General features: G+C 34.6%; 1 protein-coding gene across 2 annotated transcripts; it reads right to left on the bottom strand.

Moving 5' to 3' along the window:
- Positions 1-20,908: 20,908 nt before the first annotated feature.
- On the bottom strand, positions 20,909-59,175 carry LOC149550680 (GPI-anchored adhesin-like protein, putative (DUF936)). Of its 2 annotated transcripts, XM_089786242.1 has the most exons (5): positions 58,727-59,175; positions 57,571-58,575; positions 52,814-53,074; positions 52,607-52,698; positions 20,909-22,553 (listed from the first exon to the last, which is right to left on the bottom strand). In XM_089786242.1, the coding sequence occupies exons 2-5, from the start codon at positions 58,561-58,563 to the stop codon at positions 21,461-21,463; spliced, it is 2,439 nt and encodes an 812-aa protein (XP_089642368.1). In that variant the 5' UTR covers positions 58,564-58,575; positions 58,727-59,175; the 3' UTR covers positions 20,909-21,460. The 2 variants fall into 2 exon arrangements, with proteins under 2 accessions (XP_089642368.1, XP_089642367.1); XM_089786241.1 differs by having other exon boundaries at positions 57,571-59,175.
- Positions 59,176-72,089: the final 12,914 nt, after the last annotated feature.

The following is a 72,089-nucleotide window of genomic DNA, read 5'->3' as shown; positions in this document are numbered from 1 at the left end:
TTGATACTTAGTTATTTCATGTGTTCATGATTATTTTTTCGATGATGATACATGTATGTTCATATAGTGATTTCAATTATTTCATCATGATAGTTAGATGGATGATTTATATGCAGTTTCTATGGATACTTACCCCATACTTGCATGTGTATGGTGTACATATATGTTTTACTTTATGTTTGACATTTCTGATGTGGTTGAGGGAGTGGTAGTCACCTACTATTCGGGATCTACATGATGCACCACTCCCCACCATTGCCTGATTAGTTTAGATTAATGTGTGTGTGTGTACATGCTCGAATTTTATGCAGATTGTTGTTATCAGACATTGACTTCCCTGAATTGCCAAGATGAGTGTGCCCTATCGCAGTATCTCTATGGTAAAGAGGGGAGATAGTTCTTGATTCCAAATCCTAACCCTAAGTCAATTGTCCTAGAAAGTAGGACAAGTATCTGAGTTATTTACCCTTATGAATTCGTCAAGTGACATGAATTTGAGATTTTGACCCTTGAAACTTGATTTAGTATTGTCTTGAAAATGAGATTTATTTTTAGTTTTGTGAGTCTATTGTGATTTTCAATTATAATTAAATCAAATTATTTAATTTAACAAAATAAAAATCAAATTTTAATTATATTTAATTAATTGAGAAATTAATTAAAAAGAAGAATTAAATTTAAAAGATTTAATTAAAATTCCAAATTTGGTGTAATTATATTTATTTAACTTAATAATAATTTATTTAAGAGTTTCATTTTAATAATAAACTCTAAATATTATTATTAGTAAAATTAATAAATATACTATTAAATACGTATTGTGATTTAATAAAAGAGAGAAAATAAATTTAATAGAATTTATTTTAATTAAAATGAAAAAATTTTGCACATGAAATTAAAATAAATTGAAGTAATAAAGAAAATGGTTTGCGTGATTGTAAAACTGAAACCCTAAAGGGAGAAAAATCTTTATTAAGAAATTAGAGCTCATTTCTCCACACACAGGTTTGGAGGAGCAAATTTCAGGAAAGAGGGTTTTCGAGAAGACAAGAATTCTTGCAAGCTCTAAGCATTCGCGTGCTTAACATCAGATCGAGGTAGGATCTTGTTGAGATTTGCAACAATAATCCTTTGAAATTTCTCTACCTTCTTTGTGTTTGTTATGGATATGTTTTTAGAAATAGTTCTAGTTGAAACCCTTGTTAAAATTTACTGTTCCTCGTTATTGAAAACGTCTATGAATGAAATCAAATTGGAAACCCCTGTTTGAGAAATCTTGTTATTCGTAATTAGATTATTTTAGAAAAATTATGAATTTGGAATGGGGTTTAGAAAAGATTACCATAAATTAAATTAACAATTGTTTTCCCTATTAGATTGATATTGGGTTTTGCTTTATATATATATATATATATATATATAAAATTTAAAATTACAAATAGTAAATAAATTATTGTGGTAATTTTATATTAAATTGGCAATTTGTTTTCACCCAAAAAAAGGGATTTTTGCATGTGTTGGGGGGAGGCATTTATTTTAACTGTTTTATTAAAAATAAAAAATAAAAAAGGGCGATCGGGGTCATCACCTCCCCGTCCCTAAGCTGCTTCATAGCCTTGGCTACAACTTGGCTACAAAGGTAGCTAAGGCTGCTTATCATATCGGCCTACGGGCCTTATGATAATATGCAATCATTTTTTTTACTAATATTTTTTATTAAATAAAATTTTAATATAGTTTTTAATACATATAATAATTAATATTAATAAATTGATTATTATATTATTTAATTTATTTTTTATTACTATTAATAATTTAATATATATAAATATTATTTAATTAATAACTTAATCAATATTATAATTATTAATTATTAAATTATGATAATAATATTTAATTACAAGAATTTTTTTAATAATAATAATATATTATTATGTAAATAATTATATATTAAAATAAATCAATAGATGAATTTCAATCATAACTAAGAATAATTTGTTTAGGTAGAGTGTTGTTCTAGAAATGGTTCAATTTTTATGAAATATTTGTATACGAAGGATTTTTCGTTATACTTGTGAACTCAAGAAAACTTTGTCAGATATGACACGTGAAGAATGGAAACTTGACCCCTTTTGTAATTGAAATCTTATGTTTTCAAAACCAAACAAATTATGAAACTACACTTGTTGTGATGTATGCTTTACTTTGTCTTGGGATTAGGGTTGACTTATACATTGACCAGTTAGGATGTTTACCATAGGCTTGGGAGATTTTGTTCTATGATGATGTTATGTATAACATTTTGGTCACAATCTTTTATTTCCAATTAGTGTAATGCATCCACACAATTCTATGATGAGTTTTGACTAGTTATTTGCTAGTGCTTTCTAACTGCTTGTATATGATTGAGGTGAATATTGTATTTTTCTTGGTATAACCTTTGAGTTTCGATCAGTTATCTTTTGGTGCTTTCTAGTTGCTTGTAGAGAACTGAGGTGATTATTGTGATTTTTCTTGTTGTAACCTTTAAGTTTCGATTGGTTATCTTTTGGTGATTTCTAGTTGCTTGTATAGGACTAAGGTGAATATTATGATTTATGAGCTGTACTTTTTATGAGCTTTGGGTAGGTTATCTATGTGTATGTTGGGAAGTGGCTTGCAATGGAGGCTAGAGCCCTAAAGAGGTTGTTTGGTTAACCCATTGTAAGTGGTATTAATAAGTGATCATATTTCATTAGATGGGTTTAAAATGATTTAGCAAGGGTCAGTGTTTTACCTCCCCCATGCCTCGAGTGCTAGTACATGCTAGGATGAGAGTAGAGAGGATGCTTTCTTGTGACCTTGCCTCATTAGTATGTCTTGTTTGTACGAAAGGATATTGATGCCACATAGAGTCACTAGGGGTCCGAAGTCCAGAGAGGCTGCCAAGGTAACCTTAGAGTTGGCTTATGTGATGACACTTTCCCACTTACATAGTATATTTCCTACGTGTCTTTGTTGCCTCTGGGATTAGATGTTACTTGTGCCTTAGTACCCTTTGAAATAGATTGCTATTAGGATTTCCTTGACCTAAGTGATGGTTATGATTGGCAGATTTTTTATTCGTTCAGGACTTGAGATTATCTCCTCAACATAGTGGGAGTGGGCTATTTAGGTTTCACGAGGTTAGGTGGTGGTATTTCTTAGACCATTGAGATCCAATAGCTGGATGTCATTGTTAGATGTACTTGTGTAATTGTTCCTTTTATTTTGATCTTGTGTTTAAGTTGGATGGTTATATTCTGTTGTATTTAACTTGATTATTAGAGATCTTATGAGATGTTGTTTTTATTCATTATGTATATTCTTTGAGCTTTTCATACCCTATGACTTTCACAACGGATGATTATGCATTCTAGTTATGCCATGTGACATCTTATGTAATTGTATATTATTTCATTGTATTCGTGCTTATGGTTATTCTATGATGTGGATTTTGTTATTTATAATTTTAATATTAATAAAACTTATGCATGTAATTCAACATCATGGAACCCTTCAGAGATGTAATCTATTTATGATTTGGTTGTATTTATGTGGGTTATTGCTTCCACTATGTTATCTCTTGTTGTTATAATCTTTCAAAAAAATGTTTGGTAAACTTAGTGACACTTTGGGTTAATTTCTTTTTGGTTCCTTGGCAAGGCGTTGCAATACTCATTTGGTTATCCAAACAACCTACCCAACCTTTCTTGAATCCTTGACTGATTAGATATTTATCTAATTTTCTATAAAAGACTTCGGGTGAATGATTTTATCCATATTGTGGATTCTTTAATCTGCATGCTATATCAAGGTTCCTTTTAATTGGAATCCTCCTGGTTTCTTAATGTACACTTCTTCCTTTAGTTCTCCATTTAGGAATATAGACTTGACATCAGTTTGGTAAATTTAAAACATTTTGAATGCTTCAAATTCCAAGAACATCCTAATAGCATCCATCCAAGCAAAAGGAGTGTAGATTTCATCAAAGTCAATTCCTTCAATCTAAGAATAACCCTTGGATACTAGTCTCTACTCTTTCCTTATTTATCACTAACTTTCCATTTTCATGTAGCGTGTTCAAGTACAACCAATTTGCACCTATCAATTTTTTTTTTGTTGGTTTGGGCACCAGTTCCCAAGTCTAATTATTTTAAAATAAACCTTGTCCTTGGGTTTCTTTTATGGTAGTGACAACTCCTCTATTCTTATCACCAATAATCTAATTTTCAAAATGATATTTCTAAACATAGCTTAGTGTCTAGTTTGTAGAAACAAGTGTCTTCTTTGTTTCTTCTTTTTTCTTTTCCTCCTTGTCCTCTATATTAGATTCATTTTCAAAATGATTTTCAGATGTCTTTTGAAAATACTCATCTACTCGCACATTTTCACTTTCTACCATCTTAATCAATCTCCTGTTGTAGAACCAATCCACATTTCTTTTGGTAGAGTTGCCTAGCAATATCCCTTCATCAATTCTGTTATCAAAAGTGCCCAAATTATCTTTATCTCTTTGAATGTACCATCTACTTCCAAAAAATAAATGAAGTATTTCCTAGTAGGTTCTCTTCCATGTCATAGTTCATATGAAGTCTTTGCATATTAATTCTAGTATAGAACATTGTTTAGAGTGTGCACAGTCGTGTGTATAAATTCTCTCCACTATGCTTCTAGTAGAGTTGGTTCCTTGATCATTGTCCTTGCTGTCTCCTATATTATTCAAATCATTCTTTCCACAAAACCATTTATTTGTGGTGTTTAGCTGCTAATAATTATCTTTTGATTTCATGTTTCTCACAATATATTTCAAATTCATCAAAAGTTAACTCTTCTCTTCTATCAAATCTTAAGAATTTAATCTTCTTACCACATTCATTTCCAACTATGTCCTTAAATGTCTTGAACTTATCAAATGCTTTTGATTTCTCTCTTAGAAATGCAACCCATGTATATCTTGAATAATCATCAATCAAAAGTATAGAATATCTCTCACCTAAAAAAACTTTATTCTGGTAAGACCACAGATGTCACTGTGCATGTCATATCCCCATTTTAAGATAAATTTTTAATAATAATTAGATAATACAAAGTTATTAAAAGAATAATGATAATAAAGTTATATTAAAACTAATACTAAAATATAAAAATAGGAAATAATAATTATTTAATCTATATTATCAAAGAAATAATATTTAGTATGATATTTTAAATAATTAAGTAAATATTACAATGAATCAATAAATAAATAAAATTAAATACAAGAGACAAAATTGTAGAAAGTATGTTAACTTTCTAAATAGAATTTAATAATAAATAATAATAAACACAATAAGTAAATAAATAATATAATATAGACTAATATAAATTAACTAAATCTAATGAAAAGTCAAGAGATACTTAACAAATAAAAATGATTCCTTAAAATTAAGATATAAAAGGGACAATAGTTTAATTTAGAGAGGGAAAAAGAAGAGGGAAAGATAGGAGTTCAAAAAGGACAAATGGAAGAGGAAAGTAATCTGAAGAAAATAAGGATGTGACTTTTTGAAAAGGTATCAATAATATTGCAAGGATGTGAACCTTTGAAAGGATCATAATTATGAATATTTGTGACTCTTCAAAATTGTTGTAATTATAAAGTATTGAGACTTTTCCAAAGGATTTTAGTTATGAAGTGTTGTGACATTTCGAATGGATTATAATTATGAAGTATTGCGACTTTTCAAAGGATTTGTATTATGAAAGGTTGTAACTCTTGGAAAAGAAGAAAAAAAAAGCATATTTTATCCTTTCCTTATAATTAGAAAAGGAAGAATTTAAGAAAGTAAATATAGAGTTGAGATAATCTAGAAGGAATAGTTCATTGAAGGCCAGACTAATGATAGAGCCACATGGACCAAGAAAAGAGGAAGGTTAGAAATGTATGTTTATGGATTAAGATAAAGAAGTAACCAGGTATCTAAGGATCCTCAAGAGGGTTGTTGATCCCGATCTGGAGACGTCTTTAAGATTGGGTTAGGATAGAGGATTGAATAGTGAAATATGTTTTATTATTGTATAAATTCTAATATTGGTTTTGCAGGTATTATTGTCCTCACTAATGGGGACATTACGATGCACAAGTTCTAATGAGTTGGTAGATAAATGATCTTTTGCTTTGAAATATTTTCTCCACTATTTTTCTTCTTGACATCCTTTGCATATAATGTTAGTTGGTTTGTTCGACCTTGGTAAATATCTAACACCATCATATGATCTTATTCTTACCAAGCTATCAAAGTTGATGGAGCACACCCTTTAGTGCCATAGCCAACTATCATCAACCCGACAATTCGAGATATCAAACACTCTTTTGTAGCTCCTTTAAGTTGGTACATGTTTCTATCAGTCCTTTTGCCTACTATAATGATTTCTCCAGTTCTTTTTTTGATCTTACATCTTTCATTCTTGAATATGACAACATAACCATTCTCACACAATTGTCGAACATTCAAAAGTTTATGGAACAAGCCTTTCAAAATGTAAACATTATGAGTGTTATTATTTCCATAAAAAAATATCGATCCTTTACTAACAATACATGTTTCCTTATCATCACCAAATCTAACAATACTACTATCATATTTTTCAAGTGATAAAATCTTACTTTTGCTACTATCAATCAACTATTCATTCTTATTTTTTCTAACATATTGTAAGGAAACTTGCAAATAAAATTATTCTTGTTTCCACTTAACCCATAATAGATCTAGAAACAAATAAGCATTCAAATTCACATGCAAGAGAATAAACAACATACCCAAAAAATGTGGCACAAGATATACCCTAGGAAACCCCCATAGAGGGAAACATCCAGCCTCCAAAAGCATCCATCACCATGTATTATTCAACAAATACACCATTGCAATACAACCATGAAAGCTTTCAAAGCCATAGTCACAACTAAGAAATCCATGTGAACAAGCATGGATCCTCACATCCCATACCATGCTTCTAATCTTCACAAATGCTCATTTGGCTAGCTTGTCAATCCTTGTCTTGCTTGACTTTTTTTTTGTCCTTTTCCCTTTTTGTTTCTCACATCAACAACTAACCTTATGGTTTCTTATATAGTACCAAGCTCCCACAAAACCACCAAGTGGTATTACATAATCCATGTGCTACCTAACCCACTATTTACCTACATTGAGTATTGGACATCACCCTAAAAAATATCGATCCTTTACCGACAATATATAGTCATTAATTGACCAACAAGAAGAAGATATAATAATTGCTATATCACAAAAAAAGAAATAACCAAAGTGCAACATATATGTTAATAATGCAATGAATAATAAACAACATAGAGTAAGTGGAAGAGTAGAACTGATATAAGGAAGGAAAGAGAAATAAGTATTCAAGAGAATAAAATATAAGTATGAGAGTATTTAAACAATATGAGATCAGAGAGAAACATAGGTATGTTTCTATATCAAAGAGGGATTCACAGTTAGAATTACACTAAAAGCTTCATAGTCCTCATAGAGATGATGACGATTTTTATAGAGGACATTCATATGAGTGTTGAGTTTCTCTTAGGAGAACTTAGAGGTTAGAGGGCATCCTATATGAATGTAGAGATTCCAACTGGAATCCAAGGAGAGATTCATTTGAATCTGTACAGACTATATATATATATATATATATATATATATATATATATATATATATATATATATATATATATATATATATATATATATATATATATATATATATATATATATGGATTTATGTACACACACACACACACACACCCATATATATACCAAGTAGTTTTGTAATGAGCATAATCATTACCAAAGATCCCAGAGGGCTTAGAGAGACACTCTTGATATGATAATCATCTAATTGAAAATTAAATTCTCATTAAAGGATTAGGTAATTTGAGAAGAGTTTCTGCGAAGAATTATGAAGGATTAGTAAGGGGTAGTATTTAAATTGATTCATTTATCATTCCTCACATATATAGTTTCTATTGTGTACAAACAACCTATTGCAGGCTCCAACATTTATTCCTTGAGCTAGAAGTGGGGACATTACATTCTTTAACTCATCCAAGTTTTGGCTATTTCCTCAAGTAGAAAATCAATGCAATAAACAATACAAAGGCTTAAAACATTATAAAGTGCCCATCTTGAAGCAACCTCTTACTTTCATATGATTATTTTGCTCTTTTGCAACCAATTCTTTTTTCAAGATATTTTAACAAATTCTCCAATAAGTTTCCATTTCAATCATGTGGAGACTAGGTGGCTTGTAACTCTTTTTCTAGAAACTCTAAATGTTTTGAATAACATTTCAAAATATCCTCCTTGCAACATCAAATTGTATGCAATTACAATTCTAACAAAATCCTCTTTCAAGTATCCATTCCAATCATGTGGAGTAGGTGGCTTAGAACCATTTTTCTAGAAATGCTAGATGTTTTGACTAAAAATATCCAAAATATTCTCTTTGCAACATAAATCACTATGCTACTAGAATTGCAAAATGTAAAGGTCATTCTCACCTTAGGATCTTGCTCGTAGTTCTATGCAATACCTTCAACTAAATGTTGCACCTAAGATATTACAAGGAACAGGGAATCCCTATGATTGTAGCTAACTAAAACTATCTCCAATGAATCAACTCTAAACACATGGTACAAGAAAAGAACAAACTATGTTTGTCTTTGATTTAGGAGAAGAATTCATAATAGGTGCAATTACATCAATCATCCTCTACTTTTGTAAGCCATCCTCATGTAAAGCAAGTATAGTTTCATCTCTTGTACAAGTTTTGGTTGCCTTCAATTATCACAGATATAGACGTTGATCAAGAATTTGTGCATACTTAACAATTAAAGAAAATGATGTGTCCTATCTTGAAGCCACAATAATTGAATATTAACTCCCACGCCTCTCAAGGTTCACTCTTGCTATGCTTCCTATCATTATGGTTACTTATGGATGCTATCTCCATTATAAAGTTGGAAGTGCCAGCAACAAGAAAAATTAAAGTTACAAAGTTACAAACCTTTGCTTTGAAAGAGAACTCAAAATAATGAAAGAACGAAAGTGTGGAAGTGTTAGAACCCAACAAAAATGAACTAAATTTTAGCAAATAACTAAATAAAAAAACAATCAAAATGAGTTGCATACCTAATGATGGATTAGGCAGTGTGAGTCAAAACGTTGATCATTCTTGTACTTTCTTGTATCATTATGATGGATCACAAAGTGTGATCTGAAACCTTGATAATAAAAAAGGTTGCTATACAATCTAATCCACAAATTGTACTCATAATAATTATGGATTGTGAAATCTGATTACATTAAGTTCCATACCTTTCAAATCTAGTAAATAGATACACCAAATCAAAGATCCCAAAAATCTTGATCAATTAAAAATTGATGCCATAAGAGTGCTAAGAGATCATGGCACAACAAATTTCTAACCAATCAAGATGGAGAGATTTGGGACTATCTTCATTTGTGGATTATCATGTCACATAATGAGCATACTTTATAATTGGATAGTGAGTTACCTAATTAACACCTTAGAACTCATTGTCAAGTTTATGGGTTAGGGGGTCGAAAATAGCAAGTAAATCCAAAGATTTCCATTATATTACATTTTCACTTGGTGAAAAAATAAATTCTTATATCCTACAATGTATGTCACATTTTCTCCCCATAAAAAGTTAGAGACCATACTCCATGATCCGTTTTAGGATAGGAATTAAAGAATGCAAAATACTTGAACACAACTAAGAATCTATAAAAAAAGAAGAGGTGATGAGGAAAAAGACATGGAAGCCAAGAGAGAGCATGAAAAGTAAAGGGAAAAACAACTATATAAAATAGCCAAAAGGCCAACAACAAAAGAATAAGCAAAGCCCTCTCACAAAATTAAAACAAAGGTAGAGACTATAAGAACAAGACAATAACAGAAGAAAGCTATGTGTGCGTGTGCGTGTGTGTGTGCGCGCGCGCGCAAAGGCTTTCACATCATAAAGAATGAGACATACCCAAGACAAATTTTAGCCAAGTGGATACCCCTTAGTCTGAAGAAGTTCTTGAACCTCCAACAAAAATAAAATAAATAATTAAAACAAATATATAAATATAGATACGAGGATGAAATATCAATAAATCAATCGATATATAAATATGTAAGCAAAAATGAAAGAAAAATAAAAATAAAATGAATAAAAAATACGAAAGAAGAAATGTAAAAATAAATACAATAAATAAATAAATAAAGCTCTAAATGAAGTATAGATAGGTTAAAATAAATATATAAAAATATAATATGTATAATAAGGAATTTCACTTGTTCGTCTTAAATACAAAAATAAAGCCAGTTGAAGAAGGAAAGAGTAATTTTTGGCTTCAAATTTAAGAATAAAAAATACATCTTATTATCCAAAAATATTGAGATGTACTTTCTAGTTTCACAAAAAATGATTTAAAGAGTGGTATACCTATTATGGACAGAATTAAATTCTTGATCTTCTCTTGACTTTAATACAGTAGTATCTGTCAAATATGTTGAGATGTGGTGAAGTCCAATGGTCACATTGTTGTATAATGACTGTATAGTCTACGAAATTGGATATTTGAATAATAGATTGATTGCCTGCTTGAAAGTGGATGTAGGGCAACTGTCAAACCACTATAAAATTGTGTTCTTTGTTTTGATCTTTTATTTTATGTTTTATTTCCATTTATTTGCCCATCTTTTAAATTTTTAGTTGGTATCAAAACCGAGGTAAGTATGAGCAGAGATGGAAGAAGATGAAATTGATTCTATTGATCAAGAATTTATTAGAAATTTATGCTCAGTAGACAGTGATGATGTGGCTGTAAAAGCTAAAAGAATTTTCCATGTGCATTAGTGGGATGGTTGGGGAAAAAAACCTTCGTCTAGACCATAAGATGATTTAGAAGATGCCAAATTTCAACTTAGTGAAATTCTTGAATGCACGGGTGACGTGCGACATAGGAAAACCATCATGGAAGAGTTGTGGAAGAGGGCAAAGGATAAAGACTGACTAGTCTGTAAAGGACCTGATCTTGGTCATTTATATAATGGCTTCTCTTACTTCTGGCTTTAGCCTCGATGAACCAAATACTTTTGTTTCAAATGTTCATAGGATGTTACAGTTGGGTTACTATGCAGAGTTCAATCCTAAGAAAGAAACACCTTCCCCTAGAGAACAAAAGTCAATGAAAAAGAATGTTTTCTGTGGAAGAAGTTGAAGAGGGAGAAAAAGGGCAAGCAAATTATTGACAAAACCTATGAAAAAGACCACATAAGAATAGGTGGTTCAGCCTAATTTTCCTTGCAATAGTGATATAAGTTTTCACTGGAAGAACAAACACAATATATTCATGGTGGACAACTCCCTACCACATTGTCATGACAAGCAACTACTAATTTTGCCCGCAAGTTCCCCATTCCCTACCATGGTTGCTTCTTAACAATCTCCACTTGCATATCACCATAGCAACTATACTACTCAAGAATAAGGCAACATTGGTCAAGACACTATTTGCATACGACACGTCTACGTGGTCTACAAGGATCAATTCACAGAGGGCACACATGATTTCTTTACAATATGAAGAAAGTGTTGCTTTCATAGAACAAAGACGGTTGTTCATGATTGTCCCTTTTTGCATGGGGATAAGAAACAACATGCCACGAATCATTGCAATCTTCTAGATAAAATACTGTCTCCAACTATTGGTGATGACATGGACATAAATACGTAGGATAGGTTTGAAAGGCAGGCACACACTTTACCACAACTCGTCTATATTGCGTAGGGCACTACTCTCCTATCACAACCATTGCATACTATTATTTCAGCAAATAACGGTGGACAATATCCACAATGCCCTATATGATTCATGGTCTTTACACACTATGACATGCAGAGATAGTACAAGTCTTGGATGCTATGCGGGCACACTTAGGCAAAACTTTTCATAGACAAGGTTGTTTGAAAACAAAAAACAAGGTGATAGTGCGTGAGACTTCCCCAACTAATTTGGTGGTAGTTTTGATTCCACAGCCCGTGGCATATAAATATAGGACAAAAATGCCAGGTAAATATATGCAACCTAAGATGTAAATTACCTTTGCGTCCCCAATTGAGAAAGCAGAGGAATTTGGACAAGATGTAATTGGTGAGAGGTTTTGTTTCCAGGAAGGGAGGTCTGAAACCAGTGAGAGAGATACTTGTAGAGAATTAATCATTTCTACAAAGAAAGAAGACAAATGGTCATGATGTTCTGTTCATGATGGATGTCATCCATGAGTATGAGATAGGACAACTAAAGTGATATGAATGAATGAAATTGGTCTTTGTAATATCCCTTGCCCAAACTGACTGATTTTAGCTCAAGGAGTATTGTCAAAAAATTGTATGTTTCCTTTCAATGCTAAGAAATTTAGAATGTTCTCAAATGATATTACAATGCCTCTTACAATGAACTAATATGCAAGTGCAATTCTTTTGGTACTTTCAATGCATCTACATGGAAACTAGATATGGAATGCATACCTACAGCCAACTAACATTTTGACAAACAATTAACATACAATTATTATGTTGATCATATATGCTATTAGATGGACATTTTGTCAAACAAATGGTTTGCAACATTTATCTCCTTTATTGAATTCATTCTCATGTACAATGTTGCTATTAGTTTTCCAAGACAAATGTCTTACAATAATGACTATAGTAATGCTAAAATCTAATTCTTAATTATCACAGCAAAATCACATGCCCTAAAAAATTACAATGTTAACTACTAATAGCTGCAAGAGAAACCTGATTATAGTGATGCCCAAGGATGGAGATGAATCAAGCATAAGTACTATAGCGCAACATCGTTCTTGTGTACTGTAGCAGCCAACAATAAATGTATGTTTCAATTTAAGCACAAATAGAACTCTTGAATTGAAGCTCTCCTGAATACCAAATTCAGTGGATATTTCACTACCTCAAATCGTTGCAACACTGAAGAGTTGACATTCTCCAATGGCTGACTAAAATTGAAAACTTTAGTTTCTTCTCCCAATTTTATATCAAATGCAATTCACAATAATCGGATGATTAATAATAAAACTTTCCCCTCTATTTATTCTTTTCCTTCACCCCTTTAGAAGGAAATAAAATATTATTTAATTGCATTATCTAGAAGCTTCCCCCTTTCAAATACAATAATTAATTGTATTTGTAAAAAATGCACTCTCTAGAAGCTTCTCCCTTGTAATACAATAATTAATTGTGCTTGTAAAAAAAAAAATTTAATTAAATATAAAGTCACCTTTAAATTTTAATTTTTTCAATGACTATAAGAAATTAATTTAATCAATTTCTCCTTATTTCTTCACTTAGCCTTCAGAGAATGTAAAGGCTAAGAACTCCACTGAGATGCTAAAAAGATGGGGACATTACATTCTCTACCACCAAGGAATGACTGACTCTGCCACCAAGGAAGGGTTGTGTAAATATTCTGTAAATTCTTTGAATCAGACTTCTATTTCCTTCCTTGATTTGTTGAAAATGGTCTTCTAAGTTCTGAATATTGATGAAGTTTACACTTATAATTTTGATCAGAGAATTATATTCTTTTGCAATAGATCAACATGTTATTTGCTTGAGGAAATAGCCTTAAATGTGAAATGTTTGAAGAACACAGAATTTCTTTGATGCCAATACAAGAAGGTATAGTTGACTTTGATCTTATATTAAAAGAGAATATCTCTACACTATTAATTGTTGGATAATGATGCTTGGAGGAGCAAACTAAATTATGTTTGTGTGTCCTTCAAAATTGCATCAATAACCTCCTTAAATATTGATTCTAAACGATATGTCCTTCAAAAGGACATGTCCCTTACAAGTTAACAGTTATAACCCTATCTAAAATCAGCGATTAGGAGGAGACTCATAAATTTTGCTAACACACACAATGTGTTAGATTAGTTAATAATTACCAAACAATTCCTACAAATTGTCGGCTCTCTAGAAGAGTATATAACACTTGATATATATATATATATATATATATATATATATATATATATATATCACAACATGATCCTAAGTTTAAGATCTACCAAAATATAGGATAAACTTGGAGAATGCTAAATTACTTCCTTTATCCAAATTGTGACTCACAGACATAATTTTGTCTATATCACAATACAATCTTAAACTCATCTAAATCTAATAGTAGAACTCTATTGTATAGTACATTATCTAAGAGATCGTCACTTCTTACAATGTCATTTATACAAGTGTTCATTATCTCAAAGATCATCACATCTTAAATAATGAATACAAATGGTAGAGCCCATATCAATCAATAGCCTGATAAAATAAGATCATTTTATTAAAATTAAAAGATTACAAATGGATTACAATTCAACTATAACAAGTCTCCTCCTGAAGTGTTCTGTCTTCACTCTAGATAGAGGTTTGGTATGTTTGTTGTCTGATCTGTAGTGCAAATGTATTCCAATTTTACAGAATTCCTATCTACCTCTCTTACATAATGGTAAGGAATTCCAATATGCTTGGATCTGTCATGAAAAATTGAATTCACTGAAAGCTTGATGGAACTCTGATTATCACAATGAATAATCATAAGATTCATGGCTTGCCCAAATAATCCCACAAGTAACTTTCTTAGCCAAACTACTTCTCAAGAGGCCATTATTGCTGCAATGTATTTGGCTTCTATGGAGCTCTAAGCTACTAAAGACTGCTTTCTACATATCCAAGATATCATGATCCTAAAATGAAACAACATCCTGAAGTACTTTTTCTGTCTTTAACACTTCTACCCCAATCTAAATCAGTGAATCCATGTAAGTCTAAAGAAACTTTCTCGTATTTGAGTCCAAAATTAAGAGTGTCTTGTAAGTATCTCATAATGTGTTTAACCGCAACAAAGTGAATCTCCTTTGGTTCACACATAAGATGACTTAAGGCATTAACTGCATAGCAAATATCCAATTTTGTATTTACTTTGTACATAAGGGACCCAATCATCTGTCTGTAGAGAGTAGAATCTATGGAAGGTGATTCAGTTGTTGCTTCCTTAAGTTTATGTAGATTAGGCTTCATTGGAGAAGACATAGGTTTGTAATTCCACATTCCAAATCTCTTTAAAATGTTTTATGTATACTTCCCTTGATTAAGTATGATACTGTCAGAATTATGTCGTACTTCTAGTCCTAGGAAGTAATGAATGAGTTCCAAATCTTTTATCTCGAATTCTCTTGTTAGATCTTTCTTCACCGATTTATGAGACGATCATCACCTATTATTAGTAAATCATCAACATACAATATCAGAATTACCATATCATTTTTATCTCTTTTATAATATAAATTGGGATCGGCTTCATTTTTGGAGAATCCTAAGTTGGTGAGATACTTATCAATTCTTTCATACGAGGCCCTAGGAGCTTGTTTAAGCCCATAGAGAGCTTTCTTGAGCCTGCAAACAAAAGCATTAGGATCATGAGTTTCTAATCCTTCAGCTTGCTCTAGATATACTTTTTCTAAAATCTTTCCATTTATGAATGTTTTTTTTTTTTTGACATCCATTTGATGTAACTTCCATCCCTTTGATGCACAATTGCTAAGATTGCTCTTATGGAGGTATATTTGGCAATAGGAGCAAAGGTTTCTTCATAATCAATCCCTTCTTTTTGAGAAAATCTTTTGGCTACAAATCTGGCTTTATACTTCTCAATACTACCATCAACAGCATGCTTTATTTTAAATATCCACTTAGAAGAAACAACATATTATCCTTTAGGTCTTGGAACAATTTCCCAAACATCATTTTTCATAATAGATTTGTATTCTTCTGTCGTAGCTTCTTTCCAAGCTGTATGTTTAATAGCATTAGAAGGATTGGTTGGTTTTATTTTGGATAAATCACTCATGTTTGTTGTATAACTAGAGAATCTTTTAGGTATTTTGCTTTTTCTGACTGTTCCGGAAGGTGCAACAAAGTCTTGAGCTACTTCAACTGTTTTGATGGCCCAAAATGGTCTTCTCTTTGAATTTTCTTCAAGTTTTATAATTTGAATTTCATCTTCGATTTCTTCTAAGTTCTCCCTCTGAGACCCAAATTCATTATTTCTTTCAAAACTAGATAAATGAGAAGGTTCATTAGAACTTCTGACTCTTTTGAATACAATATCTTCTTCAAAAATTACATCCCAACTAAGTTCAATACTTTTCTGTCCAGGTATGAAAATCCTATATGCCTTAGATGTTTCACTATACCCTACAAAAATACCTTTCCTCCCAGAGGGTTCTAACTTTGGTTCTCTTTTCTTTTGGAACATGGATATATATAAGACACCTAGAAATTCTAAGATGACTTATATTGGGTTTCACTTTAATAAATACTTTTTCAAGAGTTTTATCTTTAAGATAGGAGTGAGGGCTTTTGTTTTGAATATATACAGCAGTACAAGAGGCTTCTGCACAAAGATAATATTCTAGATTTTGATAAAAAATCATAGCTCTAGCAGCTTCTACAATTGTCCTATTATTTCTTTCTTCTATCTCTTTTTGTTCTGGATTATAAGGAACAGTGTACTCCCTCTTAATCCCTGATTCTTTACAAAACCTTTTAAACAAGTCAGAGGTATATTCTCCTCCGTTATCAGTTCTAAGGGTTTTAATTTTATGTCCTGAAAAGTTTTCAGTTAATGTTTTAAATTTCTTAAATCTTTGTAGAATTTCTTCTGATTCTTTGCATTTAAAAAAATAAATCGATGTTTTCCTAGAGAAGTCATTTATGAACAAGATGTAATATCAGAATCCTCTAAGAGAAAGAACATACATAGGTCCACATAAATCTGAATAAATTGATTATAGTACATTATTTGTTTTTCTAGTACTATCATGAAAAGGACTTTTGGTGTTCTTACTCAGAGCACACTCTTTGCAAATACTTGAGTGGTCTTTATTTAGTTTAGGTAATCTAGTAACCATCTTCTCAATAGTTGATAAAGTTTTGAAATTTAGATGCCCTAATCTTTTGTGCCATATTTCATTTATATTCGCAGCTTCATGAACTAAGGCTTGAATAGATCGACTAGATTCTGTATTCAATTCATATAAATATTCTTTTCTTTGACCAATTAACTTCGCTTTCTTGATGGAGGAGTTATTTTCCCAAGTTAATACTTTGTCATCCAAATGCAACATTATGTCCATCATCTTCAAGTGATGTAATTGAGATTAGGTTTTTTTTAATTCCTAGTACATAGAGTACACCTTTAAGAGGAAGAGTATTTCTTGATTTTAGTTTCAAAGTACAATTTCCAATTCCTTCAACGAAGTGTGCTGAATTATCACCAATGGTAACTTCATCGTTAACCTTCTCTGATAAAGGGTCTAGTGTTTCTTTGTATCCCGTTATATGTCTAGAAGACCCACTATCAATTGCCCATGCTTTATTTGAGATTTCATTTGATAGTGAGGAATACAAAACACAGTTCTCAAGATCATAAGTATCTTCTTCCCTAATAACATTTGTACAGTTTGCTTGTTGTTTGGAATTTTCAGGCCAATTAGATCTGTAGTGTCCAAAATTTTCACATTTGAAACACTTTATTTTAGATAGATCTTTCTTGGGTTTTCCCTTCTTTTGATTTCCCTTTTTCTTCTTGAAATGCCCCTTCTTGCCCTTATAGGAGTTTGTATTAAGAACATGAAGCTCATCATCTGTTGTTTTCAGTTTCTCTCCTTTTTATAGTTTTCTGGATTCCTCTTGAAGACAATCATTCTGGAGTCTGTTAAAGTCCGAAAGATTATCTCTAGCACTTATTCCTTGTGCAAATGTCTCCCATGAATCCGACAATCCATTTATAGCCATAAGTGTTAATTTTGTGTCACTAATAGTGGTTCCTGTACTTGATAGTTCATCTCTAATGCCAACAACTCTTAGGAAGCAAGAATTTATTGATTCTCCTTTCTTTATTTGAATGTGATTTAGTTGCCTTTTAGTGCGAGAACCCTAGTTGCATTGTTTACTTCATATGCATTTTGTAATGCATTCATCATATCAAAAGCAGTTCGATGTTTTGTAAGCATAGGTACGATATCATTTTTTACTCCATCTAAAATGATTTGAATAGTTTTTCTATTTCCTCTGCTCCAAATAGATTTGTGAGGTTCAACTGGAAGTTGTTTGGATGCTCCATCAACAAATTTTGTTACATCATTCTCTTCAAGAATCATCATGATTTTGAACTTCCAAGCTTCAAAGTGTTCTTTCCCATCAAACTTGTCCTCGGGTTTGATTGTGTATGCCATTGAAAATAGAAGATAGTTTGCTAGATATATATGGAGTCTAATAATTGAATTTTGCAGAGCTTAGGTTCGACTACTAGAGCTCTAATGCCATGTAAATATTCTGCAAATTCTTAGAATCGGACTTCTATTTCCTTCCTTGATTTGTTGACAATGGTCTTCTAAGTTTTGAATATTGATGAAGTTTACACTTATAGTTCTGATTAGAGAATTATATTCTTCTACAATAGATCAGTATGTTATTTGCTTGAGGAAATAGCCTTAAATTTGAAATGTTTGAAGAACACTGAATTTCTTTGATGCCGATACAAGAAGGTATAGTCGACTTTGATCTGATATTAAAAGAGAATATCTTTGCACTATCAATTGCTGGATAATGATGCTTGGAGAAGTGGACTGAATTATGCTTGTGTGTCCTTCAAAACTATGTCAATAACCTCCTTAAATATCGATTCTAAAGGGTATGTCCCTCAAAGGGACATGTCCCTTCCAAGTTAACAATTATAACCCTATCTAAATTCAGCAATTAGGAGGAGACTCGTAACTTTTGCTAACACACACAATGTGTTAGATTAGTTGATAATTACCAAACAATTCCTAGAAATCGCCAGCTCTCTAGAAGAGTATATAACACTTGTGATATATATATTTCTAAAGGGTATGTCCCTCAAAGGGACATGTCCCTTCCAAGTTAAGGATTATAACCCTATCTAAATTCGGAAATTAGGAGGAGACTCATAACTTTTGCTAACACACACAATGTGTTAGATTAGTTGATAATTACCAAACAATTCCTCGAAATCGCCGGCTCTCTAGAAGAGTATATAACACTTGTGATATATATATATATATATATAAGGTAGAAGGGTCTAGTGCCGTCTGCACTTTCAGACCTGTATATTATCAGGTTGAATACTTAACAGGTTGAAGTTAGAGGACATTATGGTGACCAAAATCACCATTACCAACGTCGAACAAGGTGTGGAAAGTTTTGTAGGGCCCCTTCTGCGCAGAGTACATGGTTGTAATGACCACTACCGAGCACTGCCTAGTGCAGAGATATGTAAAAGATAGTGTGGCATGTGAAATTGGGACCAAAATCAATGCCTTTGGATCTGATACTAGTTCCAATGGTCAAACTGGTCCAAGCCTTCCTGCTAAAGGGATGCAAAATGGTAGAATACAGATGGTTGTAGTTGTCGATGACATCAGATTAAATTCTATTGTAGGCGCATGTCACAATTTTGAGACTGTTCATGTTGAGTTGGTTGATGACGATTTCCAACAAATGGCTCGACAGAACTCGCTTTATACTTTGATGCTGGAGGAACTCTATACTTTGATGCTAGAGGAACTCTAGGATAAGGAAGCCACACAACAGTATGAGCAGCAATAAGGATACTGTGAGCAATGGGTTGCAATACTGAGGAAAAGATATTTTTTTACTCCAATTTGATTTGTAGAAGACTCATTAGGAGTGTGTTGGAACGGAGTCTAACAAAGTTGAAATCTTCTCAAGCCTTAGTTGTCTGAGATTCAAAATAGGAAGCAGGGAATGCCACACTACATGGTCGCGCCAGTTAGACTTCATGAGGGAGATTGGTCACATGACTGTTTGTTTTCCCTCCTCTCTTTGTACTTGCAGAGCGAGTTGTATAAATGCCTCTGTGCAGTCTATTTATTGGGTAATTGGATAATTGAATAATAGATTGATTCGCTGCTTGAAAGTGGACATAGGCCATGGCCGAACCAATACAAAATTGTGTTCTTTTAATTTTGTGTTTCTGTTTCATTTCCGTCTCTTTGCTGGTCTTTTAAAGTTACAGAATATACATATTGTTGAAAAGTTAACAAATTAGCAGAGTTTTTAATGGCTAAAATCAGAGAAGGGTACTTATAAAAGCCTATTTGTATGCATTTCAGATGCACCCATGAGACCAAGCCCCATTGTCAAACAGTCAGTTCCAATGAGAGATTAACACTATATAATTCATTTATTACAAAAGCGCATACTTAATATACCCAAATATGCACCTAGCGGTTGACGTCAAAGTACTGTTGTAAAATCATTGTTAAAAAAAACATACAAAGTTTGTGGTACTCTTCCTAAAGAAAATTATTAAAATACTTGCTAGGATTTAATTACATTTTTCCGTATGCTCTAGATGTCCATCCAGAACACTCTTAATTTTTTTCTGCTTCTATAGAGCAAAGCAGATTGGCAGCTATGTGCCATAAAATGTTATTATGGATGTTATTCTCATATGAATCCCTCACTGGAAACGATAATGATCTTTTCTGTCTAGCAAGAAAGTATACCCCAGAAAGCAAACACTCCTGTTTCAGTTTTAATAAAAGTGTGATAGAACTAGCATTCATGAGCCCACTATCAAATGAAACAGAACCAGATGATTAATACAAGCTACATTTTGCAAAAAAAAATTGGATATAAACCTTGCCTATGCAAAGACTTAAACAGAGGAATACAATGGAAGGTGTTAACAAGTGGATTTACATAGATTTAATGGTTTATCTGCTGGAGTACATACAGAATCTCAGACATTAAATCCCTGTTGAGAATCATTAAAATAAAGAGAAAAAGCAATCAAATAAGCTCATTTACAGAGCGAGGCGCTGCTTTCTAATCATTCAAATAAATGAATGTCATTGGTAGTTATTTCTTTTTGCACCTACCATGTGATGTGTGCTCACATAACCATGAGCTTTCTTAGTTGGAAAAATGATGCAGCCTCAGTATCAAGGAATGCCTCAGCATTTTTACCTCTGATTTCTTAAGGCTTAAATCTCCAGACTCTATCATACAATGCTCCATAACACAAATAATGTCCACAGAATACAGTCATGATGGCTTGACAATATGTTCTAACAATTTGCTTATTGGTCACAGTAAAATTTGTGACACTGGGTTAGTTCACCAGATACTAATCCAATGAAATGCATGAATTCTCACTCCATGTTTATATAATGTACACAATTACTTGGGAAGTTATATCTCACAAAACTTTAATATTTCCCATGAGGCCTACTAGCTCTTACTGCTCACCTTTGATTCTGTACTTTGAACAGTGACAAACTGGTTACCAAGTGCCATTGCAGCAGATTCTACATGCTGAAGGAGGAACTCATATATTTTCCTTCTCAGCCTCACCAAGGTATCAGCTAGTTCAGTGTCTGCAGTTACTTCACCATCATCGGAATTGAGAACCTTTTCAGGATTGATTTCATCCAACCAATCGTTGACTCTCTTTATCTGAGACAGCATGGCTGCAATTTGGTTATTATCTGTTTGTGCACCTATTCTTGCTCCAGCACTGTCATTTCCATTTTCGGTACTACGAGTGAATTGAGAACCATCATCTAAGTACCCTTCCATGAATCTCAAGAACCAGGTCTGTGATTCACTCTGTAGATGTCTTGCTAGATCTGCAGCTTCATCTAGACCATTTCCTTTCACCCATTCAATAACAGGTGGTTCTCTTGGAGATTCTGAAACATTTTTCAACATACTTCTTGCGGAAGTAGCCTGAGCAACAACTCCATTTGAGATCCTCCGCGATGCAATGCCTGATGACTTTGAAGGAAGCTTAGTCTCCCCATTTTCAATGTAGCGTCTTTTTTCGCTTGAATTTTGAGATACATTGCCCATTCCTTTGCTAGGAAGAGACTGTGGAGATGGGTTTGTCATCTTTTTTGAGGGTGGGTACTGCAATAATAAATTCTGGCTTTTTTGTGTTGAGGGTAGTGAAGGAGTTTCAAGCAGAACTAATGGTTTGTTGTTGAGAGCTGTTTCTTCACTAAATTGCTTTCCTTGTGTCATTCTTGGTGTTAGGCTTGATGTCTGCTTATTAAGAAGAGTAAATGATGATAAATCTGTGGCTAAAGCTGCTTGAACCCATGATGTTGCTCTAATCCTTTTTTCTGACGAAATATTCAAAGCTTCGTTCAATAAATTTCTATCGATCGCTTCATCTTCTGAACATCGCTCAAAACTCCTAGTTTTAGCCAAGGAATCTACAACAAAACAAGCTTGTCGCAACTCTGCATGAAGATTTAAGAATGTCTCCACAATAGATTGAGGATTCTCTGACTTTGCTGATGCACACAGCTCTGCAAATATACTGACAAAAAAAAAAAGTGAGTGGAAACTATTCCATATTAAACAAGACACAGTCTACATGAAAAGTTCCAACTGCATGTACAACTGTGTGATTCAAATCACACCAATTTAATCTAATGTTATAGAACCATGTAAAAACAACAGACATCTCCAGAAACTCTAAAATGTCTTGGTCCTTGCAAATCCATTTGTCATCAACGATCATTGTAACTTCAAACAGAAATCATTCCAAGTAAGCCATCTTTCGAGAAATAGACTCAACTAATATAATTTACATGAACAAATCTAGCATAACTAATGTGTGCATTAAAATATTTAATGAGATACAAGCAATGTTCCACATAATTTCCGCACAGGGACACAAAAACAGGTTTGAGGATGGCAAATTATGAGCTAGAAGATTTCCACAATCCATGAGATCAATTGCATTTACTGATTCTGAATTATGATGGCAAATTATTCTGAAATTTTGGAGACAGCAAGTAAATAGCAATAAATTCAAATTCATAATTATTAAATAATATATTTTATACAAATATAAATTAATGATTACCCAATCAGCACACAACAAGCAGGAATTGGTTCCCCGGTTCATTCCCCAGCAACAGTGCCGAATGTTTACCGTACAGAGTAAACGGATGTTTATCACATTAAGATATTAGAATGTAACACAGAACGAAGACTTAATTCACATAAGCAATATGCAATTCCAATTACAACGAATACAATGATGATCCAATAGTCCATTCGGATGATGTACATATACTTTCCCGAAGGGGTGACTCAACCATCACGTGCCCTTTCGGATACAACTCTACCCGTCAGCTACAATATGGATTTTACTGACAACTTTTGATTCTTGAATCCAGTTGAAATTCAAGATTCAATTTTTTTTTAAAAAAAACATATAACAACCGAATTAAAACTGAATGATGAGTATAGAGTAAAAAATATAGGAGTAGGTGCATAATAGGCATCAGGGGCCTGACAGTGGACACTGTGCAGTAATGTCACTCTTATTTATTAAATCATCTTCTTCTATGTTTTTGTTTTGGCTGTTTTACACAAAATAGTAATGAGGATCTAGAAATTTGCAAACATTTATAAAAAGATAATTTACAGAACTTAAATGGGATTGTGCAGCATCCCCTGCTCAGATGAAACTCCCCAGGGAAATCCCCTGCATTATAGGACCATCCCAGAGATGGCCATGTCATGCCCCTCATATATAGGCTCAGATTGAAGCCTTAAAATCATCTCAGCAAAGAATATGCCAAAGAGAAGCAGCAGATTATGGACAACAATTCTCCAAGGGATGCATGTCTTAACGAATCAGAGTTTAAGCAGGCATCAGTTGATTAAAAGAAGTGATTAGCATCAAGACCAAAAACTCCAATCGGACCACTTAAAGAACACAATGAATAAATGTATATCTGATGCTACATAGGGTCAGCATAGATTGGGATAATGTTAATTAAAGGTAGCGAACTAAATCAGGGCAGTGATTCTATTTGGAAGGATATATCACTCCAATAGTCCTCGAGATTGAAAGTTGATTCAGCGCCATCAAACTCTGCTCACACTGTCTTGATGTTATGACTTTTTCTCAGACCTCTCTGTATTCACGCATTGGCTGCCGTGCACTGGGCATGCCCATCTGGCCTGGTGGTTGGACCTAGCCTTGTAAAGGATAAAGGGATGCAAATCTTGTGTGTATCCTAGAACCCATCTCCAGTCTCTCACTATAGTACAGAAACCTCTCTCTGGCTTTTCTATTTGTAAAAAGTTCTCTAGTCCTCCCTCTACTCAGCTTTGATACACCTCGTTACCACTCGGCACACCACTGACTTTGGACTAAACTCCAGCCCCCAAGCACATCAGAGTGATGAGATGTCTGTGTTGGTTCTCAATCTATAATCCACTAGCAGAAAATCATAGCCCAACAGCCCCTGCACCATGACAAGGAATCATGAGTCATCCATTGTGAAAATATGTTGGTCATTCTGTAAACCTCTTTCAGAATAACATTTGTTTCTTGGGTGATCACAGACTAACATTGGCTTCCATGATTTCAGACCACCCTTGGCCTTCTTCTATGTTCCAACTAAATGCAGTGGGAAATGAAGCCATCCACATGCCATTTGTACACAAAAAATTCTTCCTCGGGCAGGCAACCAATTCACTCCCCATAATTCACATGTGTGGTGACATGTCTCAATGTCCCTCAGTATTTACTCCAGCATTTACTACTTGTCTTGTCATGTGCTTTGTCATCTTTACTGTTTGTCATCAATGGTTTTATCCCTATCATCTATTTACTGGTGTACAGACACTCGTCAAATGTGCCCATCGCCAAGGATCCACCAAGTTTGTTCCTCTTTGGGTGCATCTTCCCCAAAGGTTACCTTTGTTGTTTGCCTTTGGATCTTTTATCCTCCCTTTTCTTCTCCTTGCCTTCCTATAAAGTTACAAATAGTGGAGCTCCCCATGCCCTGTTTCCCTAATCTTATTTTCATGTTTCTCGCCAATATATTTCCTATCCTTCACATGTGTGATGTGTTGTCGCTCCGTCCTACCACCTTTGCTCCTTGTCATATCATATGCATTGTCATCCTTGGTGTATGTCACTAGGTAATGACGATGTCTACCTTGGTTCCCCAACATTACTATCCTTGACATCCACCTCCAGGTGTATTACCCCGCTTTACTTCCTCTCAAACTGCCTTTTCTTTGGGGTTTATAGTTCTTTATGGTAATTGTATCCGGGGGTTGGATCCACCATGTCTACCTTCCCTTGCTATTACTTTCTCAGGGCTTGATCACTATTGTTGTCCACATACGAGATTTATATCCACCATGTCATCTCTGAGGGTTAGACCTCCTTTGGTATTCTCCTCCGAAGATGTTACTGCCATCCACCCCAGGCTGCCACTTTTCTTGGGGTTTATCCTCTATGGTGTTCGTCTCCAAGAGTTTTACCCACTGCATCGCCCCTTGACTGATTTGCTTTGTCCACTACCAACTTCGAAATGGAATCTTCCACTGCAATTGTCCTTTCGATATGGGATACATTAAAGTTCTGAAAGGCTTTTAGTTTTTTTCCGAATGATTTTATTATCTTACCAATTTTCCATAAACGTGACTTCCCGTCCCCAACGGCATTAACTATGACTTGTGAGTCTCCCTCCAAATGCAAATGCTCTATCTTCAATCTTCCCACCATTTCTACTGCTGCTAAGGCCAGCTTGACTTTTACCTCATTATTTGTCCCATCCTCCAATTTCTATGCCTCTATGGCTATAATGTTACCCTTTAGATCCCTCGCTACACACCCAACACCTGATGGCCCTTGATTGCCTTTCAAGGCCCCATCATAAATGACCTTTATCCATTTGTCCTCCGGTGCTTCAAAAAATATTCTGCTCCTAGTAGCTTTGCATGAATCAACTTGTGGAAGCCTGTTAACAGGAAAATGGATATGCCTATTGATGTGTAAGTTGAACATCTAATTGCTGAACCTTTTTCGTAATTTGGTAGGATTGTAAATGTGTATGTGCTTGTTTGTGGGGATGATGTGATTGATCTCTTTGACACATCTATAATTATTTTTCATAATTTGATTGCTATATTAAGATATTATCTCCTTAGTTAAATACTTTTTATAATGGTCAACTACTTGTTTGTAGTCTGTCTTTCAATCTAGATAGGAATGTTTCCTATCCTGTCTCTTTTGCCTTCAGTCTAGATAGGAATGTTTCCTATCCTGTCTTCAGTTTTGTTTTTAATTTCGTCTTCAGTCTACATTATTTCCTTTAGAAACAACGTCCTTGTAATTCTTTATAAGAAACACATTTGTTCCTCTGTTAATCAATCAGTCATTCGGAAATCCATTAATCTGCCAATTCTTGAATCTTGTAACATGGTATCAAAGCCAATACTCCAAATTTTTTTGAAAAATCTATATTTTCATTCGAAATTATTTGCTCGAATTTTTCAAAATTATTTCTGAGCTTTTCTCTATAACTCGTCTAGGGTTCCCGTTTTTGTGAGACATTCATAGCTAATCACACTGCAAATCGTTTTTCTCTATAACTATTCTAGGGTTTTTCGATGAGAATGTCTGCACTGCAAATCGCAACTTCTAAAATCACACCAATGATTGCTCGTGTATTATGCTGGTATGGGGGCTCGATTTAAGCTACACATTACGAGTCTTTGGTGATAACAACTCCTCTATTCATGACCAGACATCAACAAAAATTGCGAGTTTGTTTTAGTGACGTTTTTTGCTGAATTGAGCATCGTATTTTGCAGACATTTTTCTCCCAACGCATGCCTATTACACCATTCTTTGGTATCAGTTCTGCCCTCTTCAACAACGTCCATCCATGTATATCCATTCCTGAAGAAAGCTTGATATTTCTTTACCAGCAAATGACTTTTTTCCCTACAACTTTGACCTCCATGGCCACTAACTATATTTTCTACTCGAGACTCTAATTTTTGGGGTCGGGAAATTTTTTTATTGCAAATTCTTGGTGGGTTTTTCGAGAGCTCAATTGGGTTGTTCGTTTTTTCTAGGTGCCTCATTTTTCATGCCTCAATTTTCAAGCCAGCAGATCCAAAAACTGACAATAGATTCCCTCTGGGTTTTTCGAGCTCTCTTCTGGGTCACTGTTTGATTGTTCTGGGTCTTCTGGAATTTGCTTTGAAATCTGTGCCTATTGAATTTCAGTCTTGAAGTTTGTACCTAAATTCTTTGAAATGGCATCTTTGACTAATCTGATGTTGGAGGGCAGTCTACGATTCAATGGCCACAATTATAACCACTAGAAGCAGCGCATGTTAACCATCTTCGAGTATCGTCATTTGGATGAGCTTGTTCTAGGCACAAAGACTTGTCCGACCTCTAACCAAGCAGAACAGGACAAGTTTGATGATCGCAATCAAGAGGCTGTTATGCTTCTTAAGCTCTCTGTTATCAATGATTAGCTACCGCAGATTCCTTCTGGCAAGTCAACTGCAGAAATTTGGAAATATCTAAAGGAGTTGCATGAAACATCTGACAAGAGTTGGGCATTCTTTCTAAAGAATCAACTGTTCTCCATTATGATGGATGAACATATGTTCTTGCAAGAGCATCTGACAAAGATTAAGGACATCCACGATCAGCTCGAAGCTATTGGTCAAAAAATGGAGGAAGAGGATATGGTAGTCATCACTCTAAAAAGTCTACGATTGTCCTATGAGCACTTCATAGAAACACTCAACATTATGTCAACTAATGTTAATCTGAAGTTTCTAGAATTATGCACCAAACTTCTGTAGCAGGATTGTTGGGAACAACAATTTGGCAACAGTGTTTCTACAGCCTCCTCAGAGCAGGCATTTGCTGCAAAATCCTTTCAACAGAATGTCGGCAACCATTAGTCTTCTCAGCCTTTCTAGCATCAACCTTCTGCTCAATCCCTGGATGGCTCTACGAAGCAAAATGTATAGTGTAATTACTGTCACAAGTTTGGCCATATGAAGTTCGAGTGACAAAAATGTTTGGCTGCCCAAGCAAGGCAAAATGCTTCCCAACCAACAGGGCAAGTTGTCGAGCTTCCTGATCAGGGAAAAGCTGCATTTTTTGCCTTCTGAATTTGTTTTTGTTTTTTTGGGTTTGTTGATTTTCTCCTTAAAAATCATTTCAAGTTGTCTGTAATACGCAAGGTTGCGTGAGATTTCGGGTTTTACCTTTTTTCCTCAAAAAAGAAGTTTTGTAATTGCAATTTGTTTCAAGTCATAGCACTCTTTTGGCAAAGCTTCTTGATTTCAGCATTCTGTAGATCCAGGGAGGGTCTCAGTTATCTCAGAATGTTTCGACATCCGTTCGTTGACCATTAAGAGAGGGTATTAAGATATTATCTCCTTAGTTAAATACTTTCTATAATGGTCAACTACTTGTCTGTAGTCCATCTTTCAGTCTAGATAGGAATGTTTCCTATCCTGTCTCTTTTGTCTTCAGTCCAAATAGGAATGTTTCCTATCCTGTCTTCAGTTTTGTTTATAATTTCATCTTTAGTCTACATTGTTTCTAAAAGAAACAATGTCCTTGTAATTCTTTATAAGGAACACATTTGTTCCTCTGTTAATCAATCAATCATTCGGAAATCCGTTAATCTGCCAATTCTTGAATCTTGTAACATGCTGAACCTTTTTTGTAATTTTTTTGTGTATTTCCATCAATCTAGGAAATCTAGGAGCTACAATTTGGAAGCTTCGAGTAAACATGGAAAATAATTATAATTTTTAATTTTTAAAAAATGACTCATTTAAAATTTGTTAAAATAATTAGAAGTGTCTAGATTAAATTTTAATAGAGTTGGGTGATTTCACAAGTCATTTTACAATGGCTAATATTTCTCAACAGTTAGCCTCCTTACACGGGTTTTAGTCTCTTCAAAGGAGGCTAGCTGTCGAGAAACAAAGGCACCCTAAATTACTCATTTTGATCTTGGTGGTGAATAACATTGGCTGATTCTAAATACCAATTCATGAAACAACCTACATTGCTCCATACATTTCATCAATCAACTCCCAAGCCCTACGAATAAGATATTAGCACTTTAGTGTACTTTTAGGCACGATAATTAATGCAAATGTAAAAAGAAACATCCTTCCAAAACAATAACATTGGTACAACAAGCCAATGTGTCCCATGTCATGTAATTCATGTGCTACCCTTTCAATCTCAACACAACAAATGTGGTCATCAATAAGGAACAATAATTGGATTTTGTGTCATTTTCATCAAGATGTTAAAGAGAAAAGACAACACCAAGTTTGGGAAAGCGATAAGCCCATTCCCAGACTTGAGATCTTATCAATCTAAAATATCAAGATAAAAGGAGCATTATGTTTTGCATAGGCAACGATTAACACACACATGGAGCATGCGAAATGAGAAGGGTATGGCTTGTAGGACTACTAAGATCTGTGGGAAATTACTAAGAGCCATAAAACACAAGACAAGACCTCTAGGGCTTGTAAGAATCCTAAAACCTTACTAGGAATTATTTATAGAAGGTTTAAAAAACACATAAAATATGAGGTGCGTTTGTACCAACCACAATCTACATCACGAGGAATGATTTTGGTAAAACAAATTGAGAAGCTTTTGGCCAATGGATGATAAGGGATTCTAAATACAATACATAGTCACTACCTCAACCCATAGGTCACCTGCAAAACAAATAAAGGAGAGGAGAGCAAAGAGGTTGAGTTTCAACTGTGATGAAAAATACAACCAAGGCCATGAATACAGTGAAATTAAATTATTCTATATGGAAGGTCCGAGTGAAGAAGAAAAGGGGGTACAATGACAAGGAATCAGATAAGGAATCACATGGTTTGCAACCCATCATTTTTTGTCATGCACTATCAAGGTAGCAGGTTTCTTGAAGAAGCAACGAGTAACAATGTTTATTGACTTAGGTAGTAATCATAATTTCATCAATAAATAGTTGGCTTCTCATGTAAACTGTTTATATACCCAGCTATAGAGTTTCAAGACTTGATTGTAGATGGGCATGTTGTTAGTTGTTCTAGAAAATGCCCCGGCCTTAAATTTCCATGATAGAGCACCATTTGGATTGGCCAATGTAAGTTCTCCATCGGCGTGTAATGTTCCCTTTTTGAGATGATATGGTTTAAGATTGGATTAGCCTCTTATTGGCCCTAGTAGGCTAGGACTAATGGTTAGACGGTTCTAACTTTTAATGCAGTAGGCTTAATCCCATCACGGAGGTCAAAAGTGTTCAGGATTGCTCTTCATTGGTTTGGTTTGGCACACTTACTATTTATAGTGACTTTTTCAAGAAACTTGAGATTTCTAATTATAGCAAGGCACTTGAACAAGCTATTTTTGCAAAGTCAATCCCTGACACAATTGGGTTTATCAGATATTCAACGACTAACAATTTATAGTAAGGCAATGGTTGATAGAGAGGAACCCTTTCTATTTTTAGTAAGGCAGTTGGGTGCACAGTGAACACAATGGCCGACTTAGAAAAAATTGAGAAATAATAATTATTTATGTATTTATCTTATTTTAATTAATGATAAAGTGATAATTAATAATTATTTATTAAGTTAAATCACTTTATATTCAATGAACCATGACCATTCATTTAAGTGATCTTTAAAGTGCATTAATTAGTTATTACCTGGAGGCTAAATATTAAAATATGTTAATAAAGTCATGTGCCCACATTTGGTATTATCTTAAATGATATTAAATGATTAAAAAGTCTTTAGAAGGGATTGACCAACTTTGAGAAGTTTATAAAGGGTTCACAAAGCAAATCAAACTTATTATTGATGATCATTTGTCTTTGCAAATTTGGTGTCTTTTAAGTTTGTGTGATTGAAAAAAGGGTTTCAGCTGTACAAAGGCATTGGAGATTGTTCAATCTTCATTGTTTTTTGCAGTTTTGATATTACGAGTGATCAACTGAATTGTTGCTTTAGAGGACTTCATACAAGAGTTCTGTTTATGCTTCAGTTGGAGAAATACATCTAGGTTTTGAAGGTTTCCAAAGGTGCATTAATTGCAGACCAAAATATTCATCATTGGATGCCATTTATACCAGATTACAAGCATTAAATTGCAGCAACAGTCCAGTGAAGGGCTTTCTTTGCTAGGCGGCTACATATAGGAGCTCATTTGGCATTTAATATTACTCTGAATTTAATCCAGCAGTACCACATGTTCTCCCAGTAGTCTAGCCAGTGGAATTTGTTGGATCACTTGTTGTCTTAAGATTCCTGAGTGCTGATTATCATTTCCAGATTTTGCCAAAGTCCTCTATATTACTTCCGGGTATGAACATTGATATTGGAAAGCATATTAGATCATGTCTTGAACATTTAGTAATACTGAAGCCATTGTTTTGCCAATCATTGTATTTAAATTGCAACTTCTATATATTATTCTTGCTTAACAACTTCATCTTAATTATTAAAATTGCAAAACATCAAAAAACCAAGAAAAAACACAAACATTTGCAAGTTGTGGAATTGGAGAATTGGAGGGGTTATAACAAGGTACAGCAAACATTGTTTTTGGAGTACAATGGCTCACTACATTGGGAATGATTGAGATGAACTTCCAAGAACTATTAATGAGATTTTAATCATACGGGAGGACGGTGGATCTGAGAGGGTTACGTGCAAAATCCGCACAGATAATAAGCTCTAATCAAATGAAAATGTTAAGAGAGGAGCTCAGAAATTTGTGGCCCAACTATTTTCTGTGGAAGCTTAGCAATTAAATGTTCCTATCCATCCAGATTTACAAGCAATTATTTGATCATCACTCAATGGTTTTTGTGCAGATGCCTAAAGAGACTTCCTCCTAAGAGGGATCATGATCGTGCCCTGCAACTAGGGTCAATAAGTATTTCCACCCAACATCAAACCACACAAATACCCCTATACACAAAAAATTTAGATTAAAAAATTTGTTCAAGAGATGCTAAAAGCAGAAATTATTAGGCATAGCCAGAGTGCTTACTTTTCATCAATGGAAATGGTGCGTAAGAATAGTGAAACACGGCATGTATGCACAAAATATAGAGTGCTCGATATGTACAATATCAAAGATATGTTTCCTAGTCTAGTCATTAGAAATTTATTCAATGAATTGAATGGAGCTTTGTTTTTTACAAAATTTGATCTTAGATCAGGTTATCACCAAATTCAAATTAAAGAAGATATTTCCACTACACAATTTAGGACCCCTGAGGGTTATTATGAGTTTTTGGTCTCAAATGCACCATCTACATTTCAATGTTTGATGAGTTCCATCTTTAAAAAAAATTGAGGAATATTAGTGTTCTTTGATGACATATTGATTTCTAGCAAGAATAAACGTTTACATCATGTTGATATAATATTACAAGTTCTACAAGAGCGCCAGCTCTATGCTAAGCCTTCCAAGTGTGCTTTTGGTCTCAAAGAGGCGGTGTACTTATGACACAGTTTCACATGGACGACTAAAGGAGGATCTTGTAAAAATCAGGGCTAAAGTGGAATGGCTCGTTCGAAACCATTAAGAAATTGAGGGGTCCCTTGGGGTTGACTAGATACTATAGAATACTAGTGGAAAACTATGGTCATCTGGCAGCACCACTCACAACTCTATTAAAGAAGGATCCTTTTCAATGGAACAAGTTAGCTGATGCAGCATTTGAGAAATTGAAAGAGGCTATGTGCAGTACTTAAGCTCTTGCTACTCCAAAGTTCAAAACTTTATCAAGGATTTCATTGTGGTATGCGATGCTTCAGATAATGGTATTGGAGTCAAACTCATGCAAGAGGGTTGGCACATTGCTTTTGAGAGTCTTCAATTAAAGGGTAAGAATCAACTCAAACCTATTTGTGAAAAGGAAATGCTAGCTATTCTCCATGCAGTAAAACAATAAAGGTCGTATCTCGTGGGAAAACAAAGTTAAGACAGATCATGGTAGCCTATAATTTAATTTGGAACAAAGATTATTTGGGATGGGTGACCTCCCGGGAAGTCTCAGTGCTTCACCTCTGTGAGCATCACCTAGATCCAATGAGTGCTAAGTGTTCCATTTATTCTCATGAGAGATGGATTCATGTTGAATCACTACTCATGAAGCATGGGTCAATGATTTTGACTCAAAATCACACAGTTAAATCTTGATAGCAGTATCACCATTTGACTTGCTGTGGAAATTATCTCCTACTTAACAATGACTATCTTTGGAAGTAAACATAAATGGGTCATGAAGATGTTCAAGTATGACTTTGAAATTGCATACAAAGAAGGCAAGGAAGAAAAAAGGTAAGGAAAACATTATGGCAGATGCATTATCTAGGAAGGATGGCAATAATGAAGCTTTTGTCATGTGCCATTTCACTATTTCAAGCAAATAGGGTAGTAGAAGCTGAAGTGGAGTGGAGAAATGATTTTGCTACAACTAATCTCAATCTACAATTACAAAGTGATCTAAGTAGTTCTGATAAGTTTTCTTGAAATGATATGATATGATATGATAGATTTTAATGACGTCCACGAGACTAAAGTAGTCTATGGGACCCATGCAGTCACCCTCCCGAGTCAGGAGTGGAACTAGTCAGTTGCAAAGTTTTGGTTAACTTGTCTCTCCTTCCTTGCAGTTTGATAATCAAATTCAGTGTTCTCTTCACTTGATCTTCCTCGAATAAATAGTTGAAGTCCTTGTTCTGCAGTATTTTTGTATAACCAGACCTGATGTCATTGTAAGCTAGGCACTCCTTGACAAAGTGCTGCTTTGTCTCAACTGTTCCCATATTACAAAATAAACATGTTTTGTCTGCCCACTGTTCCTTTGGAACTTGCCATCTACCAGTTTCACATCGCAACTAATGTGAACTAGTTCTAAGTTGTGCCATCAACATTTTTGCTTTCCAGTTAATAGGTGCTCTTATATAGGCCTTTTCATCATGACTAGAAGTGGGATTAAATTCTTTAATGTAATAAGATTTTTTCCACCCTATGTGTCTTGTCCGCAGAATATTGCGAAATTTTTCATTGACAAACTTCTTTATTTCTTTAATGTTATCCGGGCAAGTTTGGATGTTGATATCCCATTTTCGCATCCATTTGTCATTTTGCTTCATCCATGTGCTTTTCTGCCTCACAAGTTTTTCCTCTATGACCAACTTGGGCCAACGATGTGTTTCCAGACCTTGGGTTTTCTTTAAATAGCTTAGCATCCGGACCAATGCGACGGCTTCTAATGGAAAGGAACCTACCTCCACCAAAAGGATCTCATACGAAACTGTGGTCTTGACTTTAAAATTACATGTGATGAAGTGTTTTTGAATTCTTTCTACTTGCCGCCATTTCTGTTCGGACATACTACCTCCCCACACTTCACATCCGTACAGAATAACCGGAGTGGCCAGCAAACCAAAAAGAGTTTTCATGATCGTCCAATCCCATAATTCTATGTTCCTGCACTTGTTTTGTAAAGAGTATAACGCCTTCTAGCCCCCTTGAATCCTTTTCGATCTGCAATTATCCCAATTGAGTTTGTTATGAAAATCGATGCCCAAGTATTTGTACTCTTCCACAATCTCAAGGGAGCTATTTTCAAACAGAAACTCCTCTTGTATGCCCCTATTCTTTTTCAGTGAGAAGATCATAATTTTGGTTTTGCTAGTGTTAACTTGCATTCCTACTTCATGACAAAAAAATTCTAGTGCTTTCAAGTGCTCTTTCAAACCTTTAGCTGTTCTAGCAAGAATTATGAGATCATCTGCATATAAGAGCAATCTTATCACAAAGTGGGCCAGCTACACCCCCTCACCATTGGTCTTGTTTATCCACTCTTATAACTTGTCAATATAGAGCCCGAATAATGTTGGAGATAGCGGACACCCTTGCTTAACCCTGATGTTGCTGTCAAAATCTTCTGATAGCCCTTTTGTCGTTCTAATTTTAGCTTTGACCTGCTCATATAATCTGTAAACCGCTGACCTATTCTTTAGGAACTTCCAACTCTTCCATTCTATCCCATAATTTATTACGTGGCACTGTGTCGAATGCTTTTTTAAAGTCCACGAAACAACAAAAAGCCTCGTTCCCCGGAGTGTCCCAAACTTTCTCTATCAAGTGTCTGAGAGTGATGCCGTGATCTATAGTAGAGTGTTTCGGTCTAAAGCTTGCTTGCCCTTTTGCACGTTTGCCTTTTGTTTCAGCCCAGTTGCTGATTTTTTGTTCTACCAAGCTGCCAAATAACTTGCCAAATAGTGGATTGATTATGATGGTTCGGTAATTAGAAGGATTGTTTATATCTCCACTTTTGTGGAGTGGGATCACCAGACTTGTTGTTCATTTTACAGGGAAACCTTCTCTATTGACACTGTTGAAAATCTTAGTGATGTGTGGTGTGAGGGTTTCAGCACCCCATTTTAAGTATTCAGCTTGTAGACCATCTATATCTTGCACTTTACCAATAGCTAACCTCCTTATGCCTTGAATAATATCCTTTTCGCTGAATAACTCCCCTGTAGTCTCTGTTTCCATGGTTCTACGTTCTCCTAGATCACACTCGTAGAGAGTCTTGGCATATTCCAGCCATTTGGTTCCTGTTATGTTGTTCTCTATCTAAGTTTTTCTTTGCTGAAGCTCTTTCCAAAACTTTCTGGGGCTGTTTTTACCAAGATTAATCAACTTGATTCTTCTCTTGTTCACATACTCTTCTTTCTTCTTTTTAATCAACTGATCATACTCCTTTCTACTTTCTCTGTTCATGTTCTTTTTCCAATTCCTTTTTGTCATTTTGCACTCCTCATCAAACCACGGATTGGCCGGAAAAGTGTTCTTGGCTTCTCTTGTGGCCCTAGATATTTTACACTCCTCCAGTGCTTTAATGATAGTAAGAATAAGATTATCCTTGTCCATGAAATGTTGTTTATTAGACTTGGGATGGTTTCCCGAAACCCTAGATAGCTGCAAAAGAGAATCTTGGAAAGTATCATGGTTTTCTTGTGTCATTAAAACTTTGCCGATCGGAATCATCTTCCTCTTCTGGAAAGGTTTTGGGACAATATGGTGATCTTTAAAATGAGTGACCACCCTTATCAAGATGGGGTTATGATCAAATTTTAGCTCCATGGGGCAATCCTCTATCTCAAAGTTAATTATCTTTGCGACATAGTCTTGTGAGCATATTACATAATCAAAAACACTTTGTCCATTGTATCTTTTGCATGTGATTCCACCTGATTTAGGCCACTTTTCCATACCATTGCATATGACCATGTTATATAGGCAACATAAGCTTGATAATTCAGCACCAAAATGATTAATCTTTCCCATGCTATCTTGTGAAGATCTTTCCCATTTTTGTGTCCCTTCTTCTTCCAACCAAACTGGGTCTCTGCTTTCATTGTAACTCTCCTTAAGATTGAGAGTTTGGCTATTTGCTGTTCTAGCATTGAAATCCCCTATTATCATTATTTCCCCTAAAGAGCTAAAGGCTGCTATGTCTTTTTTGAGTGCAGCGAACGGGTCTTCTTGATCCAATCTATGTTTTTTATACATTTTTGAGCCTTTTGGGGCGAAGTAACAAACAGCCACCCTTGTAGAAATCCGATTCTCTGTTATTTTTTATCCAAATATACTGCTTGTTTACATCTTCTTTCTCTAAGTTTACAAATCTGCTCCAAGTTTCTTTTATTAGAACGGCGATGCCTCCATGCCCCTTACCATTATCTATCTTCTCATTCCACAGTGATACCTTCTTATACCCTTCAAAATCTGGAACCCTACATCCATCATGTTCACGAGTCTCAATAAGCATAATAATGTCATTATCTTTAGCTATCGGCCCTAACCCAGGTCCTCTTCTCCAAGGATAACCTCTACAGTTCCAGCTAACTATAGTTAAATGTTCCTGGGTGGGCCCGAGTTCCTATTTATTACGTGTGATTTTGTCGCTGATTTGGGCTTTTCCATTTTGTAGCCACGCCCACTTGCCGTTTTCTATTGTTGTCTTCACTTTTTCCCATTCCTTCCTCCTTTCTTCTTGCTGAATTATGGTGAGGTCATCATCAAGATATATGTGTGTGCCTCTAAGAAACTTCCTCTTGCTGAAAATGTTGTTTTTATCCCCTATATTCCTTGTTGTCACTCTAACATGTCTGTCTTTGCCTCCTCTAATCCATTTTCCGATTCTTTGTGCTTGTATGGTTGTTCCATGCTAGTCTAATTGGTCTTTAAAGAAGTCTTTAACTAAATCCGTTGTTTTCTCCTGTTCTCCATAGTCTTGTAGCCCTATGATGATGATATTTGCTGCTTTCTCATTTCTTTCTTTTTCCTCTCTAATCTGTCTCCGAACTTGTTTTTCTATGTTGTCAATAGGAGTGTTTGTTGGCCCCTTTACTATGTTAGCCCATGATCTAACTTCTTCGATTTGTTCTCTAGTCTCTTTTATTTCCATATTGGCCATGGCATCTTGTATATTTTTCATTTGCGGGTTTTTGTCTCTTTCCGTAGCTTCTCCTTCTCTCGTAGTACTTGTTGCTGTCCTCTTTTCTCCTACTTCTTTCTTTAACAATATTAATTCATACTCTCCTTTTTCCATATTAAATTGCAATTTTTGAATTTGTTCTCTAAGTGACTTGACCTCCGCTGCCAGCTTCCAATTATCCTCAGTAACTCTTTTCATTGTGATACTTTCTATTTGGCTCCTCTCTTCAAGTGCCCACACCCTTTCCTTCATAGCTACCAAATCATTCACAAAGATGTCTGGATACCACGTCATAGGTGTCCTTGTGGGGCTGTAATTATTTGGCAGCTCATCCTCCATTGTGTCTATCACCTGAGAATTATTTGTCTTCCCTTTACTATTAATATCTCTAATATTATCAAACCGCTTAATTGTTTCAAAGATTTCAGTCGGCCTCAGACTTTGTTCTCCCTCCCTTGCATTGTCTGGGGTTTGTGGAATCGGTTTCGAAAGTAAAGCTGCTAACTTCCCTCTTTTTGCATTTTTAAACTTTCGTATCTTTCTCCGCCTAATTATTCTTTTATATTGTTTGGCATTCACATAGATGTAGTTTCCTCCTGTGGGTGGTCCACTGGCTTGTGAGAAGCTTAGAGTGTTTGTGGGTAAATTACCATTTGTCCCTCCAAGATTGAATGAACTCGTGTGTCCGGCTGAGGGTCCTGGAAGAATGAGGAAGCTCCCTTGATTCCACTTGATGATGTTGCTGTGCATTAAACGATCCCCGTATGTCAAGACCAAACCACTGTTACCAGAGATGTCATTGTGTTTCATAGCTTCTCCCAGACTTGTTTGTTGTTCTGCTGTTACGGGTGCCCTGACTATCTGATTCTTTGCCACCCTGTTACTGTCAGATCCTATGTTTTGCAAGGTGGACCCATCTAGTTCTAACTGTGCCTCTCTTATCTTTGGTTGATCAATCAATGATACTTGTACAAGTATCTTCTCTGCAGATGTTTCTGTGATTTCCCTGTTTGTTCCTTCCATGAGGACCGTATTGTTCTCGCTGGTGCCTTGTTATAGATTCTTTATGGTGTTTTACCGTTGTAAATTTACCAATGCTAGGAGAAGTAACAAAGGAAGCCTGAACAGGTACAGAATCAGATGTAAGAAAAAGGGAAAAGGTGTACCTGGGATCTGCCTGTCTGCCTATTGGAGGCATATAATGTTGTCTTCAAATGGAACCGAAGTGGAGCCCACTGAAAGAGAGGAACACCATAGCAGACAAATCATCATCTGGAAGCCCGCAAATATGGACCCACTAGTAATAGCAAAGCCTTTAGCACTGGATGATTGGTCCCACCGGTTGCCAAGACTGCCGACCAAACCCCTAAATCTGCCCCTACACTGATCAGCTGATAGAGACCACGTCCTTATTTCCTTTTCTCCCTCCTTATTTCTTGTCCTAATCCTGTGCCTTGTGGACCCCGTGCCTTGTAGGTGTCTTCTGATTGCAGATCAAAACTCTCCTTGGTAGGCGCTAAGGCCCTCGGATTGTACTCGGATTCCTCTACGCCCTCTCCCTCTGCGCAAACCTTTTCTAAGAAGCAATTATACCTATGCAAGAATTTGACTCTCAAACAAAACATTCTCTATAGACTTCACGAGTCTTCAATAGGTAGTCATTTAGGATTTTTGAAGACATCATTAAATCAAGCAAGATTTCTTATGGGAAAAAGAAAAAGGGGGTATTTAAAAATTTGTGGCTGAATATTTGGTTTGTCAAAGAAATAAAAGGGACAATTCAAACACTGTTTCTCTTACATCCCTTAGGGTCCGTTTGGTTTGTGGAATTTAAAAAACCCAGTTTCTACAAACCTTGGTTTAGCCAAATCAAGGTTTTGTATATCTTCATTCCGATTTTTGGGATTTTACTGAAACTGTTTATTTCACTCGGAAGATGCATGTGAAGACCCAATTTTTTATGTGTAAGCTTGGAGTTGAAGGCAAATTTCAAAAATTAGTCCAATCTATTGTTTCTACACTCCTTAAAAAACAAAACCAGGTTTTGATTTTCAATTCCTACTTTTTTTAGGAAGTTGGAAAACCTGGTTTTGAGGCAAAATTGGAAGTCTTGTATGCTAATTCCATTTTGCAAATTTTGAAACAAACGCACAAATTTTCAAATCCGAGTTTTGAAAAAGCCAATTCCTGTCATCTTCCAGGAACCAAACGGACCCTTAGTTATACCTAGCCAATGCTAGGATGAGGTCAATGTGAATTTCATCATAGGTCTTCCAAGATCTAAAGGTAAGAATGTTATCGTGGAAGTGGCAAATTGCCTCTCAAATATGCCCATTTCATTGCATTATCACATCCCTTTACAACAAGTACAACAGCAAAAGAATCTTCGGAGCATATACAAAAGCTACATGGTATGCCTAAGATTATTGTTAGTGATCATAATCCTAACTTTACTAGTAAATTTTGGATAGGTTTATTCCCATGTTTGGGAACTCAATTGGCTCATAGTTCTTTATTCCATTCTCAATTTGATGGGCAAACTGAGGTTGTGAAGTGTTTGGAAGGGTATATGCATTGTTTCACATTAGAGAAGCGGTCCTAATATTGGGTAGATTGGTAACCACTAGCAGAATCGTGGTATAACACATCCATGGATTGAAAAAAAAAAACTCCTTTGATGACACTATATGGAATCTGGATAGCATTCTCCTTCCATCAGATCATCATTGTTGCTGTCACCAGGAGTTCAAATTGTGTGGGACAACAAACTTCATCAACAACAAGTACTTTCAAGACTCTACAAGAATTTGGCGATGACAAAAAAAATTGAATAAAGCATCAAGCAGACCAACATTGTAGTAACTCAATTTTTGCAATTGGGTCTGGATTGCAACCTTATAGGGATATATCATTGGAGAAAAAGACAAAATAATTGTTGCTAATATATTACGGCTCATACCAAATCATGCAAAAGATAGGAAGTTTCCAACAAGCTTGTGTTGCTACCAACAACCAAGATACATCGAGTTCTTCATGTTTCTTGTTTGAAGAAAGTAATCAGGCATAACATCCCTACACAAACAATATTACTAGAGCTCGATGAAGAAGAAAGAATCATATTGAAACCAAAGTTAGTTCTCCAAACACACACAAAAAAGTTGAGGACTAGAACACTCAAAGAATATCCAATTTAGTGGAAGACTCTACCAGTTGAAAACAAATGGAAAGATGAACAGTTCATTTGGAAGAATCTATACTGGTTAGCATTAAAAACAATGCTTCTTTGAGGAATGAGAGCATGCTACACCCTTAATCATTGGGCATACATAGGTTTAAGAGTAGTCAGCTTGTGAGTAGTCAGCTTGTGGTTACCTTAACTTCTAATTAATTCATACCATCATTATTGTATTTCTATTTAGTTATTTAGGTTGTCTTAAGGCCTACATAGTCATATCTAAGTCTGCTAGGGTGATATCCTACGCATAAGTAGGGTATATATAAGAGATAGTGAGTCTAATTTTATGATCAAATTGTGAATTGTGTTCTTATTAGAGATTTATGGAGTTTTGCTCCCCTCAAAGTGGCTTATAATTCTCATTAGCTATAAAGTATTTTAAGCATATTTCATAATATATTACCTTCCTCTTTTGTGCAATTTATTTGATAACAAATACTTATTAATTTTTTAATAGTCTATAGTTCTACAAACTTCCAATGAATTATGATATTTATGAGGCTACAAGGTATCTTTGGTCTTTTGTATCCCTCAATGGGCCCAACCATTTCACTTTAGAATTAGGTTATTAAACAAATCAAATTGCAGGCATGCAAAAATACTTGCCAACTTATTACAATATTTCTAGTTCCAGATAGAACTTCAACCTGATTCAATAAAAAATAATACAAAACTAACCCATCCCTCTTCCTGGTAGATGCACAATCCAATTTTTTTTTAACTGTCCATGGAGAGCAATCAGACAACATTAGTCACTATTAGCCAGAGATAAGTAAATGTCCAAAAGTGAATGAAAGTAGCTCGATGGGATTTTAGAATATATCAGAATACAATAGAAAGATCTAGGAAGAAGGCATCCATGAGTTATGAGCTACAAGGTGTCTTTGGTCTTCTGTATCCCCCAATGGGCCCAACCATTTCACTTTGGTATCAGGTTATTAAACAAACCAAATGCGGACATGCAAACATACTTGCCATCTCATTGTAATATTTATAGTTACAGATATAACCTCAACCTGATCCAATACAAATTAATACATCCTCTCCCCAGTAGATGCACATTCCAATTTTTTTAACTGTCTATTGTGGAGAACAGTCAGACAACACAAGTATAGTGACTATTAGCCAGAGATAAGTATGAGATTTCAGAACATATCAGTATACAATAGACAGATCTAGGAAGAAGGCATCCTAAGAAAGAAAACAAAAGAAAAAAGACTAAAAACAAAATCAAGAAATGCAAAACCAACACAAGTGGTTAAGAAACCAATACATATAGCCATGTGGTGGGGGACAAAATTCACAGAGTGAGGGCTGATAAAGACCAGAAGGTACAATACAAATTTCATCAAATATCTTTGTTAGGGCCTAGAAAGAAGAAATCATGAACGCCATTGTTGGTCACTATGAAAGAAATGATACACGATCTAGTATTGCTCATCAAGAAACACCAAAGGCGAAGGGCCAAGCATTGTGGTGCAAGAAGGAAGAAACGCTCTTCCTCTAGAATCTCTCCTGAGTCCTAACATCCAAGGCCAGTTTAACTCTTTTAATGAAGAAACTAATAATGTGCATGTCATTGTGGCTTAGAGAGCAGTTAGGAAGGAGTAGTTACATGTTATTGAGGAGAAAGGTCACAAAATCATGAAAGAGCAGAGCCACATTGTTGAGGAAGATAATGCAAGGGCATCTAAGTAGCATTGCTATGCTAGGAGAAATATCCTCTCACAAATCTATCCACCTCCATTTGCAAAGTAGTGGTATCCAAAGTGCATTTAGTACCACCAATCTCCTGCATGGACTACAAGAATGAGGCAATCAGAATGGGGAGTCTAGGGCCTATAGGAAATCCCTACAAGGATTTGTGCCGAGGTGACAGCCTCTCAAAGATAAAGTGAGAGTAGACATTATCAACAGGTTAAAAGTGCTAGAAGTAGATTGGGGAGAAGCAGTAAGGTTCTTTGGCCATCTTATTCTCAGTTTTTCCTTGGCATTCTTGGGGGTCAAAATATTTGCAACCAAAAATATATCAACCTTATAGGGGCTCTGCTATGATTTTTGTTATGCTCCATAGCAAAGACCCCGCCACGCCATTATTGCCAATCAGTTTGGATCCCATGACAAATTATTCCATGCCACACACAATGCACCTTTAGGAGTACTTTGTTTTAAATGAAAATAATTCTAGAATCCTAAAAGTAATCAAGATATTGAGTTTTAACTTAAACATCAAAATCCTGATAACATGTAGTTCTTGGGATAGAACAACACTACCTATAAGAGATCAGAAGAAGCAATCTACAAGGTATTCTTAGAAATAAATCACCAAACTAAAAGATAAAGATTTTTCCAGCTAATTAGGAAACAGATAAGGATAGGGAAAAACTGAGGGAAGGGTGGAGTTAGGATTAGGGAAATATCAGAAAAAAATCCCCATCGAAAAAACCCACGAACCCTTTTTTCCTATGTTCCCTAGGGACACGTACCTGGCCTAAAACCCGACGTTTCAAGGATGGGGGGACGGGTATGGGATGTTCCCCAGCTGTCCCCAAAAAATCAAAAAATACAGGGGACATTTTGGAAATGTGGGGATGCGAGAGGGGAAAAAGGGGGATGGCTCGCCATATCCGGTGCAGAAAGGGGACGTCTAGATGTCTCCAGACCGTACCGAGTACAACCAGCCATCCTCCTTTTTTGTTTGCAAAAAATTAATGAAAGTTAACATTAAAAAATACTTTAAAGCCTCCAAGTTGGTCAGCCAGTGGGCCCCACCCCTCCAAATGCCCTAAATGGTTTAAACTCAACACATTTTAGTTGTTTTCTCATTTGTTTGGTCTTTATTTTGTGTTGCAGCTGGCTGGAGTTTTCATTTTGCAAGAAGAGGAGGTGATATTTTTGCTTCCAAGAGTTTGACCAAGGGTTTGATCTTCTATTTTGTGCACCAAGTATGAAACTCTTTATGCTTCCATCTATCATTTTTTAAATAGATTTGCAGCTTGCAAAGTCTGATTTTATTATTATTTTTTCATTGTTTCAGCTCATATATCTATTGCATGCTTAAACCTCAAGAGTCAAAACAAAGCACAATGAGTAGCAGTGGAAGTACAAGTAGTAGTAGTGAAGAAGAAAATGTAGTTGGGGTTGATGTTGCTAGTAGTGAGACTAGAAAAATACTTGATCCTAAATCTGATTTGTTTAAATGCCCTTCCACCATTATGAAGAATTTTGCAAAAGGTCCTTTCAATAGGAAATAACCTCTTCTCCAATATGTCACACCTCGGGAAAAAGATAAAAAGAATTTGGGAGGGACGAGGGTGTGGGATTGTCATGTTTGTCTTGATGATTTTAGGGGCAGCTATACAAGAGTGAAGTCACACTTTTAGGTCTTTCATGCCAAGGAGTCAAAGCTTGTCCTAACTTGACTGATGAACAAAAATTAGAATGCCAAAGATTGCACTTAAAGGCTGAAATGGAGGGGCAAAATTCGACAGTAACATCACCATCTATTCCCTCACAATCATCTAGGCATATGTCATCCGCCATTGGTACCAGTGGCAGCCCTACTGAGTCTAGAGGGAAGAGAAAGATGAGTACTGGTGAGAAAGGCTCGGTGGAGAGTATGTTTAATGCACAGGAAAAGGAAAACTGTGAGGCATCCATTGGTAGATTCTTTGTTGCTAATGGTATCCCATATAATGCAGCCCATTCCACTTATTATAAACAAATAGTGAAAGATATTTTGAGCATGAATTCCTAATTTGTACCCCCTAGTGAGCATAAGCTACGAACCACCATCCTAGATGAAGAGTACTCAAAGGTTGCTTTGTTATTTGAGGATATGATACGCACTTGGGTTAGGATGGGTTGCTCTATTGTGATGGATGGGTGGACCGATGTTAGACATCGGCCACTCATCAATATCATTGTCACATCCCCAGCTGGCTCTTATTTTTGAAAGTCGTAGATTGCTTAGGAAAGAAGGATGCAGAATTCTAGTTACTCATTTTGAGAGATGCCATAGAGGAGATTGGGTCGTCAGTGTTGTACAGGTTATCACAAATTCTGCACCTATGTGCAAATTAGTTGGTTTGATGATAGAGGGCGCTTATAGACACATCTTTTGGACCCCTTCTTGTGTTCATTCTTTGAACAATGCATTGAAAGACATAGGGAAGATTGAATAAATGAAACAGGCGGTGCTAGAAGCTAGAGAAGTGCAAATGTTTATTTGCAACCACCACACTTCACTTACTCTATTTAGGTCCTCTACGAAGGAGTTCCTCAAACCAGCCAAGACAAGGTATGTCCATTTTAATTATAGTTTACTTTTAGTTTGTTTTAACTTTAAATTATTTTTAAAAATTATTTATAAGTTTACTTACATGTGATGCTTTTAGTTTTAAATTTTAATCATTAATGTTTAAGTTAAAATTTATTAATATTTTAATTTATAATTGTTGGTATAGGTATTGCACATATTTCATCTTGATGGAGAGGATGATTGAGGTGTATGAGGCCCTTCAATTGATGGTGGTGAATCCAGAGTGGGGACAATGGTCTAATTCTAAGTCCTTTGAAGGAAAAGCGGTGAGGCAAAGGATCCTTGATGAGAGTTGGTGGTCCACAATGAAGTAAGTTGCTGATTTTTAAATTTACTATTAGTCTTTTGCTTGCTGATTTTTCTACTAATAGTCTTAAAATTCTTAAAATTCTAATTCTGATTTTAATTCTTGTAGATATATTTGCTCTATTATAGCACCCATTGTAGATGTCATTAGATATGTTGATACTGACACTCCTAGTTTGGGAGAGATCTATGAGACTATTGATAGCATGTTGGGGAAGATGAAGAGAATTGTTGCAACAAAGGATCCTACATTGAGGTTTTATGAGGAGTATATTAGGCCTATCGTGACGCGGAGGTGGAACATGATGAATACCCCGCTTCATATGGCAGCATTTCCTCTAAATCCCAAATGGTATGCACAGTTGTGTGGAAGGGGCCTCCCATGTGATGATCTTGAGGTTTTGGATGGCTTCACAAGAGCAATTGATAAGATGTATTTAACTCAAGATGCATCCACTTTTCGTGCATAGTTCCTTGACTTCACCAACCTTCGTGGCCCAAACTTGGGTAAGCCACAAGCAAGGTTGGATAGAGTTGTTTTGGCATAGAGAAATCCTATTGGATGGTGGACCTGCAATGGGAGAAATACACCTAAGTTAAAAATACTTGCCAATCGCCTCCTTGCACAGGTTGCTAGTTCCTTAGCTGCAGAAAGGAATTGGTCCACATATTCATATATCCACTCTATCAAAAGGAATAGACTTACCTCTAAAAGAGTGAAGAAGCTAGTGACAGTGCATCATACTCTTCAACTTGTCGATTGTCAGACTCCAAAGTATAGGCAGACAACAGCTTTCTGCTGGGATGTTGAGCCTGAGGATGTGACCCAAATAGATGAGAATGACACAACACCAAGATTAGTTGGGGTTCCATTAGATTGAGACTACGCTTCTTGTGGAGAATGATAGTGAGGACTCTAATTTTGATGCCATGGCAGTAGAGGAAGAATCGGAGCAGCAGTCTACTTCATTTTTCTATGTTTTGTTTTTTATGTTGAACATGAACATGATTATGATACATTGATACTTATTACTTTATGGCAGCCCTCTACCCTTTGGGCCTATAGCTTTGGGCATATTTTGATTTTGATTTTCAGACGAATCATGTTTATCGTTATGACATTATGATATTGACAATTGTTAATGTTCATTGTTCAATGTTCATTGATATTGATATGCATTTTGACAATTGGTTACTAAAATCGGATATTATTTCTTAGATGGCATTCAAATGTTGTATGTTATGGTTCTATAATGCTTAAATGACATGCTTTGTGCTTAGTTTCATATGAATGACATGTATATTTGCAAAATTCAATGTATATTTTAAAATATATATATAGCCGTCCCCATTTGCTGTCCCCCCTCGTCCCCAAAATTGCCGTCCTAGAAACCTGTCCCACCGTCCCCGTACCGAAAACTCGGGGGAACATAGCTTTTTTCCAAACCAAAAAATGAAGGAAAGCGCTATTTGATTACTGATGGTGATTTTTATCAGGCAAAACTTGTATGACCATTTGTTTCAAAAAACTAATAAATATTTTAGCAATGAAAAAGTCAACCTGCATGCCATGTCATGATTGATAACAGTAAATTTGCAGTTTCTATTTCTATTCTAGTAGCTAGCCTACTACATGGACCATGCCTTAATAGAAAACATTCTTCACCAAATCTTTTTCAAGAATATGCTATGATCAGGTCATGATCCTAGGCTGCTTGAGATCTTCATCAGTGGAAACTTGTGTTTCTGTAAGACTGTAACAATGTTAGTTGATAGTCCTAAGCTTTTTGGGATTTTCATGGTTGAAAAGTCCCTGAAAACACAAAGTTGTGTTTTTGTAATTCCACCAAAGGACATTTTTGTTTACCTTTTGTGAACTATGATGTGGCAATGCTATTCATGCTCAAGGTCTGCTAATTTGAAGAAACAAACTTATCACCCAATATCAAGATAAATTTTGACCAACTCATTCAGCTTTATGAATTTAATTCTGCTTGTCCTCAGAAAAGAGTTTATACTTTAGGGTCAAGTGGAGCTGAGCAAACAGCTTGCAGAAATACTTGATTCTGTCTTCTCCTCTACATGAATTCACGTAATGCTAAAGGTTTTCACTCCATTGTCTTGCATACCTTCTGCATCCCATAACAAACCCGGTTTTGTCAGAATCGTCTTGCATATCTGCTACATCCCATAATAAACATGGTTTTGTCAGAATCTCAATATGTGCAGGAAAGGTTCAGCTCTTTGTTAAGAATGGATCACTGAAATAATGAGGACTTTAAACTTTAAAGCATTTAGAAATTTGTCTCAAATACTGTAATAATTCAATAAACCCTAGAACGAAAATACAGATAAAGATTGACATATTGCTCCCTTGTTTGAGCCCTTCTTTCTGTCAAAATATAAGGCACACGTGCAGCCAAAGGAATTTGGAAAGAAAAGGAAGCAGTAGAGCCTCAACTTTAGCACATTTGAGAACAAAGAATTATTACTAATATTAGTTAATGATTCTCTTTGGTGGTCTCTTTTAATAACCTACTTTTGACAGCACTGTCATGGATTAATGCTTTGTATTCAATTCACAAAAGCAAGAAAATTTGGTGATTATTTTCTTTACATACTGTTAAAAAAACATGTAATATAAGCCCTGAGCACATTTCCAACTCAATATACTCATAAAGAGATTCCAGACTCTTGTCAGAAAAAACTCTTGCACAAACTAGGAGTCCTTGATCCTGACTATTGCTGGAGATGTTACATATGGAATTGCGATATTCTCTTCCAGCACTATAAAACTGACAAGGCTTATCAGTTATCACTGTCTTTTGCCAATGTTTACAGTTACTGCTTGGTACCTGCTGGAATTTATGTTCATGCTTGTGCAAAGCACATTTGGGAAGATCCATCTGTCCCAAAATTGAGCTGATGCCTAATTTACCAAATAATATTTTACAAATGCAAAGTTCAATATTGTACACCTACTACCAGAACACCTGACCCACAACAGCCTTGAACTATTAAAGCATATCTATTCGTGATACCGGGTTACTCTATGGTAAAGTTTCCTTGCAGTGGTTTTTCTCTTCTTCTCTTTTCAAGCCTTATAAATCTTGTGCTTTATCTCTTGGAAACTGATTTATTTAGCGATTCAACCCACTAGCCTCCACACATAATTAGAAGTTAGTAAATTATCAAAACAGTTGTTTTAACTCTGATATAAGATACATAAAAATGTGTTATTTGACATGCCGATGTATGAACCATAGTTTGCAGACTCCGACTCGGAGAATACTGGGCAAGCCCAAAATTTTCAACTCGGCAAAAACTCAACGAAAACTTGGCAACTTAGAAAGAACTAGAAATTTAAATCTCTTAAAGAAACATTATATTTTTTTTGTAAAATCCAATTATATAATGTATTAAATTGCAAATTGACATCTTGAAAGATAAGATGCATGGTTTTATTGCAAAAACAGCATGTGAAAAATACATGTAACCAGCCTTTTACTTGCATCGACATTTCTACCCATCGTTTTTTGCAACTATTAAAATGTGAGAGTTAAACTTGAGTAATTGCCTAGTAGAAAAAATAGAGTACTTGGCAACTTGGCGAGTACTCAGAGAGTTTGAAAACTATGGTATGAACAACAAAGCTGTTATGTAGGCTTTGATTTGTGGATTGATGGAATGTCTTGTAAGTGGACATGGAAGGAAACTTCATGATTTGGGTGAATGCAATAAGGAAATTGTCAACACTGAATTGGAAGCTCCAACAAGGAGTTTGCAAGACATAGGGGTTCTAGAAAGCTTGGAGTTCTCTATCGGACACATCTATTGGGAGGTTAATAGGACTGTGGTCACTGCAGCACATGTGTAAGTGTTGGAAGACATTCTGAAAATTGTGAACTTGTCCCCCTTGATAGATGGGAAGGCGTAAGTGACATTGTATTGGATGACTCTAGGATTAGACAATGGACAAAGTAACTTTATAGGATCAGACACCATGCATTTGGTGGGTTTATAATGGAGTGCACCTCTGGAAGCTTTGTGTGCATGACGCACATCTTGGAGACTACAATAGATGGTTGTAATGGTTCTTCACGGAGAGCAAGACAAGAATCATTTTATAGGCAATACCTTCTACACACCACATGATTGTCTTTAACGAAGAATATATCTCAATGACATCTCTAAGGAAGGTGTTGACAAAAGGCGGTGATTGGTTCAAATCTGCTTAAGATTTTTCCTTGGGATGGTTCTCCAATTGAAATGCCTCTATAGGTCAATGGTCTTCATCTTCCAGCGTATGGTGAGGTAGCTTTCTGAACCTTTTGATTGTCAATTCGCGGAGGAAACTCCAAATGAACAAATCTGAAGAATTTTCAAGGTGGACTCAAACAAGACTCTAAAAGGCGACAAAATAAATTATTGGTGAGGAAACCTAGAGTATGACACACCTGCACGATGGGAAGGTTTACAAGTTGCTTTTCACCAATATAGTCCAAATAATGGGGTGCAAGTCATGGGGACTAGTGGCCACCAATCATGTTGTAGATGTTATACAACACCCATACTAGAGGAAATTGATGAGATGCTAGCATGTGTCTCCTTTACAAGCTTAGCAAGTATTTTTAATGCTGTTGTAGTAAGAAGCAATGTGATCTCCTCTCAAGCTCTCCAATTGTATTGCGAGGGCTTGGAGAGTATATTCCTTGGCACCTTCGGGAAATTTATTAGTTAATATGGGAAACAATTTTGCGTAGTTCAAATAGAGAGGATCATGAGTTCATCGAGGGCATGATGTACTTGATGCATCTTTGATCACCATAGTGTTTGGCACTATAGATTTTCTGCAATTTTTTCTTGACATTTGACATATGAGAGCTGCCCCTCAAACATGACAGTGCTTACCTTAAATAAGAAAAGGAAATAAAAGAATGCCAATTATAAAAAAGCCTTGATCAATAGAAAATTAAAATTAAAATATATTCATGTGAATAATGACAAAGCAGCCTCTGTTCTCAACCACCTCTACAAGCTCAATGCTCTAGAGGTGTTACTAGTCTCTCCATGGGCAACAAAGCAACCACTAAGCTCAACCACCTCTACAAGCTCAATGCTCAAGAGGTGTTACTAGAGTCTCTTCACAAGCTTCTTTCAAGCGCTAGGGTAGATCCCAGGACAATAAGCTGACTTTGATCTCCTAGATCCATGTAATGTTGTAGTCAGTTAAGGAGTTGACATTGACATTCTAAATGGTTTTCATTTCATCCAATCCTCTTCCCAGTGTTGCACTTCATAGCAATTTTGGCTCCACTTCCTCATATTGATACCAATACAAGAGTCCAAGATTGTATCTTAATATTTCATCATAAAAGTTTTCATAAGTCCTAGGTTACATGGGATGTGCCCCAGGGGACAATGGGACTAAAAGGAAATGTCTACCAGTGATCCCCAATTTCAAAAAATTGCAGGAAATGTCCCCTAACATTTGGGGACGGATAGCCGTCCTCGAAACACCTAGGGAATGCCCAAACATCCCCTATCCTTCCCTAGGAAAAAAAAGAAGTGTCCCCTACATATTCGGATTATTTTTGGCATTAAAAAAAACACTTTCTTTAAATTCTCTTCGCAAAAGCAGCAATGTGGGACCCACAAGGTTCGAATTCATGTCCACATATGGAAAAAGTCAAATTAAGTTTGGCATGGGAAAAAACAGCAAAGCAAATCATGATTCAATATGTTTAAAATTTGAACTTAAAAAAAAAATTAAAAATCAAATTGTATATATTAAATTGAAAGATCCACTTTAAACAAGCAAGACTATTCGGGCTACAATTATATGATCCACTTCTACCAGAGGGAGATAGTGACTCAAATGATTGTAAGACTTTGCATATTGATAGCTAGAATGAGGCTCAGTTTCATGTTTGAGACATTTTGATTTGGATATTTGTATCAATAGACCATGGTTTTGATGTTTGAGACTAAAATGCTGTTATATTGATTTATATTGCTGCTATTATCATTCATGTTGTTTTACTACTGTTGTAACTCATGAATCCATGATTTATTTGCATCTTGACTTGTTATCAATTATTGACATGTATCTCTCTCTTTCCTTCAATCTATAATATCTTAATATATTTTCAAAAAAAACATAAATATATACACACATGCATTTTAAAAATTTGTATACTGTCGCCCCTTATTTTTGGCCCATTAAGGAACGCCCCGGAAACACATCCCCCTGTCCCCATCCCCAAAATGTTGTAGAAGATAGCATAAAAATTTATAGAAAATCAGGAAAAAAAATTCTGTTACCATTGCAAAGTAGTCACAACTCAGCCACCACAGTGGCAGTCAGTCTCTGTTCAAAAATCGATAAATAGCTATAAAAGGAATTACTGTTTCATATAAATCAAGGACACAGACAGCTGTATGGATAGAAAACTAAATTTAATGGAATAAAAAAAGTTTCATGCCTATCTACAAAAATACAAGAAAACATTGCCATATGGAAATTGAATAAATATATTTACTGTTCAATATTCTGATGCTTAACCTACAGCTATAGATGGATTAAATATTATAACTAGAGAATCATACAAGTATATGTAATCCTTGTACGAAAACAAACTATTATTTATAGAATGCTTTATCAATGTGAAGTATATTATTATTGGTCTTAAACATCCTTGAATTTGGCAATTGAAACTTTCAATAAAAAAACTTGGTTACATATGATACATAGAAAGTATACAATGTACATTTATGATTTCTTCTTGTCAATGATAGGTTTCCTTACTTTCCTTGCTCATAAACCGTGTTAACAGTTGATAGTAATACAATAAAACTAAACGCTGGAATGAAAGTGCTGATTTAAATTAAAACTATAAACTGGGGTCATGCTTTTTTCTCTTAAGGTGGTTTAAACTGGACAATTCAAAATCTCCAATCAACATGTATTCCATTTATTCAAGTTAATAAGTTATATTGTAGCAAACAATGTAGGCATGGTGCTTGGGAGACAAAAGGGAAGTCAGCTGAGTGGGCAGAATATATAATTGAATTACGCAACAAAAGAATTGCACAGCTAATGTAGTAGGAAAACGTAACATCATATTGCATCACTTCTACTGTACAAAAGTAGATACCTCAAACATCGGATCACGCTCTCCGTTGCTGAAGATTCTTGTAGAGCCTCCACTGCAGCCACAAGTGCTCCATCTCGGAGTCCAAGAGAATTCTGAAAATTAATTATTATAATTGAATCACTGCATCAAGGCACTTTTGCATATTTCATCACCAAACCTTAACAGAACCACAATGCATTAGCTCACCGGGATTTAAAAAACACCTACCTTTCCAAGTTTTACAAGAGTTGGGTTGAGTGTAGCCCATGAAATGCTGCCGTCAGTCCATTTTTTATTATTAATAACTGCCTTGACTAAATTGCAAGGGATGTTGGCATCAGATGATGCTTTAGTAGATTTTTTGGAAATTGAACTTCTTGTTGACTTTGCTGGTTCATCCACAATTGCTGCTTTAGAAGGTTGAACACTGGAACTGCTCTCTTTTGGCAAGGATTTGATGTTCACAGGGGACTTCTTGTTGGCAGTAACCTATACATGTAAGATCTCATTAAGAGACTGAGAAATCAGATGGTTGGCACAAGTGTAAAAGATTACAAACCTACTGTCAAGTGTGTAAGTGAGATTTATGAGCAAATATTCAATTGTCTTTGGATAAAATTCCATGAAAGAGGGATGTTTAAGGTTACCAAAAACTTAATATGAAAGGAGATAATGCACACACACCATTCTGCTTCGAATTCCACACGAGATTGTACTAAACCTTCACAAGAAAGGGTTTTCCATCATAACAAAAGCTATAAAGTTTCTAATTTAATCTCACCCCTCTAGAGGGGTCATGTTTATGACCTATGCCAGTTCAAAATTATTTCAAGTCCACAATTGTGATGAAATAGTCCATAAAAATAAATGTTCATGTTTACATGCAATGAGAACCTTATGTGACTTCTGGTTTTGGTGAAACCAAAGACTACGTATGAATTATTCATGGCAAAATCTCATAAATTTTGACAAAGGGAAGCATGGAAAATAAATTTAATTTTTAACAAAAGAACATCCACCTATGACAAATCCACAAATTAGATACCAAAATTAGCAATACCATGCGATAGAAATGACCATTGTAAATAGGAACATAACAAGCAGATTAGTAGACTTGACACTTGCATAAAGTTGGATGATAAGGATTGAGTCCACTGAAACGAGTCTCCTTTATTTAAACTTTGGAATATAATTGAACAATTAAGCATATATAGTCATTGATTAATATTGATAATTTATTAAGGTCGTGAAGCAATTGATTCCTAAGTTTAAGTGATCTCTTCTATGTCTGTAAGAAATTATTAAAGGACCACTCTATTATTTTCCTATTTGAAGTCTAAAATTACAAAGATAGGGGAAATATAAAAAAGGGAGGGGAATGTGAACTTGAAGAGTTTCTCAGAAGGGTTATAACATTATTTTCTTTGCTTGAAACCCTTGCAGTTCTGGAGTTTAAGTCTGATCCAACTCAGCCTCTTGAGGACAAAAAACCTCTTGGGAAGATCAGTTCTGGTGGTGATAGATGCCACCCTAGCTGGTGTTTAAATTTTTTTAAGTCTATTTCAGAAACAAAATTGCAGAATGAAGAAGATTCGCTGATACCTTGGTATCCATATCTATAATATTATGATGGTGCCTCAGCAAATAATGTTAAAAGCTGGAATAGATTTTTTGTAAAGAGATCCTTTGAAATAATAAAGCAAAACCAGGTTTTGAAGGGGCCCCAAAACCCTAAAGAAAATGGCGACAAGAGATGATCCAGGTGTTGAAGGGGCCCCGAAATCCTATATCCTGATAATATTATTTTGCTTGGGAAAGAATTATTTTCTTTGGCATAAATTGGAGATTTTGGAATTACACAAGGATTCAGTTTGGAGCCAAAACACATTATTGATGGGCAAAATGGGCTTTATGGAGATTAATGCTGATGGAAACTTGCAAATAATAGAATATGGTTATTTGGTACACTTAATTTATATAGTTTGATGCATTATGGAATGAATAAATTTGGCTCGCATAAACTTTTTGGAGTTGAAATCATTGCTACAGGCATAAACATGGATAGTCATTGCAGATGCCAGATCTAGCAAGTGCTGCCACACACCTATTTTCCTATGTTCCCCCGGGTTTCTAGGACGGGGACGGCAGGGGACGGTGGGATGGTTTTCTAGGATGGCAAAAAAATTTGTCAATTTTGGGGACAACAAATGGGGAAGGCTATATATATAGGAAAAATACAAAATATATAGGAAAATTTGCATATATACATTACATTCATATGAAGACATGGATAAACTATGTCATTTAAACATCATAGAACCTTAACCTACAACATTTCAATAATCAAACTTAATGCTCAATATGCTATAATGCATTCATAACTTGGAATTATTGTCAATGCGCATGTAATATTAAAATAATAATAACATAATAATTTGAAATATACCCAAGAACATAATTTAAAATTAATTTTCAATAGCAACAAGAACAATAACCAACCTTCCAAATTGAAACATACTACCATCATTTAATTTTGAAACTACACTTCCAATTCATTGTAAGTGGACTGATATTATTATTATACAAAAAGGTCCTCTATACAGTTCTGATCATGATATAAATTTGTTACAGTAAGACAATATCTTGATGCAACTTCCAATATTCACCATATCTTCCACAAAGGACCCAAATCAACCCAAGACCAACCTGGCACTAATGTATTGCAAGAAAATGACATAAGGATGCATGTTCCAGGTCTATAATGCACTTTTCAGACTTTCCCAGCACCTTGCAAACACTCTTCTATATAATTCTGAGTGTGTAGCATGACTATAACAGCAATATTAATTCCATGACTCTTAACATAATGTTGTCAAATACTAATTAGAGGGCCTCAAATAGCAGGAATTGACTACCAAACAGTAATAAGCATGTTAGGGTGACCTTGGAAGGAGCGGCCCACTTTAAAATTAACAAAAAAAAATATTTTATAAGTGTTGATGTTGTCCCAGCCGTCCTAGGGACTTCCATGCATCCCAAGGCGTCCCCAACCATCCTTGGGACATATGGATGTCCCAAAAAAAAAATTCCTACCTCCCCAAGTTTTCGGGACGTTTTCTGGAAATTTTTAGAAAAGGGGGACTGGGGGAGATGTCCCCCTTTCCAAAACTTGTCCTTTTTGGGCGGGAACGTAGCTATTTTCTCATTAAGAATCTTCCCTTCTTTGGTGTTTATTCGAATATAGCTGGTGACATGAATGTTAGACATTAATATTGCTATTTCTCCATTTGAGTTGTGATTTCTTTTGCAAGAATATTCGTGATTTTTCTCAGACCTTGCATTAAAGATTCAGAAGTCCTGTGCACATGGAAGTTTATATATAATAATCAATTCAAAGACTGCTGGGTGCAAGCTTCCTTGCTTGGCACAGTCCTCATTTTCATGGTGTGAGAATTTCTTGGCACATGAGCACCCTTCATAAACTGTGCAGTCTGTGGCATATTGGTGTGTGATAACTAATTCCAGCACAAGTTGCGTCTGAAGCCCAAGGTTTCTAGGAGATTCATGAAGCTCTACCAGCAAAGATGACCCTTGCAGCATGGCCATTTCAATCAGGCATATCTTTCTCTCATATTGGCATAAGTTTGTATCTGTCATTTATCTGCGGGTAGGATTTTATTTTTAAACTAGACATGGCTCTATCCTCCTCATCATAAGCATTAATGGACTGCACATGGGCTCTATTGGGATTAATTGCTGCATCTGTTACTAGTTCGCATGAAGGAATCTTTGTTTGAATGGTTACCTGCAGTCTATTGCTACCACATATCTCTGATAACAATTAGGTTTTTCTGTTAACAGAAAAGTCTACCAGCGCATAAAGCTTTCTTCTTCACCTGGACATAGCTATCTAGTGGAGTTTTCTCTTTGCTGGGGATATGCTTAGAGATATAGTCCCTGCAGTTGTTCCCTGCTGAAAAATATAGCTTCAGATCTTTGAAGGGTGGCCTGAAGTTTAATTCCCATCCATCTTGTTCCTAAGCTGGAGATTCCCACATCCATTTTGCTCAATGAGTTGCTGGCCTATCGATGAATTGCTGGCCTACATCGCTATACTCATTTCAATTCAAGAGCAATTGTTCTGGCATTGGGATCTCGATATTATGCAAGCATTGCTACTATCGTATTAGGTCAGAACTGCTGTAATTCCAGCCATTTATTTCTGTTATTAGTGCCTGCTAATAAGAGATTCAATGCAAAGGTGTTTTCTATACTATTTTCTCGAGACTGTGAAGGCATTAGTTCTGTGATCTCAAAGTAATTATCAGAGAGCTAAAAATTCCTTGAGCTTGTAAACTCTGGAAAGATTAAAGAGTTCATTGGCAAATCAACATACAGCTATCTCAGTTTTACAACTGTTAGTCTAATTAAAGTGGTCAAGATTGTGTGGTCCTTGTATGTATGCATGATATCACGTAATACATCAGATATCAATAAACAATGCAAGCAGCAAACATTCCTCGGTTGATATACGTGAACTGTTTGTCAAAATAATTAGGGAGAGAAGTGCGAAAATTTGGGTAACACCAACAGAGGTCATTACACAACTCAGTTTGACTAGGAGAGCTAACCCATTTCAGCTCAGGAGTCGTATGCCTGACTCAAAGCCTCGTGCGACTATGTTTTAGACTTCTCCCAAGTCGCTGGTCAACGATATTTGTTTCAAACAAAAAGAAATTGTGTTTAGAAATTCTTACAGTAGGAATATTAATTCCAATGGGCAGTGAATTCAGAATTGTTACATTCAGGAAATTTATTTCCACAGCAATGCGTTGACATAAGAAATAACTACATTCAGGAAACTTATTTCCACGGCAGTCCCTTGCAATCTCATTGATATTTGGCAACATCAACCCAAAATTTAAGTGATGCAGAGTCTGGATTTTTCAGATAATATAGAAGAAAGGAAGCGCAATATAACTTACAGGGGAAGGGCTGACATCAGGCTTTGGCTGTTCCATCTCTTTGGGCGTTTTCTTCAAACCTGTCCTCTGGCCTGAGCTTTTACTCTTGATTTCCACCGCGCCTTCCCAGCTTCTCCTTAGCGTCTTCGGCCCGAAGTCTGCCATCCTCACTCCATTTGCTTCCGCGAATCCTACAAAGCTCCGCCGGGGCGGCTCCACCGAAGATGTTTTTACCGACGAAGACTTATTAACGCTATCTTGTGATGAAGTTTTCTTCGTAGACGACGACCTCTCCAGGCGGGCCAGTTCGCGAGGAATGCTGCCGCGAATTCTGCTTTGGCTTCTGGTTGTGCCGGGTGCTGAGGCACAGCTAGTTGGAGAAGAAGGCAGGGAGCGACCATTTGCCGGTGATTTTCTAATAATCAGCTTGGGGATCTCGTTAGAGCCATTCTTTGAATTTGGCCGCTCTAGCGTGCTCTGTTTCTGCTTCAGCCGCTCCGCGAGCTTGGCTGCAAATGACGGTGACTCGGAGGGGTTCGAACCAGGAACGCTTCTGGCACTACCAGTGTTATTACTATTGCTACTACTATTGAGATTTTGATTCTGAAAGTGATTTTCGTCTTTAGTTTTAGGCTTAGAGTTCACGGGTCCAGTTCCAGCAGACTCCAAATTGCGGCTCAAGAACCCCGGCGACTGCGTGGCGACCAGATCTTCCGGGTTTCCTACACAGGTATGGCGCCCTGGCACGGGCCTGACGCCTCTCAGCACTGGAACGGGAGATCCAGCCTCTAATTTATCAACATGAATGAACTGCCCCAGCTGCAACTTGTCGCTGAGAATAAGATCGTCGTGTTCTTCAGCCAAAGAAACGTAAGTAGCGTGGGAGGAGTCGGAGACCTTCAAGTAAAAACCCTGATTAGGAAAAAGCTCGCCCGCTGCAAGCGCGGGAACAATATTGATGACCTGCAGCAGCACCGACCTGTATTCCCCGCCCACTCTCACGTCTGTGTTCATGTGCTGCAGCAGCTTCAGCAGAACCCCGGGCGTCAGGCTCGCCATTTCTCCAAACACAAATCTCTCGGCAAGAAGTCTTAACTTAAATGACAAATCATTACACCCTACAGGCACAGATCACATCAATTGCCAGGTTCGAAATGTTCTATAAAATGTCACATACCTTCAAACACAAATCTTTCCGCGAGGATTTTCAACTCAAATGACACATAACTACACCTTCCCGCCTCAGATCACCTCAATTGCCAGGCTCGAGATGTTCTGCAAAAGAATTCGCACACAGCTTGAAAAACAAAATGTATTGAAAAATTTGACTGATCCAATTAGAAAACGCCCATTAACCGACATTCCACTTTGCTGAGATCCATTTCTCAGTTCCACCGAAACAACACAAACTGCCCTGTTGAGCAATCAATCAATGGCGGAATCTCCCTTCCAAAAATCGTCAGAAACCGATGTGTGAGCCAAATTCAGAGGCGGCTACGAGATCAAGATGAAATTCTTTATCATTATAAGTACGCTTTTGTGCATTATTTTGGCTCAATTTGTGACGCCTACTGCAGCTTCTGCCATTGTTTTCTCGTTTGAGCACAGTACTTTTATCCCTGCCTTGTGTATTTCAGTGCCAGATTTTGCAATAAAAGGCTTTCCACATTTTCTACTCTCCATTTTCGTTGGTTCCTCCACCGCCGTCCGCACTGTCGCTGTAGCCGCACCTCTTCTAACCGGGTTGCACTCGCACGCATGCCACGTGTCGGAATCTAGACCCCGTAAAACTCGCTGGAATATTTTGGAGGGGTCTGACGTGGCCGTCGGTGTCAGTGTGACATGTGCAGCACATGGAGAAAGAATGAAATGGTTGACTCGGAACTCCCCCCTAACCTGGCCAGACCCTGGTGATGCGGTGGCTCTTTTTCCTGCCAGCTGGCACACACTCTGGAGGAATAGATTAATTGGTTTTTCCTTATTATGGAGATTATCCATGAATTTTTTTGTATGATATTCCAATTTCCAACCCCTCTCATCTCTTTTTGGGTAAGAGAAGACTCCTCCTTTGACAACATTCCAGTTCCCCTAATAGATCAAGGATCTTTTGACAATTAGTTTCATTATTATAATTCTTTTATTCATTTTTTCTTAAAAGTATATTTAATTAAAATCTTTCATTTATTCATTACATAGATTTTTTCTTAGATAGATAGATAAGCTTTTAATGTCCAGAGGGAGGCCGAACATTGCCTATGGGACACTATCCTCACTACACTTCCTTTCCATTCAGGCTGGTGATGAGTCCCCCTAACTTCTCAACATTCTCCTTGCTAAATAAGTTGTACCATGAGTTGTCAAATAGGATGTCCGCAGATTTAACCCTTATGTCCTTATGTCCTTGGATGCCTCACTCCAAAATGAAATGTTGTTCAGTTTCCACCTTCCAAAATTGTAGAACGAGCATATTCTTTCTTCCCTAGGCTCTTTTGGTTTCCTTATGTCCTTGGATGCCTCACTGCAAAATGAAATGTTGTTCAGTTTCCACCTTCCAAAATTGTAGAACGAGCGTATTCTTTCTTCCCCAGGCTCTTTTGGTTTCTTTTAAGTGTATTTTTAAAAAAAAATGAATTAAGCAAAATAATACATTACTTTTAGATATATTGAATCAAACAAAAGAATACATTATATATATATATATATCAAAGTTTTGGAATTGATGGTGATATTCTTTCTATTTGCACATTTTAATGTGGATGATGAATCAATCATCATAGGGCATCATCCCAAAATAGAAAGAAATATTACAATGGAGTCAATTTGAGAAAATTATAAGCACTCTATAGTATTTTATTTTATATTATAAATATATGTTATTTTAGAGTGTGATTTTGAAACAAAAAGGAATAACACAATGTCATCAATTTGAGAAAATTATAAATAACATATGAGATTTTATTTTATATTATATTATATATGCGTGTTATTTTAGAACTTGATCCCAAAACTAAAAAGAAGAATAATGATGTCATCAATTTCAAAAAATTACAAACACTATATAATAATTTTCTCTATATTATAAATATGTTTTATTTTAAAATGTTAATTAAAAAATATAAATTTATTTATAATAATTTTAAAATTATATGATATGAAATTTTTAAAAAATTAAAAATATTTTAATATAAATTTTTAGAATTATTAATATTTGTATTTTAAAAGTTCAAAAATATATTTTTAAAATATGTTTGATAATAGTATATTAAATATAAATTTAGAAATTTTCATAAATATAATTTAATTAAATATAAATATTAATATTATCTTCTTTTGAAAACAATATCATAATTGTAAATGGGCTCATGGTCTACTAGTGAAGGTGAAGTTGAATGGTTGAGTGCAAGGCTCGAAGACATTATAAGGGATGAGGTCGGGATCGTGCTCGGGCAAATTTGGCAACGTGGATGCTCCTTAGTCCTTGGCTTTTAGCCGAAGAGATTTCAGGCGTGCGTGGGCCCATATCGAATACCTAAAACTTGTTTGTGGATGACATCATCAAGAAAAACAATATCATAATTAGCATTTTTATCTTAATATTTAATATATCGTTTTCCATCATTTATTACATATTTATATTAGTTTAAATTTAGATCATATGAATTTTCATAAATTAATAACTTTAAGAAAATTTTATATTTTATATTTATTTATAAATGGTTACTAATTTATAATTATTCTCTACTTTCTTTTTCAGAGAGATGAATTACCAAATATAATAATAAAAATCATAGGACAGGTAAGAGTAACCGACAGATTTTGACCATTTACACAGAAATCGTAATATACTTTTGCCATTTGGATTGCTGTACGATTCTGACGACTTTTAAGAAGCACATTTCACGTTTTTTCCTTGCAGGCAAGCCGCAAAATTGTACCCAAATGCCCGTCTCCGCAGTTAAAAAACAAACCGCCAGCTTTTAATGCCGATTGTCGACCACTATAAAGTAGATTCTCTTTCAGACATATTTTGGATGTAACAGGAAAAACTAGAATACCTTCCCAACAGGAAAAATAATGAGTCCGTAACTGTAATAATCCAAATGGTCTCTATCCATAGCCGTAACCCTACAAAAGCCAAATGCCCCAAATGGTCTTTATCCATATAATGAGAGAGTAATGAAGTTCAGTAGTCTGCACTAGGAAGACAAATCAAGAGAGCAAGGAGATGATGTTTGTACAGAAGTGTATTTCTAAGTGGGGCTCTTGATATTTTATAGGATTTGTTTAATGTATTGCTTGCAAGGATCTTGGATTTGGATATTTGATAGATAAGTAAAGGATTTTTTCTATAGCAACTCAAATTGTGATATTGCTATCAGGATTCAATTGTGTAGTTTTTGAGTTGAGCTCATTGACCCATGTTTCATGAGTAGCGGTTCACACAAACTCGTCTCTCATGAGAATTATCTCAAGTAAAAGTTGAACTCTAATATGAAATGAATGGTTTAGGAGATGTATTATATTTAGGAACACATTTATGAATTGAATCACAAATAAACAAAAGAAAATAGTGTCATTACATCGTCATTAGAAGATCTTGTGTATTTGTCTCTTTCTTTCAACTTTAATTTACCATAATTGAATCAATCAATCTAAAGTTTTGAATGAAGAAACTTCAAAAGTACTCGCATAACACAATTAATCCTACAAACATTTAGATAATCTATGAGGAAGTGTACAAGTTTTGCATATTAGGAAATTTGTCAAATAAAATCTATGAGCTTTAGATCCACATTCAAGCATCAAGTTCAATTCAATTATCGTGGGGTCATGTTATGCTTTGTGGGAGTGAACCTTAATAAAAGACACTTAAAAATATAAGGTAAAAGCTAATTGTAGAATCTAAAGACACAATTTGACCACAAATATGGAAATCCTGCCAAAATATCGTAAGATGCAACCTATTCTAATTTGGGCTCAAATATCAAGGTATATCTCACCTAGGTGTCCTATACCAATAAAAATGGAACGAAGTCTCGAGGCAAAATTGGGAATAAGAGAAGATGACAAAATAAAAGGAGTCACATTGTTGGATCAAGCATAATGATATGAAATCCAAAATTACCAAAATAAGGCCTAATGGAGCATTAATTTATAGGTGCTAGCTTTTTAGGGCAATCACAACCATATTGTAGAAACCACAGTCAGTTAGGAAGAATTCATTCGTGGTAACATTGAATAATGTTCCATTGGATAATCAAGTTAGAGGCCAAGAAAAATGTGTCATGACATTGAAGACTCTCTTTGATATTGTTTTGTTTTTCAATAAGAGTGAAAAACTAATCAAATGCAAAGTACTCATTAACAAATTGATCATATTACTTACAGAGGTCAGTTCCTCTAACTCTCCTAAAGGACGTAGAGTTTACCAAACCAAATCCTTTAGAAAATTGTACATACAAAGATTTATCTAGGGGGTAGCCCTCTTGGATCGACAATTAGAGACTAAAATCAAAAGACTAATGATTTTTAATGGTGATGCATGCAAATGCATATGAAAGCAACATATTGAAATATTGACCAAATTTTGGATCAAACCCCAAAACTCAAGCATGGAAAAATAAAGGGTCATTTAATATAGTCATAAGGTTTAGAGAAGTTAGTCTTTAAAAAATTATTGTTTAGAGCACCAGGTACATTACATTCTCTCCCAGAGCATAACAATATCATCCAAGAAAAATGAAAAACTTCATAAAACCAAATTTCTATAGATGAATAATCTAAGGAAGCAAATGATGCATCTTTAGAGCCAAAGCCTTAACTATTAGCTTGTAGGAGAAAAGAATTGTAATCAATCGTCAATTACAATCTTCATGGTCTCCTATTTTAGGTATGGATATTTATTTCTTTATCAATTTTGCTAAGGATTGATCATGGAAGGCTTCAAGATTAACTTGATGAGGATCAAGATCTACACAAGCCACAAAAATTCGTAGAATTTGATTGGGAATTCATTACAACCTAATGCTTTTTTATCTTCCATGGAGTTGGCAATCTCCTTAAGATCATCAACAGAGAGATATTTATCTCCAAAGGATTATTGAGCCTCAAAAAGCTTACACATGACAACCCAAAGACAATCATGAAGAACATTAGCATATTTAGGAGAATAATCCTGAGAAGTGAAGATCTTTTCATAATGCAAAATAAACCATAGGAAAATATCTGACAACTTAAAATATTTAACTTTCCTTCGTTGATTTTTTATGCCTAGCAATGAGTGACAAGTATGTGATGTCACAAAAATCCTTAGAGGTATGATCACCCATTTAAAGCCAATATAATATGGCTTTGATTTGCATACCTTAAAAAAATATTGTTGTTAACAATTTACTTTTGTTTAAAGAGATAAGATACAAAATTTTTGCAAAGCGAGATAAATAAATCCATATAGAGTGCCTTTATTGCATGATGAAGATCTAAAGTAGTAGCCTAATAAGACCATTAACGAAAAATGGCCAACTCTCGACCATAAATGTGGAGAGAATGAGACATGCATTTAATATTATGGTTTCACGAAATAATCCACCTAGACTATTATGATAGTACTCAAAACTACAACCCTTATAAATGCGGATAATCATAGACCAATGACTCAATAATGAAGTATTCAAGATGAAGTAGCTAAATTGTATATCATGTATCACAATTAAATGTATTTATGATTTTAAAAAAGTATTTAAATAATATTCTAAGTTTTATTTAAGGTAGATAAACATTTATACATTTTAAAATAAATAATATAAATATTATTCAATTAAATTTGATTTATGAATATACAAGAATGTAACATAACCACCGCAATTTATTTATTTTTAATTCAATATTAAATAAAATTTATAACTTGTAGAAAATAATTTAACTTGTAATATTATCACATGTAATTTAAATAATGATGTCCTACATCAATCACTACCCTATTTTACTTTCAATCCAAGTCTGAATGAAAGCATTATTATAATACATCAACTTAATGAAACATTAGTTGATAATTTGTTTTAAGTGAAACATTTTTTAAAATATAAAAATCAAAAATTAAAAAAAAAAAACATACGATTAAGTTTATCAATTTCTTTTATTCATTGTAATTGTATAGATTAAAATCATTATAGTTGTCAAAATAGAATTTTATGAAATAAGGTTTATATCTTTAAGTCTTAATTAGACAATAATAAGTTAGTAATAAAAGACATGTTAATAATCATCTCAATTCATGACGTAAAGACCTTCTCATCATATATGACACTTTCCATTAAATGAAGAATAATTAAATCACAAATTAGTAACAAATAATTAAAAGGCATTTATTTCTTCAAAATATAATAAACTCTCTAGTTTCCATTCTCATCATTATCATGAAATTGTGCTTCACAAATTTCTAAAGTGAGCTTTTAAAGAAATCAATCATATCAAACCAAACTTTTGTCAATCATCAAAAGTAAACTAATAATTGTGATACTAATCTCTTTCAGTGTCATTGTATTAAAAAATGTTTTTCAATCTGTCAATATTGTAAAGTTAATTGTATTTATACTTTATGATTAAATTTATTGGTTTGCTCTCATTTTTTAAGGGCTAGATGACAAATTGAGAAAAGCGCACAAATTACAATAATCAAATCACATCACAACCCACTAATTTTTTTGCTACACGAACATCTTTATACAATGATAAAAAGAGACTGATTTGATGTGATTAGCTCCATCAAACTACTTCTAAACAATCGCCAAACTAGAATTATTTTTAGCTAATTGGTCACAATCATAACTGATTTTTTATCATTTTGTGGTGGTTTTGTCATCTTTGCAAATATCTTATGTACTCAATATTTTTGAGTTGTTTTATTTATTATTATTATTATTTTGATATTATTAGTTTATGTCAAAGGCAGGATATTATTGTTCTCTAGTTGGTATTATTATGGTGCTATTTTCTATATATTTCTATCTATCAATTTTAAATGTATATATATATATATATATATATATATATATATATATATATATATATATATATATATATATATATATATATATAGTACTTTATAGAGTAGTTATAAGAAATTATTTTTGTAGAGTATAGGAATCAATATATTGTTCTGTTTATAATTGATTGTATAATTATACATATAAATAAAGTCATTTGAAGTACTTAAGATATTCGTGAAAAAACTAAGAAGAGACAATTATAAAATTGAGTTCCTAAGCACTTTAGGTTCTACAAGACCCATAGAGAAGTCATTTTCCAATATCAATGGATTTTGTTTTTAATGTACTAGAATATTACAATAATAGATGTGTTCTCGCAAATTACACATAGAAGGAATAAAATCTACTCAAATTTGGCTAAGATTTTGAAAAATTGTTTCTTATTGACTTCGAACACATACACAAATTGAAGAATGAATTATAAAAATATTCCAATGATTTGTCATTTAGGTCTTGCTTCTTGATATTGAACAATATAAATCTTAGATATATGTTTATTTAGTGTACAAGGTCAAATACTGCCTTGCAAATGTCTCTTTTTAATATCTAAACTTAATCCAATGAATAAATCATACCAATGCCTTATACTAATACATCTTATGAATGGAATCCTTTACAATTCTATTTACAAATCCTTAATAGAATATACAAATTTTTATATTCCAATTAAAATACTTAATATATTACTTGAATATAAATAAGAAATAGAATATACAATAGAATAAATTTACAAAGGTAAACTAAAAGGCTATTGATCTTATAAAGAGTGCATACATCTTGAAGACAACTGTGAAGGATACATACTACTCATATTTAATATTCTAAACTAAAAACTTGCTACATAGAAATTTTCATTTACAAATGGAATTCTCTTTTGTACCTATAAATTTTGACCTCTTTATAAAAGACTTGCCCAAAACTCAAATTCCAAAATCGATTTATAATAAACATAAATCCCATTTTATAGAAAAGTTGAGGATGCAAGATCAAGAAATTTTATAATTGATTTTACATTCATTTATAACTAAGTTGGGCCTTAATAATTGCTTTATTTATAAAGACCTTAAAATCTCAAGACATAATTTCTTTTTAATTTATAAATTAATTGACTTATTTGTAGTCTTGCTCAAACCAAAGGTCTCAAGTTCCTCCTTTATATGCCTTGGAAACAACAATGTTTTAAATTACTTTTATTCAGTTGATCAAAGCTTTGAAGAACTCTAATCTAAATGATTTATTTGCAACCATTCTCAAACCAAAGACCTTAAAAGTGCTTTACTTATTAATACTTGTCATCCAATCACCATTTTGAGCTTGAACAACCTTAATTTGTTCATCATAACGTTTCACCATTAATTTGATTAAAACCTTCATTAATGAATACGTTTCACACCATAATCTGTGTTCACTACAAAGACCGTGCATTTGAAAAGGACTATAAGATTTTTTTTCTTTGTGTACCAATGTGCAAAGAATAACCAACTAGAGACAAGAATCTATGTATATATTCATTCTGTAGTATTATCTAGTAAAATTTTGTTGTTTACAATCCTTAGGGTTGTGAACATGCATTGGTCTTCTAGAAGAAGTTGGTAGATGCACTAGTCTTTATCTAGAGGTGTATTCAAATATGTTTGAGAGATTAATTGACCCATTTTCCCAAAGATTTGAGGCTCGAGTTTCAAATATATACGAGGGTTTGACAACTTTTAGTCATATCATACATTTCCTATCTTACAAATTGGCAAATAAAGATCAAAAATCTTGTTTGAAGCTTTGTAATTGATATAGAAAACTAAGTGGGCTTAACTTTGGACTAAAATCCATTTATAAGTGAGCTTGAGTTGGAGTAAAAATAGGATGGGTGACCTCTCTAAAAGGCACATGCTCAACCTTTGTGAGCATCACATAGATGGAATGAGTGTTGAAGCATGTTATGAAATATAGGATCTAAGATAGAGAACAATTATAAACTTCTTCTTTGTATCTGCAGATCTGAAGAAGCCTTCTTGATGTAGTATATGTAATATATTTGAAGAATACAATTCTGATTGTTCAAAATTAAATGTTAAACTTGACAAAATTGTATATATAATGACCTTGAATGATCTCTCTCTCTCTCTCTCTCTCTCTCTCTCTCTCTCTCTCTCTCTCTCTCTCTCTCTCTCTCTCTCTCTCTCTCTACACACACACACACACACACACACACACACACACACACACACACATACATATACATTTGACATTAGTATGTATTATACTTGTCAATAACAATTATTAAACTTGTCCTGGAAATGTATCAAATGCAAAAGAGTAAATTGCCACTTTTATTGATCTCTCTGTGTCAAACCTCACCATATATATAACTCTTTGAATAGTCACGGCTACGTAAAGACATGACCCTTACTTGGTATGACCCACAATGTGTCATGGTCTTACATGACCATGACTTAATTTTAGTTTGTTAGCACCTTAATTGCACTACGATATATCAATGTTTTTGATTAAGTAAAATAGGTTTTAGAGGGGTGCCTGAAAACCACTAGTTACCAATAAAAGATGATAAAAGTTCAGAGCATGCTAAAAATAATAATTAACAACAAGTTGTACCAAGCCGCTATAACCAAACTAAAGAAAAAACAACCACAAAGAGGAACAAGAAAGCTTAAACCACCAAAAGCTAGGGCCAAGACAAAAAACCAAGAACTCTGCAACCTTGAGCTCCAAATTTCCCATGGTCTCAGCCGCAACAATCATCAAATGAATGTCATCTAGAGAATCCTTCTTTTCCCTCTTCCTCTTGTCTGTTCTCCTTTTGTTGCTCAAGTTGTCTTCCAGTAGGTAGTCATCTTCTTCAACAACCCTGATATCCTCATTTTCCTTATCCTCTTTCCCCCTAGTGGTTTCCTCCATCATTGAGTGCAATTGTTTTATATTATCGTAATGTTGAGGCTCTGATGCAGGAGCATCCTGGGTGTAAGGGCAATCTTGCATCACCCAAAAATATTTTATTTTTAGTCTTTTCTATTTTAATAAGGGCTAGTTGACAAGGTGGTTACTATTTATGGAAACTTACTATTTTTAGTAAGTTTGTCATATGAGCTCAAAATGTTCTCATTTTCTACAGGAAGGTTCATTTAGAGTTGTAAGCCTACCATAAAAATCTCATTGCTCAAGCATTAGTATCAAAGAAGTTATTGCAGATTTTTGGTAGAAAAATTTGCAGAAAAATCTTTAGGCTCACTGTTCGAGGCCTTAGAGTGCCCGGATGAAGTCCAAAAACTCAAAGAAAGGGTGCTAGCATGGTTCCAAGCCTATAGATCAAGAGCTAGAATTATTGAAAAGTGGTTATAATAGCCAATCGGAGCAACGGTTTGTGAGTTATGGCCTTCAGAAGTTCGACTACTGAAATTTCTAAAATAATTTGTCAAAGATGTATTTGGCCGACTGTGTGTATTGTTAGGGTCTGTCTGTCATGTTCCCATATTTATAAGATTTAATGATAAATTAATTATTAATAATAATGATATAATTTGTCATTAAGTTAACATATTAATATGTCCTTGTCTCCAAGAGAAAGGATATCTATCACATCATTTGTAGATTATTATTCATCGACCTCCATTCTAATATTAAATGAGTTGATATTCAAAATCAAACAAGTCGACATTTCATTGATTAGAATGATTCTTCAATATTACGTAATTATATCAAATGCATTAATATCATGCCTTTATATATATATGTACCTTAATACATATATATTACCCTATTCTTATATCATACTTTAAGAGGGAATCCTATAATTGGATAAAATATAATAATAGTTCATACGCTATTATCGATTGTTCACAAAAGAAATAATATTGATAAATACTTATGATCTATTTGTTTTACTTAATCATTTGTATTATTCATAGTAATAATATAAATTATTATTATTCATAATAATAAGATTAAGATATAAGAATAAATAAATGTTACAATTACATTATAAAATATGAAATAATAACATATCTAGATATTATCACATTTGAATATATATAATATTAATTGATTAATAAAATAATCAATATAATATTATATAAATTAATGATACAAGAGTTAATATAAATGATAATACAATCAAATATGTTATAATAACATATAATATAAGTAAATATATATGATAACCATCATATTTAACATATAAATATATATAAATATATATATATATATATATATATTAACATAACTATGAATTAGTTAACACCTAAGGATGTGACTGTTGGCCAAAACCGACCAACACCTATAAAGAAATCCAATCAAATGTTATATGTGCAGGGGAATAAGGAAGAGATGGAATTGATTACATCTCTGACAAATCACTGAAGCAATAACAATGAAGATGCATGGACCAAATATGGAGGACAAAGAACATAATAGAAACTAAAGGGACGGAATATATATTCAATTTCTCCCGTTTGTAGACTTATGGGGTGGACTGAGAAAGCATGGTTGCTGACACAACCTTCCAGTTACAAGTGCAGGAATTGCAATAGCATATATCAGACACAACGTAATTGTTGAGCACATATTTATCTCTTTATTAGTGATGGCTTGAAGCATTGCAGATTGCATACATAATAAAGTTATATCAGAGAAAACATGGCAAAAGATATAAGTAAAGAAAAGAAAAGTCGCAAAAAATGAATGACCCTAAAAAGGGGTCATTACAATTGGTATTAGAGCCTGCTTCCTGCCAACCTATAAATACATGAAGATTTTAAGTCTATCGTGCCTGTAGATTGAGAAGATAGGAATATATGGAATTAGTAAACATGAAAGAGGCAAAAATCATTTTCACTGCATAGAGAATAGGCAAAGGAAATGCACGTGGAAGATGCAGTAAAGCTAGATGTGATGCTAATAGGTGCAAATCTACTTTTGACATTAGAGTGGATTCCTCAACCTAAGCACTTTCTTCTCTAGCTTTGGGACCCAAAGACTTCTATTAAAGATATTCAGTGTTTCAAAAATATAACTACTCTTATGGCATAATTCTTGGCTGCCTATGTTTCAAGATGCTTGTGTTGAATTTGGCCAAAGGTTGCATAGCATGAGCAGCCTTAACCATGCAGACTCAACCAGAACCAATCAAGAAAGCATTTGAAATTGATATGCATTTTTAATTGTTTAAACTCCTACAAGCTATAGTCATCGTTGGAAATGATGTAGAGGGATTTTAGAACCTTTAGAAAATAAAATGCACGACTTAAGGCTTCACATGCATGAATGCAAATTTTAGCAAATGCATAGAAATTTAATGAAATGAGGGTCAACACATGAAGATGTTGCCCATTCAAATCTGCATTACAACTGGGTTTTCCTGTAACCTGATATGAGACAACAATATAGAAATAAACAAATGCATGAAATTACAGAGGATCCTCCAATGGCTGACAAAGACCATTAGAGGATCTTTAGAAAACCCCCATGCAAAGATCACTCTCAAAACAACAGAGAGATCCGGCTGATAGGAAATCAACAATAAGAAAATATTAAACTATTAAGATCTGACTTTCAGATTTCTTCCAAATTGTTGATCTAAATACAAATAGAAAAAATGTATGTAGAATACTACACAATCACATCTATACAACACTAGAAACTTAAGAAAATTACAGGAGAACTCAAGAACTTCATTCTATTCACTTTCTCCCAAAAAATCTCCCTCTAAAAATCTCTCTTCAAAAATCTCTCTTCCAATATGCACTCTTTCTCTTTTTGAAAAACCTTCTAATGTAACTCCCAAAAATCCATCATAGCTTTCTTGTGGCGGTTACATTTTGAATGCCTACACATGGTGCTTTAGGAATATTCATCATCTAATGTAACTCCCAAAAATCCATCATAGCTTTCTTGTGGCGGTTACATTTTGAATGCCTACACATGGTGCTTTAGGAATATTCATCATTTTCTTCCTTTTGATTTTTCCCATAAACATTTTCAAAAATTAGAAACCTTTAACACACCCAAAATAATCTAAAATAAACTCATACTAAGTCCTAAGTGGATAATGTTGGGTAGGCTTATAAGAATGCCACCTAAACATTTCCACCACACAAAAAAAGGACATTTATTTTAAAACATAAAACTCTAAACTCACACACACAAACATTTCAAATTTTAGATTTTAAACTCAAAACTTTTTTATATTTGCTTTGTGCCCTGCATTTTAGTCATATTGCAGGCTGTCTTCCTATTGCCACCAAACTTTCTGTCACAATATAATTCTGCATAAATAATGTTGCATGTTATCTTCTTGTCGTAGACGTGCTCCTGCACCATACTCCCAAATTTCAAAAGTTTCCAAGTCCCTTGGAAACACCTGCAAAACAAAGCATTAGAAAAACATATGGATCCCTTCATCTTGACTTTTGGTTTGTACTTTTCCTCCTTTAGAAAACTTGGCCTTTCTTGAACTTGTATCATTTGAATTTTCTCTTTCTC

This window comes from Cupressus sempervirens, chromosome 6, assembly GCF_028749045.1.
Source record: "Cupressus sempervirens isolate cs-2001-9-10 chromosome 6, ASM2874904v1, whole genome shotgun sequence".
Taxonomy (NCBI): Eukaryota; Viridiplantae; Streptophyta; class Pinopsida; order Cupressales; family Cupressaceae; genus Cupressus; species Cupressus sempervirens.
This window is presented reverse-complemented; position numbering and strand designations above follow the sequence as displayed.

Coding starts and splice junctions, on each gene's coding strand:
- LOC149550680 (XM_089786241.1), bottom strand. CDS start 58,608: ATGGCGAGCCTGACGCCCGGGGTTCTGCTGAAGCTGCTGCAGCACATG. Junction 53,075..57,570: donor CTGATGTCAGCCCTTCCCCT/GTAAGTTATATT, acceptor TTACATGTATAG/GTTACTGCCAACAAGAAGTC. Junction 52,699..52,813: donor CTCTTGTAAAACTTGGAAAG/GTAGGTGTTTTT, acceptor ATTAATTTTCAG/AATTCTCTTGGACTCCGAGA.